This window comes from Grus americana, chromosome 18 (assembly GCF_028858705.1).
Source record: "Grus americana isolate bGruAme1 chromosome 18, bGruAme1.mat, whole genome shotgun sequence".
Lineage (NCBI taxonomy): Eukaryota > Metazoa > Chordata > Aves > Gruiformes > Gruidae > Grus > Grus americana.
This window is the reverse complement of record NC_072869.1, coordinates 11,030,511-11,102,599: the sequence shown is the minus strand read 5'-3', so window position 1 is coordinate 11,102,599 and position 72,089 is coordinate 11,030,511. Positions and strand designations below refer to the sequence as shown.

General features: G+C 46.1%; 1 long non-coding RNA gene across 3 annotated transcripts; it reads right to left on the bottom strand.

The window, feature by feature from the left end:
* Positions 1-32,223: 32,223 nt before the first annotated feature.
* Positions 32,224-54,389, bottom strand: LOC129214818 (uncharacterized). 3 transcript variants are annotated; one of them, XR_008579823.1, is made up of 5 exons: positions 54,047-54,389; positions 47,429-47,552; positions 44,245-44,318; positions 42,509-42,631; positions 32,224-38,206 (listed from the first exon to the last, which is right to left on the bottom strand). It is a non-coding gene; the product is annotated as an uncharacterized LOC129214818 (long non-coding RNA). The 3 variants fall into 3 exon arrangements; XR_008579825.1 differs by having other exon boundaries at positions 32,224-34,699; XR_008579824.1 differs by lacking the exon at positions 54,047-54,389 and adding an exon at positions 51,627-51,774.
* Between the last annotated feature and the right edge of the window lie 17,700 nt (positions 54,390-72,089).

Sequence of the window (72,089 nt, the reverse complement as noted above, 5' to 3'; positions counted from 1 at the left end):
GATGCACAGACCTTGTTCTCCTCCGCTCCCGCTGCTGCAGACCACACAGCTCCGGTGAAACGGCGCTCTGGGGAGGGGGCAGGAGGTGTTGAAGTCCCTCTATAAGCAGGGTTGAAGTTGCTATAGCTTTTCTGTGGTCTGCGGTGGCCGCGTTAGCGGTGGTGCTGGGGGCTCAGGGCGAAGGAGAGCAGGCGTACGCCGTTAGGTAGCTTAACTTTTCATTTCCTGTGTGGTTTCATATTAGGTATGGTATGCACGACCGGGTTTAATTGATGCACAAAGTAACGTTTTATGTACATGCTGGGCTTCCAAAAATAACTAGTGGTAAGATAGACACATCAGCAAAGGTTTGTCAAAGTCACCAGAGAGCTTGGCTGCCAGAACTGAGATGTTTTAATGTTTGCTGTTCAGAAACCTCCTTTAGGTTTCCCTGCTTCGGATGAAACACAGATTAATAATTTGATTAAAAAACCAAATCTTCCTATTCAAAACAATCTTGTGTTCTGAAAGAATAAAATTTACAAGGCTGAAAAAAATAAACTAAGTGCTACCGTAGGTCCTCAGGCTTACAGTGTACCAGAAAGATATTCCAGGATTGACTTCTGGCTCCGTCCCTTCTCCCCATCATCCCCCCTGTTTATGAGGTGCTCGGCTCCATGATGCTTGCCTCCTGCTCCGCTACATGACAGGGGTCTGAGAGCCTTTCTCCTGGCTGCCAATTTTTCTTCAGCTTCACAGCCATTTAATAAATGGGAGTGTTTGAAGCGCATAGCAGTGTGAGAACAGCATAACGGGGCCAGCAAAATCAGTTCTTTGAAAAGAAGGAGGCATTTTCTTTTTTGGGCATGTGTTCCCTGCATGCTCAAAGGGGCTTTTCAGCTAGGATGTAAAATTGCCACAGAAAGGAGTAGAGAGCAGGAGAGACATGGAGTGAAACAGCGTGTGATTCAGCTGAGGTCATTCTAGTTTGGGGAAGAGAAGGATCAGGGATGATAACCATCTTCTTGGCTGCTAAAGACAGAGGGAAGCAGGAGGTAGTTTCTTCCTTTCTTCTCCAGCTGCAAAGGGGAGAATTTAAACTGGAAACCCATTCCCCCTCTGTCACCACCACTGCATGCTAAAGGATGAACTTAGGACTCAGTAATTGCATCTATACTAAATCATATCCATAAATAAAATGGAACGAGGCTCATCCTGCGTCCTGGAGAGTGCCAGCACAGCTCAGTTCACTTCATGTAACTCGTCCTCGCTGCTGCTTGTGAGCAATCCCCAGCATCTGCTGATCTCCACTTCATGCCTGGACATTGCCCTGGAGGTGGTTTATGGCACAGGCCAACGCCCTTCCAGGGCACATTGTTGGTCACTGGCCCTATTTATTTTCTTGGTACAGATGTAACTGAGAAGACCAATTTGTCATGGCCTTCCCCTCAGATCAGAGTAGACTCATATTTGTGTGGTTAGTAGGAAGCATAGGATGCCCAGTTAAAGTAAGTGGGACAGGAAATTCAAGTGTTAATTCAAAAAATATAGAGCTTTCTGCTTAAAACCTGCTTCAGCATCCATAACTTTGGCCAAATACGTGCGTCAGGGTACATTTAGCCTCCCCCTAGGGCTGGGATGGTAAATGCAGCCCAGAAAGGAGAAAGAAAGGTTTTCCTAAACTAGATTATGTGTCTGGAAGTCAACGACTTTGCTGGGTGTTGAAGCCAAACCAGACCCTTTAGGTACTCCACCTGATGAGGCCGTGCGCAGCTATACCTGATGCATTTAGGTCATGTCTGCAAGTTTGAAGCGTGCTACTGTGAGCTAATGTGGTTGGGCTTAGCTTCCGCAGCGATAAATGGTTTGCTTTAAGGTTGGTATTTAAGTCAAGCTGAGACCAGCAGCAGGTAGTGAACCCCCTGTACTGAGTTATGACTCCAAGGTCTTGCCTTGGTACATCATTGGCGAGCAAGGCAAGGACAGCGATCACAGTCCTTCAGGTTAGACTAAGGTCTTTCAGTATGGCTGTAGGATGATGCCGGGAGCAATGGAGGTTTCCTCCACATGGGTCTCAGTGTGTTGGTGTAACACTGATGGTCCTGACCATGTGGGCTTCAACTGCACCTTCAGGGATGGAAAAGGACTCAACCGAATTGTGCTGGTGGTTTTCCAGGGTAATGCTTCTCCTAGGGGCAGGGATGCTTTTTTATGCGATTACACCACACTGAAACCATGGGTTTGGGCATTGGAAAAAAACCCCTAACTGCTGATTTATCCACTAAATCTCATTCTTGCTTCTTGACTACCGAATGGTGTGAAATTCTCGGAAATCCCATTAAAATAAAAAGTATGGATTTTATTGCTGCAATGTGACAAGTTCTGTGACTCAGTATTTCCCCTCAAATCATCCATCCTTCCCCCATAGAAACCAAGAAATGGATCCGTCTTATTCATTAGCTTTTAACAAGGCTGTGGCAAAAACAAGAGCGATAAGATCAAACACACATGCTACATGGGTACTTTTGCAGATAGCTTGACTTACAATAGACATAACATCTTAATTAAGGTCCATTCTCAATGCATTTTCCCTCCATCTGCTAGGCAGAAATCACCATGAAGCCTGCAGGATTTTATTCTCTGTCAAGCGGAGGGTCCTGCCACAAAACAAACTTTTGAGAAGTCCTTACTCAGTATGACTCACACACTTAAGGAAGTGTTGTCTAGACAAGACCCCAGGTTTTTAAGCCACAGCTATGAGTGAGAGAAGTGAGAGAAGCCAAGCAGTGTCAGCAGGAGGGATGGACTGCAAAGCTACGGGGTGTCTGTAAGCGTTGGATTGCCCTGGTGCTCACGTGGCATTTCCTTCAAGAGGAAAACTCATGCTCTGCTGGGAGGTAACACGTTCTCGTACGTGCTGGCTGATAAGAAGGATGCAGGCTCTCAGTCCGCGATGTTCACTAAATAGCCTGAGAGGGTGGTGGTGGTGGTGGGTTTTGATCGACTCAGTGTGTTACTTTGGTCCTTCGTGTGGTCCACCCCTGTCTCACATATTCACAGACGCACTCCGGGCAGCACCAGCACTGCCTGTGTGTGTGTGTTTGCTTTGGCATGATGGTACAAGGCATCCAGGGCTTTCAAATTCACACTAAGCCTGAAATTGGGCCCAGAAGCCCATACACAATCAGTGCAGGTTAAGGAGCAGGGGGGGTATTAGCTTGTAGACAAATTGTAATAATAATTAAAAAAAAAAAAACCAAACCAAACCAAAACCCTTTCAGTATGCAGAGCCAATGAATTGAGTTTTATATCATCTCATCTTCTTGCTTCAGAGTGGGGGGTCAAAGAAGGAAAAAGGCTATCAGTATTTGGATGATGAAGGGTAGGAAAAGTTCAACTGTAATATTAATGGGATTGCTGGCTCACGGTAGAGAAGGGCCAGGGCTGTATCTACCCAAGGAAGTGACTAATAAAGGGAACAGCTGAACTGGGTCGGAAGATAGCTTACCATTTGCAAAGTAGGGGCTAAACAATGCCTGTTTGGCAAAAAAAAAAAAAAAAGTTAGACTGCCTCTGGATGAGTTATACCATTCCTCATTCAGCAGCGTGTATTTGCTGATGTTTAAAGGTGGTTAAATATCAGATAAAAGGATCATGAAGCTGAGTCTGTGTTGATAATTCAGGTTTGGGACTAAATTTTCAGCACCTTTTGAATTTCAGAGAGCTTTTCGGATGAGCCTGGAGAGAGGGAAATCTTTCTAGTGTGCACAGTGAGAAGAAAAAAAAAAAAAAGCTTTGAAGTTCCAGCTGGTGTTTTCTGCTTCTAAACTGCCCAGTTTTGGTAGAGGAATGGATTTTCTTTCATAAACTCCCAATTGTAGTCAACTGAATGGAATTCTGCAATTTTACTTGGCCGAGTTTCCAAGCCAAGTCAACCACTTTGTTCTGAAGAGCTGGAAAACTACTTGATCCAGCTAAGAATTGCCTTCTAGGTGTCATCTCACTGCAGAGAATCCTTTTTCCTTCTGCGTAGGAGCAGACAGATGTATTTCCAGGTTAACAAAAAATCATTTGAAACTTAGGCAAGTCACAAAAAAATGTCTGTAAAGCTATGATATCTCCTGAGCCAAGGACCTTTTTACTGCCAAATGCCTGCTATTTTGAAAATCTTTGAAGTTTTCAGGGAGATCCACTAGGATATCTTTCAATATGAATGATTTTGTGCTATAGGGATATTGCAAAGGAGTACATGGTATGCAGAAGTAATTACATGTGTCTTAAAACGAATTTCTAACTATTTCAAGGTTAAAGAGTCCACAGTGCTCATCTAACTTTATTTAGATTTATATTCTTGTGAAATTCATCTCACTTCAATTATTTTGTATATTACTCTTAAAAGGGGAATATATTGTCCTTCCATTCCTCCCCCATCCATCAATCTAATCTAATTTAATCTAATCTAGCCTAAACTAAAATAATGAAGACAGACAATCCTTCAGAGCCAAACACAATTAATTCATTCACAGCTGAAATGATTTTTTTTTTCCATTTGGAATTTCCCCATTGAGTTGGACGAGGCTTAAATTTTAGCCATAACTTTAGTAGAAGCAGGCTATCATCTAGTCCAATGTATAGCTCAAATACCTGAGTGTAAGCAGAAAACATGGTGCTACTTTTTCCAAGTTAATTAATGAAAAATCAAAATATTCCAAAATCTAATGCCAGTGTCTGCCTTACTCTGACTCACTTCAGGCATTCATTACTAATGTTAGATGTCCTAACAGGAAAACCTTGAAAGGTAATTTAGATTCATTTTTTTTCCTGCTGCTATTTAGTATTATTAGAGATAATCTGTTGCCTATGAGAGAAATACCCTTTTCTGTGCACTTTTCCTTCAACGGGCTTGCTTGACACCCGCAGGGCTGGATGCACAAAGTGCTGTAACAGATCTGCAGAGCAAAGAACATGCAGGTCTCAGGGCTTGTCTAGCATGGCAAGAGGCAGTTTAATATTCTGTGCAGAAGCTGTTATTTCCAGTTCAGAAAATAATTTTCAGGTTATCTTATGTCATTTTGGAAAAGGTTTAAGTGAAAAGTTTAAAGGAAAGGTTTAAGCTAAAGTACACAACACATGTCCCCGGGCCACTGTGCTGTTCTGTTGGCTCACTGGTGTAGGTGTAAATCCACTGGTATGACGCATAAACCTGAGCTGGAAAGACAATCAAGGCCCCGGTTAACTGAAACAGGCTGAGGAAAGGAAACTCTTCAAGTGGAAGAGAATATAGACAAGGTTAACTCACCGGAGCTTGAGTAGGTAGAAATCCTCAGAAGGCCTATCAAGGTGAACAAGAATTTCTGGAGGATCCTTCTCTGGACCAGAAAAGCACCTTGGGATGGCTGCCGTCCTGACCCAGGTATTCCGTTACCTTAAATTAGGCGGGATTAGGGTTCAGTCTGTTCAATTTACCCTAAATTACAACCCCAGGCAACACTACAGGCTTGGGGAAGAGTGGCTGGAAAGCTGCCTGGTGGAAAAGGACCTGGGGCTGCTGGTTGACAACCAGCTGAACATGAGCCAGCAGTGTGCCCAGGTGGCCAAGGTGGCCAACAGCATCCTGGCTTGTATCAGAAATAGTGTGGCCAGCAGGAGTAGGGAAGTGATCATCCCCCTGTACTCGGCTCTGGTGAGGCCGCACCTCGAGTGCTGGGTTCAGTTTTGGGCCTGTCACTACAAGAAAGACATTGAGGTGCTGGAGCGTGTACAGAGAAGGGCAACAAAGCTGGTGAAGGGTCTGCAGACCAAGTCTTATGAGGAGCGGCTGAGGGAACTGGGGTTGTTTAGCCTGGAGAAAAGGAGGCTGAGGGAGACCTGATCACTCTCTGCAGCTACCTGAAAGGAGGGTGTAGCCACTTGGGGGTTGGTCTCTTCTCCCAGGTGACAAGTGAAAGGACAAGAGGAAATGGTCTCAAGTTGCATCAGAGGAGATTTAGATTGGATATTAGGAAGAACTTCTTCACCGAAAGAGTGGCCAGGCATTGGAACAGGCTGCCCAGAGAGGTGGTGGAGTCACCATCCCTGGAGGTGTTCAAGAAACGTGTAGGCGTGGCACTTCAGGACATGGTTTAGTAGACACGGTGGTGTTGGGTTGACAGTTGGACTTGATGATCTTAGAGGTCTTTTCTAACCTTAAAGATTCTATGATTCTATGATTCTAAATTAGGCAGGATTAGGGTTTAGTCTGTGTTCACACCAACCCATTCACACTTTTCTCCCAGATCAGCCAGGGCAGGAACGAAGGTACGAGAAGGGCGCTGGGGAGACAGGCGTGGGTGAGATTTTGTTATTAATTTTCCAGCCATCGGTGGAAGGAGGTCTTGCTTTAGGGTGGACCTGTATATATATACTAATAATGGGACACTGTGTATAAGTGTATGTTGCAGGACGTCCCTGGGTACCCTCGCACGCCGCAGCCTTTGGCAGGGCACTCTGCCCCGTGCACGGCTATCCCACGTGCTCAGCAGTGCTGCTGTGGGAGGGGAGCGGGAAAGCACCCTGCACTGCTGCACAAGTGAAAAAATACACGCTGGACTTTCACACCTTGGGGTAAATCCACCAAATTTACAGGAGCTGTCCCAGATTGGTATGAATGCAAGGGGTTTTCAGTCCCCTTCTGTGTATTTAATGGGAAATCTCACTGTGGAAGGTGAGAGACGAGGGATGGGAGAAAAATCCTATGGTTTTAGATCTCTGAGGAAAAGCCTGTGAACCCTGCCTATGTTGTGAACCCTGTGAACTCCAAAATCAGTTCAGAGAGTTTCATGAACCCTCGAACTTCAGCAGCTTTGCTGTGCCTGGTGGAAAGCCCTCAGTTTCTTGTCATTCCCTTTCTGTTACTTTTGGTCTCTTTTATTAGGAGGGAAGCACAGCTGTACAATCTCTCCCATCTCAGCGTAATTGCATTAGACACTCGGAGGCCGTTGGATTGCCATTCAAGCTGGTATATAATGAATTTACTTGACATGCAGAGGTCCTTATGTCACAAAAGGTTTTCTCATTATATCTACGCTTTTATTTGTTTATGAAGAGTCTCCAAACCCTCACCCTCTCCTCACTCACACAGTAGGAGAAGTGCTGCAGGAAACTGCCTTTTAGTGCAATATTCATCAGAAAAGATCCACCTGGCTGTAACTTTTAGCAGGTTTTATTTGCAGCTTGCAGGGGAAGGTCTGGCTGTAAATGACTGCTATGAAGAGTCAGCATTGGGGGACAACAAGGACAGGGGTGATGGTTTATACCTGGCAGCATAATGTTCTCCCTAAGGTGTGCTGAGACACGTGGAGATTTTATGTCTCCTCCCCAGCAAGATTAAACCGTATTTGAACCCAGCGGATGCACTTGTGTCCTCATTGAAGGTAGCAGTTGGTCCCATGAACTGGTCTGGTCAAATCCTGTAACATGGTTAGGCACAGGCGGTAGAGCATTCCTGCTCCATCTTTTCTTGGTCCTGGACTTGACCGGTTCAGCTCACAGCACAGGCTGCAAATGGCTCCTCAGTGTGCAATAAATACTGTCTCGAGCCTTCATCCTTCAGCAAGGTGGGAATGGGGATTTGATATCATGGCAATAGGCAGAGTTGTGCCAAACCCCACAGGAAAGCCACAGCAAGGATGCAATGATGCCATTCCCCATCCACTTTGGTCCCGTTACCCTTGGGAACATGCAGGACCATACCCTCCCCAGTCTGCACCAGCAAGCTGCAGCACTGGGGGCAACCGGGACCTCCGGTAAGAGGCTGCCCGCTCCAAAGAGCTTTTGGCATATGGGGCTGCCATTGTGAGGGGGTAACTGCAGGCTCTGCCAGTTTGGACAAGTGTTCCCTTAAACCAAATCCCCCAAACCCTCCGCTCTGCAGAAAGACTCAGAAAGGGCTTTACAGGCTGGCTTTTAGCAGCCCGCTTCGGCGCAAGGTCTGTCTGCCCAGCCTGGGTGGGGAAAGCCCCGGTCCCTCCTGATTAGCCTGTATCTGAGGCTGAGCCGGGGTCGCCGCAGCACCTCGCTAATAATTCCTGCCTATTGTCCAGGGGCTTTCTGGGAGCGATGTGATATTGTTGCTTCTCCACGATGCTGGGGGCTCTGGCCGGCTCCTCTCTCCTGCAAGGGCCGGGGTGGGAGCAATGTCTCACATGAATGAGATAAGAGAAGACAAAGCAAATGGGGAAGAAAGGAAGCTTGTAGCTTTTCAAGTTCAATGAGGCTTACCAGGCTTTTGGGGGCCTCTTCAAATCAGAGGCCGAGTTAAAAGAACATGCAGAATTCAAAGCCTGTCCTTTTCCAGGCCCTCTGCCGGCTTTGAAAATCCTCCCGATTCATGTTTACTCTTGTTTCTCTCCCCCCCTCCCCCTCTGCCCTACCTTCCCCACGCAGACACACACTCAACCCTTCTCCCCGTCCGCAACAGTCCCCCCCAAAATCGGTTCAAATCAGCCCCTGGTCCGGCGATGCCCGGCTGCGGGAGCAGGTGGGATGGCTGTTTCCATGCCCCCGGATCCTGAATGCGGGATGTATGCAAATGGCAGCGAATGGTGGGCAACATCAGAAAAGGATACAATGGACCCCCTTAATCCCTCTTTGCCCAGAGCTGTCTCTCACCCCAGTGAAACACAGCATCAGAATGGGGTATAAACAGTTCCTCTTGCATTGCAAACATTAAAGTGTTTCTTTCGCTGGCAGACAAATACTTTGGAAAGTTGCTGCGATGGGGAGCACAAAGGCTGGGTGCTTTCATCCCAGGAATTACAGTATGAGCCATCGCTTTCTGGGAGGAATCGAGGGCTGCAAGCGGGGGGACCTGGAAGGATGGGAAGAGATGCAACCTCTATTTATGCGACTTTGGATAATGGTACCGTGGCTTTACTTGCAAAAGGAGGTCAATGCACCTGAGACACTTCCATAAGTAAGGGCTCTGTAATAAGTGGTGTTACATGCTGTAAAACTGGCTTAGGTTGGATCCATGTCTGGCTGTTCAAAGGACAGGGTGCAATCGGCTGCACAGCCGCGGTTACTGGGAGGGTTGGCCACATCTCCCAGCTCACCCTCATCTCCTGGGCAAGCACAAGGCTTTATTGTAAGGATGGAACCTCAAGGCAGATGGGTAGGTAGGTGCAGATGACCTTTACCCATCTGCTGCTCCACTGCCTCTGCTGGTGGAGTGTCTTCTTCTTCTGCCCGGCCTGTATTCCTGGGCAGGATGCAGACAGCTCATGCCCACCCCACTGCTCTGTCCTGCTGGGAACTCTGACTATGAATTTCTGATGAAAGGCGGTTGAAGACCTGTAAGACTGGAGATTGTCCATGTGCATCATCTGGGGTGGGTGACTTTTTAGGCTGTTGCACATTGAGGTTGAACCCTGGTCTGTTTTGCCCCTCCTGCGTGGAGGATCCCACTGGGATCGGGAAGGGTCCTCTCCCAGTCACTCCATGTGTTTTACCACCTGGAAGAAATTATGAACCAAGCGTGAGAGCCCCAGTCCCTGATTCACCCTGGCTTTGCCCCAGCTCTCAAACCAACAGCAAAACATGCAGCTGGGGCAAACCCACCGCCTTCCTCTGACTCTGTGCAGCTCTGGGGACTTAAAGGGGTGAGGATCTGGCCCTGTGTGTTTGGAAAACTCCACCAGCCCCTTTCTCCTGGAAATGTGTTGTTCAGTTCTAGGAAAGAACCAGTGCTGAAGGCTGAAGGCAAACTATTGTTAATACTTTCATCTTCTTGCTTAGGAGCTCAGTGCATGTTAAAGGCAGTCAAGGTGTTAACTGGCAGCTGTTTATACCTCTGGCTCCATGCTACTCATGCAATCCTGGGCATAGATCTATAATTACCACCTCCTCTCCTCGACCAGCCTTATAAAAAGGAGAAGGAAGAAATGGCAAAATTCAAATCTGATAGTCTGCCTGCTGTCACCCAGCTAGGTGTGAAACACACTGTGAAATACTCCTGCAGGTTTTCCATCCTCTGCTGTGCACAGGAGGCAGCGGGGACGTCCCATGGACACAAACCTCAGCACTGAAAGGAGCAAAGGGAACATCAGGCTCCAGGACCAAAGCCCAGCAGGTTAGCAGTGACTCGAAAAGGGTATATGATCTTTTGTTGCATACCTGGCAGGGACCCCAAACAGAAAAGAGCTGCCACTTCTTTTAAGAGTTACCACTTGGTTTGGTTTGGTTTGGTTTGGTTTGGTTTGGTTTGGTTTTTTTTAAGCGGGGCTGTAAAAGTGTCTGTAGAGCACTGCGCGTCCAAAGCCCTTGCTGAACAACGGAAAATTTGCATGCCAGCTAATGGCACTTTTTAGGACATTGTCAACAGAGTCAGCAACTGCAGAGTTTCTCTCCCTTCCCAGCCATTCAAACAAGCTGAAGGGGTTGAGGAAGGCACAGCGGTGGGGGAAAAGCGATGTGACAATCATGGCCAGTCACCAAAGCGGAGGGAGCGAAGCAGCCCCGTACTTGAATGCAGCAGAGCTCCGTCTCATTTGCCGCCGCGTTGTGTAGCCCCATTGAGCGCGGGGAGCGTTCTGCAGCTGGGTAACACAGAGGTGGATTGTGCCTCGTGGTCTCAGTTGTCAGTGATCAGCAGGGAGATGACAGATCAGGACCAGCTCCTCAGCTGACATGAGTTGCAGAAGTGTCACTGACCTTGTGTGGCCCTTTGTCACTATTGTCTCAGCTCCTCTGAAAAGAAACCCTTGGTCTTGTTCTTCTCCTCTGGGCTGGGAAAGTGATTATTATTATGTCCTGGCCTTTGGTTGATGAAAATATGTGCAGCTTTTGTCACACGTTTCTCTATCCTGAGTGCGTTTTTTCCCCCCAATTTGCTATTCACACTTTGTGTGAATCTGGTGTTCATTAAACTGGCAGAGACGGGGGGGAGTGCAGGCAGGGAGCCAGGTACACCTCAGCCCTGCCCAGCAGACCCCAGCCTCCATCCCCACGGGGCTATGCCAATGCACCCCACATCTGACCCACAGTGTGGTTCTGGCCCCCCAGACGTGTGCCAGCGCTGTGTGCTCCCACCGGCAGCCCTCCCTGCACCTCCACCACTCCTCTGGGGCAGCTTTTTGCTGCCAGGGTAAATGCTGTGGGATTTTTTTTAAGGAGGACATATGCCAGGAAGAGCTGAGGAAGCTCACCAAACCCCTTTCCGTAAGGATCCCTGTCTCAGGATAGAGAGGAGAGGAGAGGAGAGGAGAGGAGAGGAGAGGAGAGGAGAGGAGAGGAGAGGAGAGGAGAGGAGAGGAGAGGAGAGGAGAGGATGTGTGTATTTATATCTACATAGATACACTGAATATCTATGGGAGATCACATTCCTGGTTCACTCTGCTGTCTCTCTTTTTCCTTGCATTACCCATTAGTCTTTGCCCCACTCCAAAGAGAGTGTGAAAGATGGTTTAATATCTTGCCCTTCTGATTTCCCAGTGCGTTACATCTGCCCTGCATCGCCTTTGCCGTGGTGGCACTCATAGCCCGGGACACAGTCTGGTGGGGTTTAGACCTGGGAGTGCCAGGACATTACTGGAATTAGCGACATGCACAACTCTGTGCTGGCAGGGTAGAAGTTACCTGCCTCTGCAGGATATTTCAAAATTCAATAGCACATATCAGGAACGTTACCTGTCCCAAGATGCATCACTTTTTAGAGTCACTCTGGAGTTAATAGTAACACAAAGTAACCCAGACAAAAAACCATCCCTGGTGCAGGCAGCATTTCTAAGCTGATAGAAATCAGAGGCATTGCTCCAAGGTGACTGTGCTGCTGTGTTTATGTCTTCATCTGTGTGTGTTCAACAACCCTGGAAAATGGTTAGCGAGGCTCCTGTTCTCCCAAGTCCCCCTGAGCCACGGTGCGGAGCTGTGATGTTCCAGTAAACTGGAAATATTTAGTTTCTATTCCTTTTTTTGTTCAAATGCATAGGGAGATTTTTTTAAATCATGGTTTTGATATAGGTGATACCATGAAGGGGGCAATAGAACTGAGTTTACATACATTAAGAAATAAGGGCTATACTGCCATGCAAGCCTGGAGATGATGTATTCAGCTGGAATAGTGTAAATTGGGCTGTGGATGGATGGCTGTTTAATTACCTGTTTGAGCTGCAATTCAGCCAGTGCTGTCTGCTTAACACTCTTGCTGAACAAAACGTTAGTGCAAACTTTAAGGGCCACAAACCTCCCTGGAAAGGTAGTTTTCCTAAGGGGAAAACCGGTTTCATTTACAAAATGCTCTGGTTTGTGCCAGCATTGAATGGAACTAGTGGGAGGCCAAAGGCAGATCGTCAATCAGACAAGGAGGGCCCCTCATTGAGAAGATGAGGTCTATGTTGTGGACTTTAACAGCCGGACCATGCCAATGGAGGAAGAGAGACGATGCGGGAAGCATCAGGATCCTGCTATATGGGAAGGAGGGCATGCAGCTGGGGCTATCCGCAGGACTGCCAGCAGATAACGGCCATTCGATATCGCCCAGTTTTTCTGGGCTGTAAAGCTGATGGGCTGAATCAAACTATGGTAACAGCGTTGATTTTAACAGAGTTAAATTAAGAGATGCATTTGTCTCTGCAGTTGCTCGTTTTACTCCTCATCTAATGAAGCAAGATGAAACCACCTATCTGGTGTCACTACAGCGGCAGCCAGCAGTGGGGACAGTGTGTAGGAAGGATACGTACATAAGGTTAGAGACGTATAGCCTTAGGACCAGGTGACAGGGAAGAAGCTCAACAAAACCAATCTGACAACAGAAGCATGTTTAAAACAAATCTTCTCAGCAATGGATTTTGGCAACACTCAAAGCAGTAGCTCAGGACAGCGAGGCAGACAGATGTAGCTAGCACATAATGAGAAACCATGTAATGGAGCTGTGGTTGGATGAATCTCTGGAAGCCAGCGTTACCCAAATCCAAACCATGGACTCTGCTTCATGTCTCTCACCCATTACCGTGTCCCTGAGATGCCACGGAGGCTGCTGTGGCTCTGCCTGCTCATCCCCCTGGGTCCCACCAGCTGGTTTCAACCATATGTAACCGAGGAGCGGTGGTCTCAGACATGATGGCACATAGTACTGAAGTAGGAGGCTGGGAGTTGGGCAGACCCCCAGGGAGGCTGCAGGGTGAGCCCAGCCCTTAGCAGGAAGACCCAGATGAGCAAACACCATGTCATGGTCCTTTAAGTGAAGAGCAATTGCCGTGCTCGAAGTTACTTATTGCTAGGACTGAAGCCAGTGTTTGAAATAAATCTTGCTGGTTTTAGCAGTTTTGCTAATGCTTGTGGAAGAAATAGACTTTAGTGCAGTTACTCCTGATTTATGCAAAGTGAGAGAAGGATTAGATGAAAATCTGAAAAGCAAGTGTCAGTGTCCTTCAAAACATTCTTAAATGGGGTCAGGGAAAGCAATTTAGGGGGAAGCAAAGGGCTAAATATGAATCCTTTGGAGAAAATCCTCCTGTGAGACTTTTAGGGTGAGACACTGGATCAGCTGTACCACCACCTATCAGCTGGCAGACTGGAAAAGGGTTGAGAGGTTTAACTGCTTCACGTGACAGTCTTAGTCCTGAACAACTAGTCTACAGATTAAAAAAAAAAAAAAAAAGTAAAATTAAGTCAGATGTCATTTATAAAATGATTGTCAGATCCCGGCAGTGAGTTGGTGTCCATAAAATAAATACAATTGTGTAAGAGAGATCTCGTGAGTGAGAAGGCCCTAAAGCCTGGCCCACCTCTGTGCTGGGGTGGCATTGTGGCATTGGCTGTGGTGTGCTTGCCAAAGTGCATTCCGTTTAGAGAGATTTCAGATTTCACCTTCACTGGGGCAGGAATTAGGTAGGCGATGTGGTGGAGCACCTTCTCTTTGGTGTGGTTTTGCTTGAAGGTTGTGGACAACTGCTCGGTCATGCAAAGCCAGCTGCCTCGTAGCAGATGTCTTCAATCTGTAGCTCATGTACACTCATCCAGAGGTTAAAGACAAGATCAACTTTTCTGAGAGCAAGCAGTGAAACGTGCCTTTTTCCTCCCTAAATTCTTCAGTGTTGCTCTGGTGGTTGTTGTTATCATAACTGCAGTCAAGCCATCTTCAGGAGACTTCATTGTAACAGAGACCATCATCTTCTGTTTCCTTGGGGGGGGTATTAAAAATTCACAGGGAGATTTCAGATAAATGTGAGAACGAACCTTTTCCTCAAAAATGGACCAGGAGGTGAAATGCTGCCAGTGCACCATCACCAGGATGGGTGAACTCAGCACTTCTTTAAAGCTGCAAAGGTAAAACCACCAGCAAAGATCAAACCAATCTGTAGATACAGCTCTTAATTTACACAAAAGTTCAAGTTTCTTTTCGCACAATTTGGAGACAGATTTTGCTCCACTGTAACCTTAGGGAGGTTCAGTGAAGGGGTTCTTAAGTGTGAATGACTTTTGGAAGATGGTTTGAACTTGTTTGGGTATCTTGGGTCATGGAATTTGATTGAAAACTGTTTCTGAGCTATCAGGGTTCCTGGTTTCTGTCAGAGTCTGGGAACAGCACTGGCTGGGAGATTTTCCTCCTTCCGCATCCTTCTGCCCCCTCTCCACAGGTAGGGTGATTGCAGCAAAGGCCAATGTTCATTGCAGGCGATACTGAGCACGCTACTGCAGTTCACTGCCAACTGTTGACAGGTTGGCAGCCACTGTACAGCCAGTCTTGGCCTGGCACCTGCTGGAAAATGTTTCTGCTTCACCAGTACCCACAATTTCCACAGGCTTTGTCAGCTGTTTATAAGAAAGGTCAGTGAATAAACAACCTGTCTGAACTGGATTCTTTCTTTACTGCAAGAAAGAGCTCTATGGATCAAGGTTGAAGTCAAGAGATGGCCTGGGAGAAGCTTGCATTCAGCTGCCCATAGTGCTCTGGTTCTGTGAATAACAGAGATCATTTCCTTTCCAGGACTGTTGGTCTTTGCACTTAATATGCCATTTTTTAGAAGGGCTATAATGATGAGGAGAGCCAGAGATGCTGAGGAACAGGCAGGTCATTCCTTGCAAGCGCCAGATGATATACAGCATACTATTAGCAGGACGATACTCTTCTTTCAGAAACCAAGCAAGGTTTCTTATGTAACCCAAGGGTTTGATCTCCACCAGGCTGGCTCTTTTTTCATGTTTGTCAGTTCCAGGGAAGCAGAAGTATTTCTGCTTCCTTGTCTAATAAATTCAGATAGGGCTTGTGCTGGCTGTAAGGTTAAAACTAAAAGATGCTCCTCCCATGACATTGAAAGCAGCTGAAAAGAACGACATGAGCAGATTGCCAGGCAATCAAATAGCCCCATGGTAACATGTGCTGGGGGATTTGCTTTGGTGTCTTGCTTGTGCCCATCTTCTTTTTCTTCTCACAGCGTCAGTACTTTCTGCCAGATGGCTATTATTTTTTACAGGACTACAGACAATTATACCTGTCAAGGGCATGCCAGAGTAGTTAGCATTTATGGTGTTAAGGAGATTACCTTCTAAATGTTAATAGCAGATACAGACGTGGTAACATTTCTACTCAAGATCCGTTTTAGATCAGTGCTGCAGTGCCGAATGGATGCTATGAGAGTCGTGGATATACGTGATCACTCTCCAGCACTGGAAACATGCTTGTACACACTACACGCACAGCTGATGCTCACACACTTTGTCACCACATGTAAGCACAACAAGGTCTTCCACCATTCACACATGACAAAGTTGTGCAACAGTCAAGCCCAGACATATTTGCTTTCATGTGATTTTCTGAGCTGGGTCACATCTGCAGGTATCAAGGAGTTGCTGTGTGTTTCCTGGGCATTTAGGTTGTGGGGGACATTTATGTTGCCATTAGAATCAAAATCGGTGTGGGGACCCACTAGGTGTCCAGTCTCTGCAGCTGCTTGCCTGTGCTTTCAAAGGCCAGAGGGTTTGATTGGTTGTCAGAAGCCCTTGGGAAGGGCAGCACCAGGCAGAAGGTTGGACACGGAGTGGTGTAAGACATGTCTTATGCCCCCCCCCCCCCCCCGCCGGGCTGCTGGTGAGTCTCTGAGTCCTCTCAAGGAAGGATCCTCTCAGCTCAGATTGCACATCAAAGCAGGAGCCAACTCTTCATGGTTTTTTGATGGCACCTGGTGCAACAGCGCTCAACCAATGCCTCCAGCTGCAGCTGGAAGGAGAAAAAAATCCAAAATAGCTGCTGCTTGAAACGGGTCAGAGACATAAATTTATGCCAAAACCATCAATCTGCCCTACATTCACTGGAAACCGTTCCTAACTTTGTGAACCAGAACCATTTTTCAGACATAAAGCTGGTATTTGCTCAAGAGCCCACCACACCTGGTACCTCTCGGGCCCAGACCAGAATGCTACCAGGTTGTAAAGTAAAATTCTCATCCTGGCTGAAAGGAGGATGGTCCCTCATCCTGGCTGAGAGGAGGATGGTCCCACCACTCAGCAGCAGCACTTTGCTCAGGGTACCCTATACAGGCTGTGCATTGCGTCTGGGCAAACCGAGGGGAGACCGTTTGTTGTCTTGTTGGGTTTTGGGTCATGAAAACAGTGAAGGCTGAGGCTGAATAATGAATTCTCCTGGCCTCTTGCTGGGAGTGCAGATCTAAAAGACACCCCTGTTTGGCCCCAAGGAGACAGCCCTTTCCCATGGTCCCAGGAAAGCTAAATTAAAATTCTCATAACAAAATCCCTTGTTTTTTCCTGCTGGTCTGCAGCCAGGCTGGTCAGAGGGTGTTTCAGCTCACTGTGCTTCAGGCTGTTTCTTATGAGGGCTTGTTGTGCAGACACGGGACAGGATTTGTGACTGTTGACTCCAGGGAACCGCAGTGGTTAACATCAGAGGCAGGTCTGGCCCTTCCTGTTTATTCTTTCCAAGGATATCTGTCCTCCCATGGCTAAAGGGAAAGGTAAAACAGAAATGAAGAGGAGGGTGTCCCAGACACTGTCCTTGGGAGGAACTGAATGAAAAGGCAAGTAGCTAAAATTTTCTGTTTCTTTAGGCTCCTGTTTCTGCCCTTGATGTATCAAACAAAGGCAGAGGTGAGGGGGGTTAGCAAACCTTGGGAGGGGGCCCCCAAAACCCAATTTCTTTGACACTAATTTGGTTAAAGAATAAGGAGATTCATTGCTGATTCTTACATGTGACTGTCTCCCTAAGCACAGAGAAAGCCCACGTCAAGGTCGGCGGATGAGCGATGCCCTTGGCAGAGCTTGCACTGCTCCCACTGGGCCATATTCTGCTCTCAGTTACACCAGCACAAGCGCAGGATGGCTCAGCTCAGCTCAATGTGATGGGTAAACCACGACGTCGCTGCTGATAAAGAGTTTGGCTTATCAGGCTCTTGGTTTTTCATTGCTGTGCTATGCTGACTGCACTAGGGTGTCTCTCCTCCATCTATGCCCATCTCATCTGGGAATCTGAAAGGATGGGTTAGATCAGCTGATGGGAGTCAAGACCTACTTTGAGCAAATAGGGGCAAACATGGCACAAATATGGCTGTGTAGTGACTGTTTATAGGCATTTTAAATGGGAAAGGCACTTTCCAATGTTCATAGGATTAATAATGAGCTGGACTCTGATGAAGGTGTTGGGTTGGCAGGTAAGCTGCTGAGCATACAATCCAGCCATGGTTATTCACCAAAACCCAGATCCATGCGCAGCTCTCCAGAGCATTTCCAGCCAGGAGGATAAGTTAATAACATCACACAAATGTGAATAATCATCTCAGGTGTTGCAGTGTCAGCATGACTGCGGCATCTTGATTATGTCAATGAAGAGAGTGTTTTGGTCCTGCCAGCTGAGCACCTTCCCAAAGGAGAAGGAAGGAAGGAAGGCTGCAAGGACTTTGGCATTCTTTACAGGGAAATATTATTAGTGCAAGACATGGCTTCGGTAAAATACATTAACCCATCCACAAAATAGAGATTCCAAATCCAGCAACAGTGAAACAAATATGTTTACACAGAGTCCATCCATCTGTTCATCCGTTTTTCTGTAGGTGTTACAGAATCACCCAGCACTGAAAGAACTTTTCTTACCTGAGATGTTCCAGCAATTACAATGTCTTTTCAAGAGCACCATGAGCTTTGCCAGCTTCCCGTGACTAAACAGAAGGAGACATGAAAAGTCTCGGGCTAGTAGAAAACGTATCATTTATGGAGTAGCAGGATTTGTTTCAGGAGTAGAACAAATTTCACAACAAAGATGAATGGCTTTGGGAGTGTCCCTTGCTTTCCTGAAAGTCTAAATTCACTGAAAATGTGGGGAATGGCAAAATTTCCACTGATTTGGCAAATTCTGGATGGTTTGATATTGTAGCCGATGGAGACTTGTGGATGAGCAGAATTCATTTCTTATTTCTCCAGGCAGAACATTTGGTTTGGTCACCTTGGGAGCCCTTCCAGCTCAGGTTTTAGGGTGGGATTCTAAAGATAGGAGTCTGTATCCAGAAACATGCAGAAAAGCTCCAAATCCAAATCATTTTTGGTGCTGAAAAGAACAGTTGCAGTAGCTATGAGATACCATCTGCATCTATTCTAGAAGGGATTTTACTCTTCTTGCTATTATAAGAGCTGGTTGAAGGTATCTCACTTTTTTTTTTTTTTAAAACATTTCTTCAAAGTTTTAAAATTCTGAATTTTGATAGTAAATATAACACCTCCACTCCCCATAGGACTGATCCTTGGTGGTTGGTTTTTTGGTTTGTTTTTTTTCTTTCCAATTTAACATTTTTAGCTTCAAAATACTGAATGATTGAGTAGAAAAACAATCAGGGAAGAATTTCCAAAAACTGTTTACCACTTCCTCCACCCTGTGTTTGCCAAGGCTCTGGCCAATATCTTCTACACCATTAAGTCTGAGAACGGCAGCACCTTTTCTCCTTTGAATATCAAACTCTCACATTACAGAAGGTGCCTATATAGATACACTATAACCACCATCTTAGAAGTACTGAATCAAGCAGAAGAAAAGGCCCTTTGAAGAGCGGAAGCATCTTTGCTGTTGTGCAAGGCTGTGCAGATTGGAAAATGCTGGGGAGCTGAATGCTGGTTGCAGGTAAACGCTGCCCGTTCTGCGCTCTGTAAGCTTTTACTTGAAAGACTTTGGTGTCCAGCTTTAATTCTTCCCAGGCTGAAAAGACTTCTGCAAAATCTCAGCTAGGAAAGCAAACTTGTCTAACTCTGCCTGCAGCTCCTGCTCACTGATTATTTTCCATCGGAAAGCTCAGACGCTCAGCTCTGGTAAACCAGCCTGCTCCTTTTTGAAGTTAACGGAGCTACACAACTTTATATGGCCCAAAGCATCCGGCCCAAAGAGCGCTGCGATTTCCAAAGGCAGATGTTTCTCGCTCTCTCTTTGTGCTCGTTCTTACAATTTTATTCACTAGATAGAACTCACAGGAAAAACACCTTTTGGTTTTGAAGGGAGGCAGTGACACCTTATCTACAATTGTGCAAACAGCTGTAAGGTTCGTTTCCTGCAGTCGTTTCATGTATCAGTAAAATGCAGTCAGCTGCACAGTTTGAATGAAGCATTATGCTTAGCTTTGATTGCATTTTCCCCTGTTCTGCAAGGCTTCACCTGGAAATTAATACCGTCCATCCCATGGCTATGATCCACTAAAGGTTTGTGTGCTGTTTGCTAACTTCTTTCTGCTTGGCAAAGTCACAGAGCACCAGCAAGATCACCAGCCCAGGCTGAGCTCCCATCTGTGCTGGATGTTGTATCCCTTAAGGCAGAGGCAGTGCCTGCCTCCAGTCTGCTCAGTAGTAGTCAGGGTCTCCCCAGTTTGGGGCACTTAATTTCAAAAGCAAGGTATGGGGCAAGAGTGATAGTCCAAAGCAACAAGTAAATGCCGTTAGAGGCTCAGAAATCCTCACCTGCAAGAATGGTCTGCAGTTATTAATTCTGAACAAGCAAGAACATAGTCCTAAAATAAAGGCAGGCATGAAAATATGTAGTAAATCATCTATACCCTCTGTCCATGGAGGAGAAAATCCCTTCAATATAAGCAAAGATCAAGAATAGAGTGTCAGAATAAGCAAGAAGCAGAGCACAGCACAGGCTAGACGTGTGAGGAAGGCAACAAGTGTCCATCACTGATGGTCACTCACTTCAGCAGCAATGTAACCCACCACCTCATTTATGAAGCCCTCCACTGCCATGTCTCAGCCTGGCTTTCTTGCACAGACCGTTCTGCTGCGGTGACTGCTCTTAACAAGTCTTGCAGTCAAAACAGATCAGTGTCACAGGGCTGGTAGAGAGTTTTTCCTTGCTCCAAAGAGCATTTTCATTGAAGGGCACCTAATACATTAGGAGAAGGAGAGGTGCCACTGTTCACTCTACTTGTCACTTTACATCTGGTCATTGGTGCCAGGAATGACATCCAGCAGTCCAGGAGAACAGGATTAATTTGTTAATGAATGATGAGGAAAAGTCCTGCTGCAAAGGGGTGCTGGAGGAGGCAGCGTGCAGAAGTGGTCGTTAAGGAAAGAGCTGTTCCATTGATGCATGATATAAATGTAGAGATAGATGGATGCTGTTCAGCATCAAACAGCAAAGTATATCTCAGAGGCACAAGGTGCCTCCTAAAGAATCACCGTGATATATTTGGGGTTGGATTTTCAAAGTCACCTAAGGGTTACTTCTTTGGGGTTTTTAATATAATGTATTGGTTTGCTTGAAAAAAGGAAACCAATCTCTTTTAAACAACCAAGAGAAGACAAACAGTCAGCTGTAAGTTTAATGCCTTGAGAGCTAAGTATCCATTTTGAAGAGGAGAGTGATTTTTCAGAGCTCAAAACGATGAAGAACCCAGCCTCTATCATACTTCAGAGGAATGTCAGCACCTAATTCCCTTTATTTAAAATTGAAACACAACAAATTTCGTGTCAGGCTGGCCCTCTGCACAGAAGAGCATGTAAAAAGGTTCCCAGAAGATGTTTAGAGGCATAACATGGGGCTATAATATGAAATACATGGCAGTTTAACACACAACTATAATTGTATTATACAGCCGTTATCAACAGCGCAAGTGACACAATGTCCAATTATGAAGGGGGAAATGACATCTCTTGCAGCTTAACAGCTACACCGTTAAATATGGTCAGTCTGTGCCTTGGGTGAGTTATTAAAATGGCAGAAATTAATGTTAAAATAATTGATTGGCATTTCCTTAAGATGCAATAATATTCCCGTAAATCTCCTTTAGATAAGAGGAACATACCTGAGACATTAAAGGACTTTTGGTATATGTGTAGCGAGGGTGACTCGCAGTGAATAATAAATGGCTCTAGGTGACTTCTTGTTATGGCTCTGATACTGCACGATATTAACTTTTAAGGCATGCCTTCAGAACTCAGAAACTTTATGGACTCCCGTGTTTTATGATCTTGTAACCTCAAGTCCTTCATCCTGGAGACAGCAGCCTTTTTGTTCCATCTCGTGATTACCAGGTAGCCGCTGGCACCGCTTCCCTCTCTGCACCCTACTCTCCAAATCAGCTTCCCTAATCGATGTTAGTTTTACTGGGCTGGAATTGAACCACTTTAGACCATATTTCCTCAGACATAAAAAGTTATCTAGGGCTTTACCGTTCCTAAGTGATGTATGCACATTAGCTAATTAATTAATCTTGCTGAGTAGCATATTAATTTCTTTTAATTTCCTACCCTACTTGAGAGGTTGCATTTCCCTGAAACCAGTGTGGTGGAATAGGAAAGGATTTGCAGATTTAGACTTTCAAAGTCAGCTTGGGGGTTTGGCTCTGCGTTATGCAGAAAAACACACACATGAGCGTGCGCGCATGCGCACACACACACAGAGACTCCTGCCTTCACAAGAAAGACATGCATCCTTTCTGTCTGGAAAGCAATCATTCTGATCCAAAAGGGCCTTTCAATGTAAGTGGTCTAAGAGCTTACGTCCGATTTTCAAAGATGCTTAAAGCCACATACAAAAGACGATTGAGGTGCCTCAGAGGAATTTCAATACCTAAATCCAGCGTGGCATCCCAGCCCCTCGGCTTAGCCCTGCTGCTGGCTCCAGAAATCCCTTTTTGCAGTTAGTAGAATCAAGGCTGTTTCCTGGCATGTACGGAGGTACCTTGGTCCTCTCAGAAGACCAGCCGTGTTGTGAGGCTAGAAGCAAGGCTCTCCTCCAGCCAGGTCCTCTCAAAAATTCAGCCCAACAGGCTAGCTGAGGGCACATCCACCCATGGTTGGACACACCTACCTGTGCCTCTGCTTTTCCTTCTCTTTTCCTTCTCCCAGAGGACTCCAAACCACCATGCTAGATGGTTTCTGGAGCTGTGTCCCGTGGACATCCCTGGGTGGGGAAGGACAACGTAGCCTTTAAACTTTAAAGGTTATGGTCAAGCTGGGTGGTCCCCTCTGGACTGGGGAAACAATAAGACCTGTATCACATTTGTAATACAGTCACAGCTACCATCCAGTTTGATTTATCAGTTCATTCATCACAAATCCTAGCCTCCAATGTTCCACTCAGAATTCAAGGACATGCCCAGAACTGTTTTCACCCCAAAAGAGCCCATTTCTGAGCAGTTTCAGGGCTGTGGTACAGCCTTACCTCTCCCTGAATCTGCACCTAATGCAGCGGCTTTTATACCAGTCTCACACCTTTGTGCATGGGACAAGGACATGCATCCAAATATCATTATTCCAAAGGACCACATCAGTGTAATCATATGTACTTCTGAAAACAGGCTGTGAAAAGCCCACGACACAGACTCCAGACAGGCTGTGAGCCATTGCCTCACCTAAAGTCTAGATGCCACCAACCAGACATTGCTGCACCCATGAACTTGGGTGTTTTTCCTTAGCACTGATTTGGGGCCACCCCAAGGCCTTTGACATCGAGCAGGACCTGAGTGATGCATAATCTTGCAGGGGTGACCAGACATGTGCCCTGGTCATCACCTTATGCTTTCATTTCCTGCTGGTGTGGTATGATGGCTCTTCTTCAAAGGCAAGGCATGATCACGGGGGAAGCTATCCACCTCATCACCACCCTCTTCCTGGGATGTTGCTCTCCCAGGATGGCAGTAATTGTTCCCTGCAGGTGAGTAACGGCCACAGCCATTTTGAATTTTGCATTATTTTTCCATGAAATATTCTACTTGGATGCTGTTCTGTCTCCCAGCCAGCCCATGCTGCTTCCCAAGACCTAATTAAGCCCCTTTGTCCTTCTCATTTGTACAGTGCTAGAAGGGCTGACATTCCTTCACCAAGCTTCTCAGGAACTTCTTTCCGCCCCCCGCCCCCTTTTCTCTTTTTTAAGATTTCTCAGCAGTCCTGATGAGCTGTTTATATTTAAAGGTTGTCAAACTCATTTAAGTTAGCAAGAATGTTCCCCTCTCTGAGCAGGCTGGAAGAGGCCAATGCTCCTGCTGGTCTTCACCATGATGCTTTTTAATTGTCTTCCAGTTAAAAATGCTACAAAAAAGATGAAGAAAACTAACAAACAAAAAAAAGTGTAGGTATTTTTCTAAATAAGTGCCACAAATTCAGAGCTTTCTTGCTTCTGGGCAGGGCTTGATTCTGGGTTGATGGCATTCTTGCAAAACTGGACGGGACTCCTCTCTTCTGCATCTCTGATATGGGCTGAGACAATATTTGCATTATGCTGGAGCCAATAAAATAGTGTACTCATCCTACATAAACTAACAGATTTTTTTTTTTTTTCCCTGGGAAAAAGAAGTGGTTCAGGGCAAACAAAATGTTCCATTTAATTTAGGGCATCTGGGTGCATGGAGTGGGGTCTTTTTTAACTGGACTGAAGTAAGTTTGGAAATCAGACTCCATTCTGAACTGAAAAATTGAATTATGTCGCCCTGAAAACACAGATCTGAAAAGCACTATATTGCTTGGGAGCACAGAAAATGTGTGCAGGGATAAGGAAAGGGATCTTTAACCCGTATAGTCTCATGAAATTCCTTCAACATGAATTTGCAAAACATTTTAGTTGACCAGACTTTGCTTTTTATGGGAAGAGTGTTAAAAAAAATCCATTGCCTTAGCAATATCACCTAAGTCCGCTGTTAACCTTCCTGCTCGGGTGGCAGCAGAGGTGGGATGTGTACAGGTGCTGCACACCCTCAGATCCCGGTGCTTCGGCAGAGCTCTGCGGAGACTGGCCACATTTACAAAGTTTCTCCAAATCACCCAAGTCCGCGGTGGTACCAGTCGTCTCTGCAGCTACCTTACTCCAGAGGTGCTGGCCTTGTAGTTATTGTGAAAGTTACGCAGAACCCCTTTTTTTTCACCATTTTTTTCCCCACCACAATTTGCTTTTCTGACATAGGAGAGCTTCCCCCCAAAATCGAATAAAACTGTTTGATACCTGGACGGTGTGGGCATTTGGGAGAGGTGGAAAACTGGGCTAGTGTAAACCTGAACAAAATCAGAAGTTTGTTCAAAATAATTTTCTAATTGCATTTTCGCTTTTCCAGACAGTTTTGTTGGTGGATGGTAGAGAGATGTGTATGTTACAATATAAAAGAGCAACATCTTCCTTACTGAAAGTGTGCATACACACACACACAACTCTGGGCTTACGTATGGTGGGGAGGGGGGGAATACAAATCAAACCCAAACAATTTTTTTTTTTTTTTTACATTGAGCTGTCTGGGTTGTCAGGGAAATTAGCCCATCTATCACACATCTCTAATTTCCCATCACTTTCCCTGAAACCTGTGGGCTTTTAAAGAAACTTCTTCATTTTCCCCTCATTATTGTGTTTCTTTTTACTTCTTCCAGTTCTTAAGTAGGAAAGTCCCAGAGGATTTATGTGTCTATAAGAGAAACTTTGGAGCTTTTCTGTTTCTTGCATGAACTTACACAGAAGTAAGAAAGAACATGCACAGTGTGTCTGGGACGAGGGTGCGTGTGACGTTGATGCCTGCTCAGTACTAGAGGTGTGTGGGAACGTGTGTTTGTGCAACACCCTGGGTGCATGTTTGCTCTGTCTGGGGTATTTGACAGTCTCAGCTCCTATACACATGTTTGTTTGTGTCTCTTGGTGTTCACGGGGGGCTGTATTTGTGTTGGGTTGTACGTGTTCGTGTGCCCCTGGGTGTATTTGAACTGTCACCGTTCACATAACAGATCCCCGTCCAAACAACCTGCGGGTGCACGGTCCCTTACCCTCCTTTTGTCTTTGCCTGCACACCTTTGGTTTCCTTCTTTATTTGATGTTGTGGCTCCCCTGAAAATCCTTTAAGTTTCTAAATTTATGAAAATGGCAGAGTAGAAAGGAAAGCTGGAACAGCTGGGGATGCCTTGGGGACGGCACTTCCTGGCCCCAAAGATTACTGCGCTATCGCATTGCACTTAATTGTTCCACTGTTTAGCAAATTGCATTAATTAAAGTGGCACATCTGGCCTTTTTATCAGAGGCTGTGCAGTTCTGGTTTTGATCCTGCAGTGACAGACTCTGACGGTATCAGCACCCCCGGGTAAACACTCATTACACCAGGGGAAGGCTTCCTTTATTCTGCTGGAAGCCTAAACCCAGGTCCGATGGAAGCACAGAAGCCTCACTGAGGACCCTCCAGTAAGCCTTGGAAAGGAAAACCCAGTCGTTAGTAAAGTTCAATCCCCACAGCTCTGTTGATAGCAACAGCTACCCTGGCTGGGCTTTCCCCCTTCCCGATTAAATCAGCTTCCACTCGGGTTGTAGGTTTGTGCCCAAAAAGTAACTGAATCGAAAGACCAGCCAAAGCTGAAGCTCTGCTGGGGACTCACCTTCCTTTTCCCGTGCGAGCACCCTGCAGCCTGTACTGCAGCCCCCCTCGTCGTATGGAGTAGCTCACAAGCAAATACATTGCTTAATTTTATCTACCTAACTCTCCCAGCTTCCTAGAGTCAAGGAAGGGAGCCGAAACGCTCCAAAAAGAATTAATGCACTCTACAATAGATGCCTTTTTCAGCTCTGAAACTATCCACAGGTTTTAGGGGGAAAAACAAACAAACAAACAAAAAACACCAAAAAACCCCCCCCACCAACCAAAACCAAACCACCAAAGTTTCAGCACAGGACTGGGCCCTTGCACTTCCAAATCCCTGCGTATTCACGCCATTGTTTCATCCCAGGTATTTTTAAGAACACATCACCTTAGTAGCACAGGTAAAGGATACTTTGCCCCCTACATCAGGAGCTATTCTTAAAGTAATGGGCCATGAATGGAGCCAAATTACCTAATGGAGCCAATTATCTTAGCAGGTAATGACGTTATGGTAGTTTTTCTATAACCAGAAACTTCATCTGCTTTTTACTTTAGCAGCATTTATAACCCAGAGCATTGGGCATGGCATTAAAGACCTCATCAGTTAGAGGGGTTGAGCTTAGCAAAAGGAGGGAGAGACAAAGGGGGAGGAGAGAGAGAAATTAAATACCAGGACACAGCCTAACAGGGAATGTCAAAATTGACTCTTGTATTTGACTTTTAGACAAATAAGGGACTTAAGGAATGGACCAGCTTACGTACAAACTAACATAATACAAACAAGCATGTCTGGGTGACAATTAAATTCAAATTTTTAACTGCCTAGTTGGAGTCGAGTGTATTTAAGGGTCTTTCAGAAGACAGCTTCTGAAAGCCTGCAATCTGTGTGCTAATAGAGTCAGCCCCTCCCGGAGGTCTGCAGCATGGCCCGGTGCTTGGCTCAGCACCCTGCGTCGCCCAGCTCCACTCTAATAGGAGAGAAATGACCCTAAGTGCTATTTGTGATGGCCTGGAAATTGTAGATAATGACATGGTGCCTAGGACAATTACTCCACCCATCTAATCCCACACTACCAGGGCAATTCTTCCTTTGGGATGGTAGCCATGGGTTGTTGGGGGTTTTTTTGAGGGGAGACCCCAGCAGCCAGGTTGATCTCTATTTTAGCTGACACATTCCAGAGCCAAAGCACTGAATCCTGGCAGATGCATGAGCTGTTGGCATGGGCGCTAGTTTAGGAGTGCATCACCTTAATAGTACACTTAAGCGATGCTTTGCACCCCACATCAGAAGCTATTCGTAAAATAATGGGCTGTAAGTGGAGCCAAAATACCTACTGGAGCCAGTCCGAGCTATGCCCCTCCACACACACAGCTTGCTTGCTGATATCTGCATATGTAGCTGAAATGTCAGCATGGACCTCCTTCCTCCAGCAAGCCCTTGGTATGACCCCAAGGTGTAGGGTCTGAATGCTGGCTGACACCTCAGCATCCCTACCAAATCTGTGTGAAGTTAGCTGCGGGGTCCCAAAGTTATGGGTGCAGAGGTTGTTTCCTCACTAAATTAACCCTGCATTTAGCATCGTCCTTCAAAGAGCTTGGTCCCAGGTCAGAGTAGATTCAGCCACCAACCTCAGCAGGAGAGGCAGGCACTCCGCCTGGCCCCATCCCTGCCAAACACCAGTTTGTCTCGGCATCCCAGCTCTCACCCTGCCCTCCGCACCTGAGCGGTTTATTTCATAAACACCTGGGGACGGATGCTTCGTTCACGCAGAGCGGTGGGTCGTCGCTGCCTTCAGCAGAGCTAGCCCCTGGCTCTCACCACTGCCAGAAAGCCCTTAGCTAAATAACGGAGAGGCGAGGGAGGAGGGAAGGGTAAACTTAAACACAGGAGCCTAAGAAAGAGCCCACTTGTAAATTCAGCCGTAGCCAAGCTGCCGTTAGAGGCACAGGCACAGAGATACAGTTGCACAAGGCTGGAGCAGATTTGCAGTTGTATGGGGTAAGTGTTTGCTTCCCTCCCAGTATAATTACTGTTACTGATATCATTACGGTGCTCCACTTGGCACATCCGTTCACTTGGCAGCTCTGGCTGAGGCACTGGGCTTTCCAGGCTTTAGAAAGCTTTGCAACACTTCTCCTCGAGCACACGCTCTGCAGCTAAACGAGTAATTATCTAGGAGCTTTAATCAACCTTCATTCTAGCTGAATTTGCCACTAAATTTGTAGCAAACTCTGAAGACCTCTGAAGCATGAATGCATGCTGGCGTTTTGTGCGGGGAAGGCCTTCAATTGCTTTGTTGGTCTGAACAGAAACTTTCTGTCTCCTACAACTGCTCTCGCCTTGCGGTATTTAAATGAATGGGTGCTTGGGAGCGCAGCGCAGGAGTCCCGGCAGAGCTGTGTCAGGAAACAGCTCAACATCTGCCCTAGTGTGGGACGCTTTATTTATGTTCCCCTTGGCAAAAGAAAAGAATCTGCGATCAGGAGGTGGTAAAAAAAAAAAAAAAAAGTGTTTTCTAACAGAAACAGCCGAGGAGTTTGACTCCTATCCGCAGTCATAGTAAAAAATGCACAATTGCAGAAGAACTCTGAAATGTGCAGGGATGTGCAAGCCTGCGTGGGGATAACATCCCTTCATGGCATGGCAAGCCTGCCTGGTGCCCTTATGGGTGACTTCCATTTTCTGTTTTCATCAACCTGTGCTGCCCTGCTGCTCAGAAACATATAACATCCCCCTACCCACCCCCACCCCACCACCCCACCCCCCCAAGTGCTGTCCCAGCATGCTGGAGGGTGGTTTGTTACCTGCAGACAGGAGGCTTTGCCATGAGGACCTTTGGTGCATCCACAGCAAGGGCAGAGAGAGCTCAGAGCCCTGCAGCTGATGTGGTCGCACCTCAGGCGGCTGCTGTTCCCAGAGGAGGAGGTGGGCTGAGGACAGGTTCAGTGGGCTCCTTGCCTTTGTCATCCATCTATACAACATTATTCGAAAATAGAAGTTGCAGAACTAAACATTTCTGCTGTCTCATCGAGCAAGTAGAGACATTTTCTGATGTAACATCAGGAGCATGAGTTTTGCTCACGTGAGAGGTTCCTTCTGAAAACTGCGGCTTATGTCCTTCATTAAGTCTTAATTTCATTTTCTTCTCCTTCATCAACATGAATTCATTTGCAAGCTGGAGCAACATGAGTGGGCCACACTTCCTATCGCCATGCTGCATGCTCCCTGCCACACACTTCAAGAGAGAAAGGAGGGAATGGCAGAAACTAGGTCCATTTTGTCCAGCCCCAAGTCCAAACCGTGCATTTCCAGACCAGAATCTCTCTTAAGCGATTGCCTGATTGCCAGGACATGACTAGGGCTGATGCTGTGTAGATAGATGGACTCACAGGCTGGATTCACCGGTCCACATTCAGCTGGCTACAGAGCACCCATCCAGGTGTTTATATCACCTGATATAACCCTGTTAGAACAAGGGTCATAAAATATTGAATTGCTTCGATTTTTAACCTAATAATATGTAGCTGATTATAATTTCACTTCCAGAATTATGAAGATTTTGTTTGCAAGCAACAGAATTCATCAGTTGTCTTGATCGCTTGTTCCAATGGATAATTTTCCTCATCCTTAAAAATTCATGCCTTATTTCTCATTTGAATAGCTCTAATTTTAATTAGAAGGCATTGGTTCTTGTTACTAAATTAAACACCCCTTTGATATTAAGTGTCTTGTCTTAGATCTGGTACATATTGCACTGCACTTCCTTTGCTAAACTAAACATAAAGATTTTTAAATCTCTCACAATAAAGGATGTGAGGTATTCAATAATTTCTGTATCCACTGTCAATACATAGACCAATAGACCACCAATGGAAAGAGCAGCACATGGAGTGCAGCGGCACAGCTGGATCAGTAAATGGAGAGAGATGGATCCAGCGGTAGAGAGACAAATAAAGGGAAGAGTGGATAAATCGATAGATCGAGAAAATCCCCCTCTTCAGGTTGCAATGAGTCCTTCACATTAATAAACATGTTTTCTTACCTGAAAACCGCAAGCCGGTTTACATAATCCATCACTCTGTTGATGTAGCCATTTGCCTCCTTAATTCCACCTGGAAATCCTGTCCATGCACTGACCACATGGGAAGCAGCCTCCCTTTTCGCTCCCCAGATCCCTGGCACCGTTACTACTGTATTTAGCAGTCACTTCTTCCCATCGCTCGCCTACAACACATTCAACTTCACATCCCAAACTTGCCAACTGGCAGGAGCAAAAGCGACAATTTTTTCTTTTTTTTTTTTTTTTGATCCTTAGTCTTGACTCTGGCCCCCAGCCAGTCAGTGTCTTCATTTATTGTAATGAATTTGTGTCATTAATATGTTGGATATGCACAGCAATTGCAAAGTAGTACATTAGTACAAAAGCTATTGCTCTGGATGCCAGCGTTTTATTGCCACAGCTGATTTACAGGCTGATAAGCAACTTTGCGGTTGTCCTTGAGGATGGGAAAAGGACAGGTAGGGTGGCAGAAGCCAGGCAGGCACGGCATTGTGGCAGCCGAGGGAAAGTGCGAGGTTTCCCAGGCCTCGCACAGCTGGGGGTGGACTTGACGATTTCATCTTTTCTCTTTAAAATGTCTTCGCCTTAGTGTGAGCGCTCAGCGATCCCAGAGAAACGCTGCAGACAAAGCCTGTGTGAAAATCTCAGGCACTTGGAGAGGAGATTAAATGCCATTACAATACTGTAGGTTTGGGAGCTTCTATGTGACTAGCTCATAATAGAGCCATGTCATCACTTTATTGCAAAGATACGATAAAGACAGGCATTATATGGTGTTAACATTTAACAGCCATAACTTAACTTTCAAAAGACTTTACAGGCCAAGTCACAGTGAATTGTTTCTTTCTGTGCATTTAATCCTGGGCTCACATGCTACAGAGCAAGGGTATTTGCAGAAAAGATAGAGTGTTAAGCAGACAGACTGACAGACCTGTCTGTCTGTCAGCTCCGGAGGGTAATCCCTTGAAATGCAACCTTAAAAAAAGTATTTAAAAGGAAAGCGTGAAACAGGACTGGCACAGACAACGTATTTGACTGTCAAAAAGAAACGCCAAGCATCCCCCTCCTGGGACTGATCCTGTGCCCAAAGGAGTCAGTCCTCAGCCCCCGTACATGGGCAGCTTTGGTGGGGCAGGACCAGGCGTGAGGGGTGAGAGCCACAAAGAGAATCAGGCAAGGTCAGAGCATCAGTTCAGGTCCACCTTAGGCACTGGCATACCGTGAGTGTGGGCTGGGAGGGATCTGGCGAAGATGCTCCGTATCCCAGCAATCCCCACCAGCCTAACACCCTGCGTGGGCTCCAGAGCTCAGCCCAGCACAGAGACATCCAGATCGAGAGTCTGAATTTGGAGAGTGAACTGTTGGCCAGATGCTTTCCCAGGAAACAGTTTCCCTGTGGAACTAACAACTGCAAGATAGGACCAAAAGCACCGTGCTGCAAAATCAGATGGCTCCTTTACAGGAGTAACCTGAGCACCCAGAGTTATAAAAGAGGCGTGACTTGGAAAACAACCTCTTTGGAAAGGGTGCTGGGTCCTCTTGCTTTGCGTCATGAATCAAAATTTCACTCCTGGGGAAGAAGGAGGAAAATTCCCTGCGGATGGAGCAGGGGAGGGAGTACATTATTGCTGTAACCACCCGGTCCTGCCTCTCCTTCCTCTGGAGCAGCTGCTGCAGGCCATGGCTGGGATGAGCTATTGATCCGGGGAGCCCCGCGCTCTCCCATCTGGCCACCTGCAAGGCAGGAGGGACGATCCCCCCCATATTTCACAAGTCCTGAGAAAATGGAGTGGGCAGGCCAGGGACCTCCAGACTGTCACTCCCCATCTTAATTAGGACTGTCAGCTTGCCTTGTATTTTAGCTAATTAATTCATAGCTGCGTTTCTAGTTGACACCAGCACTTGCTGACGGGACGGGGTATCGATTTCACCAGCTCCCTGCCCATCTTTCTGTTTGTTTATTCGTGCAGTCAAGACTCACACAACAGGAAGCATTCGGTGAGTGCTCAGGAAAATAATCAACAGCGTTATCTGAGAGCCATATCAAATAGATTTGGGCCAGAAATGGACTCAGCTGCTGAAAACCTATTAGCAGCATCTCAGATTTCCTGTGTACCAGCAGGTTAGGGGGCAAGCACTTTAACATTGCCCACAGCTTGTGGTTAATTACTGTTTGTAGAGTTGCCGTCTGCAGTTATGCTTGACAAAATGCCCATAAAGACAAAAATGAAATGCTTGCCAATTTTGGATGGATGCCACCTGGTCCCCCTACCCTTCCTCCCCCTCTGGGTGTCAAAAAAAGCTGCAAAGACAAAGCGGGGTCGGTGTGGTGTAGAGCTTTTGTGCTTCGTGTGAGCAGCGGTGCCCTGGAGCAGCGGTGCCCTGGAGCAGCCATGCTAACAGGGGGACTCCCATCCCACGGTGCCCTGGAGCTGTTCAAAGCTGTGACCCGATAACGTGCCATAACTCGACAGGGCTATTGCACGTGTCCTTGTTTGCTCTCTGGGATAGCTGCCGGTGTTGCCAGGGACACAGCACACCCGGATCTACCTGCTGAAAGAAATTCAGAGTCAATACAGCAGGAAACAGGTCTTTTCTAGCCCCAAATATTTTTGGGGGCTAGAAAAGAGGTGTGATCTAGCAGGGACTGCGAGGTGTGAGACGGGCTCTGGGGGCTCTTCAGCCGGGGGGGGAGACATGACTGGAGGAGGAATATGAGCAGTGCATGAAGTTCAATAGCTGTTTGCTGCCGTCTCTGATAATAAAATCTTTGAGGGACATCAAATAACTTGATCCAGTGCTGGGCTCAGAGCAAAAGAAGGGGAAAAAGCAACAGGGAAGAAGGAAGCTGGTAGGAAAACCAAGAGGAAGAAGCAGGCTGGTGGCAGGTATCTGTTGCCTCTCTGTGTTTGTATTAATTCCTATTTCTTCTGGGACACTGCAGGAGCAGGGAGGTTTTGGGAGGTCCTGAGGGTGGGAGGCATGGCTTTGGTGAATGTGGTCAGACTAATTTCTGTGCTTCCCTGAGACCCTGCTCAGGACTGTGGTGTTGAGACCCCAGAATTGCAGTCATGTCTGGGAAAGTCTATAAAGCTCCTGCAGAGTAATGTGTAAGGAAAAGCTGGCAATGGGTGTAAAGGGGGCAGCCAGCCCCAATATTTGTCCCCCAGCCCATCTCTGCAGCCCCAGTTAACGGGACAGGTAATGGGTTGAGGGCCATGACCTGGGCTGGGCATCCGCTGCCGACCTCTCCCAGGGGTTGTGACCTGAAGGCTGAGAGTGACTAATGCGGAGATTTATGCCTTGTTAATAACAGAATTGAGCGATCAGTGTAATGAAATCCATGCTCTGCATTAATGAGTGGCTGAAGCAGTGGGGTCCGAGCCTTGCCGTCTCCCTGGGTGGGCAAAAGAGATGATGTCTGGCTGAATTCCATCCCTCCCTCCAGAAAATGGGGCCATGCCCAGGCAGGACCCAGTGCCCAGCCATGTTTCGGGTTTGCCCCAGGTTGGCAGCTGCGAAGGGGCACACAGCAGTACAGGAATGGTGACATATTCATCCTCCAGTGGGTTGGTGTCCCTCAGATGTTGAGTATTGCCTCATGGCATGAAGAACTCCTCTTGAGCACAAGTTTCAGGTTTAAATCACTGCTAGGTCCAGCCTGGATATTTTGGATTATTTCCCCCTCCAGTAACTTCTTGGCGTCTTTTCATCAAAGCTCAGGAATAAGAAGGCATGAAGAGCCTATACCTTCCCTGGCCCTGCAAACTGTTATTTCTGTATATAGTCAGGAAGATTTTTCCATGAAAAGACACGCAGGAGAAAGTCACTAAAGGGACTCAATTTTTTCCTAGTCACTGGCACGCACAACAAATTTTGAATTCTGACATTGTGATTCAGACACAGCTAAAGTTAGACTATGGCTCTGCGAGTCACTTGACTCTTACTTCAGAAGGATGGTATGACTTATGCGAAGATGTCATACTATAGCCCAGCTATGCAGCTCCAACGTATATCTACAATCAGCTGCGCAGCCCCATCTCTTACTGGAATATGGCCTTACTATAATAGCATCCCCATACTAAGGATGTCAACTCCATTCCTTGTTGTCCAGCAACCCTGGACCTGGGGAGTGGAATTGAAAATGTGAAAACAAGTGCATGTTTGGAAAAAGTCTAATTTTAAAACTATTTGTTTATTTATTTATCGAAAAAGAGCATCTATTTTAAATTGTTAGGGCAACTACAGAACAGAATCAGCTAAACTGCAAGGCATTGCAAAGATTCTGTCATCAATTATTTAAAAACATCTTCCAGAAGAAGAAAAAAACCTGTGGCTGTGCTTTAACTTTTGTGGGGAAAGCAATTTTGGGGAAGCAGCAGAGCCAGTACTGCTGCTCCCAGGAGCCTCGTCGGCATCCGCCCCTGCCCTCTGGTTCGACAGAGCACTGCGGACACTTTGTCAAATTGCTTTTATCCAGTTAGCTGTCATGGGGGAAAACTGGAGGAAAACTGTGCTGGGAGATTTGTGTCTGACGCTCTGCGATGGAGCAGCGAGGAGGGAAACTCCTGGGCATGAATTTGTCTGTCGTAGGGTTTTCCCCAACAGAAATAAGAGGTGGAGGACAACCGTTCGGATAGCGATGGAGGGCTGCCAGCCTGTCCATCATGGGGAAATGAAGATCTCCAAACAGGCTTGCAGAAACGTATCTGTAAAACATCAGTGGTTAACTCGTGCCAGGGGACCCGGCTGAGGTTAATCTGTTGCCATTAAGGATTTATGAAGTCGAAGCGCGGCGTGCATGGGGAGGTGTGCCTGGGCACATCCAGCGGCACCGGGAAGAGGAGCATGGTCCGAAACCTGCACACCGCATCGCTGCCAAAACAGGAAACATCCCATCAGCGTTTCAGTATTTATTTCTCTTTAACCTCCCACCCCTGCTAACCGCCCCTGCGCTGGAGGTGCAATTAAGCCGGTTTCCCATGGGAGCTGGGGGAGAGGGGAACGAGAGGGGCACTGGAAGCAGAAAGCTTCACCCCCTGCGTCATTAGTATAAATTGTGTTTGTGCAAGTTATATTTTACGGCAGGCGTGTCAATTAGTGTGTGAAATTTAATAACCCAATTGAGCTTCCCTCGCTCAAAGCTAAATTGAAATCTGTTGCCTGTTTGGGAGAGGGAAGGGGGCTGTCACGGATGGGAGGCTGAGCTGGTGGGTAGGGAAGGGGCGTTTTTCATGTTGATTAAAAAACAGGGAAGGGTTTTGTCAGCCTTGGCCAGGCAATAAACACCAGCTTTGCTTGGAGAGAGCAGCTGATTTGATTTTAAAAAAAATTTTTTTTTTAAGGTGGTGACTTTTTGCTAAGAGAAGGCTTGGGAGGGAGAAAGGGAATATTTATTTGATTACATTTGCTTATGTTTCTAGTGGGGGGTAATGACTGCAGTGCTGAAGGAGGCTGCGGAGCAGTCCCAGCACTGAACATCTGGAGTCTGCAGCCTTGACGTGAGGAGGAGGAGGTGGCAATGCATCTCACCAGCACCCCGTCCCATGGCAAGGTGAGGGATGTGATGGGCTCCTGCCCAAATCTCCCCAGAGCACGAGCACCAAAGCTGAAATGCACAGAGGTTTAGGCCAGTGGGACCAATATTGAGAGCACAAAGTGATCAGATTCTGCCTGTAAGAGGGGCTATAAAAAATTCCTAAATAGGGACCTTAAGCAGAAATGTACGTCATTGGTTCATTTAACTTGCTTCAGGCTTTAGGATGGATGGTGGTATCAGGTGGCCCTACCCTGCACATGCTGTTTGTCTCCACCACTGTGATAGAAATATACTCAATAAAAGCATGGAAATCAGTGCTTTCACCTAATGGCAAGGCTCCAGGAGCTGAAGACTGGAGGCAAACAGCAAAATTATGAGACTTCTGAGAGCTCATCTCAGACTTTTATCCTCACTCTTGTAATATTTGGCGGTTTTTTTGAAAATCCCCAGCCCCAGAATCACAATGTGCATCCCCTCTGGCCATCAAGGGATGGCCCAAGAATCTCAGCTCTCTGTTTTCCATCCCTGGAGACTGGAAGAAGATCTAAAACATGAGACAAATGTAGAGTCTTAGAAACCAGGCAACAAATAACAATAATTCAGTGTGAGTTACATTAAAGGTAGTAAACCTTCCAGGTCTGTATTTAATCACTTGTTCCTTTTGAGTCTTGTCTGCCTGGCTGGGGTTGTCCATACCCGTGTGGTAATGGCAATGCCCTTCATGCCAAATATATAATTTCTGCTCACAGTCAAATCCCATTGTTCTAAGCTGCAATTTACCCAAATACTCTTTTCTGAGGTGGGGTGGTGCATGCTGCCTTCTGCCTTCCCAAGACCTTGGAAGTGCCCAGAAAGCCTTTAGAGAAATGTATTTAGGAATACAATTCCTGAAGAACTGCTACAACTACCATCAGTCAAACTTGGTCTCAAGATCTGAACTGGTCACAGTCTCTTCATGAGCCTAAGGGGTTTCAAGATGAATCGTTTTTGATGATCAGAACAGCCTAGATAAGAGAAAACAGACTGTTTTTCTGATCTGCTGTTACATAGAGCTGTAAACTCGGCCCCACACCTTCCTCTTGTTCCCTCTCAGGAAGCAGTGCCTGGCAGGGGGCTTCGTCGGAGAAGACCACCTGAGTGAGACGCCGCTGTCCTTCCCAGAGCATTTACTCCATCACACAGCTGTAAGACTTTGGGTCATGAAGCAGATTTTCCAGATTTAGCAATCCTATGCCATGTTCACACTGCACAGGCTCACACCGACGTTCAGGACGGTGATGGCCAAGTCACACCAACTGTTATCCAGAGCTGCAGCTTCCAGTACATTGCATGGAAAGAAGAGGTGGCAGTTCGGACCACTTGCTGTTGAGTTCTGTTTTAGCTGCTCCCTGTTTATGTAGGGAGAGAGAGACTGGATCTTCTGGGCAAGAAACTGTTTGAATCATACACTGCTGTCCTGACCAGGGGGGCTATGACAGGTCCTAACAGGAGTCTAGGCTTCTAGAGATGCTTTGTGCATCATTTTGTTGATATCAGTCTCTTTATCCAGCTCAGGGATAGCAAATCTACACCCTGGTGCTAGAGACAGCAGTTCATTTTGTACAGCTCACTGCTCTCCCCTGTTCCTCCCCACCACATTACTCCTGCCCAACAGTAATGTGTGGGTTGCTGCACTTCTCCATATCTCAGAAGGCAGCATCTAGCTGTGAAATGGTCTCTCTCCAGTCCCATGCCCAGAGTGTTTTTCTGAGATCTCTTCCCTCCTCCCTGGCAGATACTCTCCAGTCCACTTCAAACCTCCCCTGGGCTGCTGGTCTCAAAGCTCTCTAAAGAGACCCATTATCCAGGAGACAGATGTCTGGGACTGCTTGGCTTTCCTGGAGGAAAGCAGCACAAAGCATAGTTTTGTGGTAGCATCTTTTCACCAAGCCCTGCTGAAAATATAGGCAGTGAGCTGGAAGCAGCAAAGAAATGTTTATGAAATTGCTTTCATGGACACTGCACATGTGGTGTTATGTTTGTAAATCCAGTCATACCATTTCCTGAAATATATGTGCAATGTTCTGGATATTTAATGAAATAAAGATGCAATTAGCTTCAGCTTTTTAATGCTTTGGAAAACAGAATCACCTTGGTTTGAAGGGAACTGTTAAATAAGATTGAGTTACCACGCTGAGCAACCCACTGCAAAGATACAATCTAAGGAGGGAACCTGACCCCACCAGTATTTCCTCTGTAGTATGTTTGCATTGTATCAGCATCTAATCTGGAGCTCATATCTGCAATTCTCTGTGTCCCATTCAGGCCAAAAAATAAAAGCAAGCTGAGTAGCTTCATTGAATGTTGAAAAAGAAGAAATTTGCTACAGGAAGGAAATGTTAAGGTTATATTCTGCATGGTCCAGGGTGTATTTTTAAAGCATCTGAAATGTTAGAGTTCTCTCATGTCCTCCAAAAACCTCAAGGAGAAAGAGAAAATTCTGCCAAGGCCTTTAGGAAAGTTTGCATGGGAAAAAGATTAAACGTAAGATTTGGGATGCCAATGACCCATACATATTTTTCGGTGAACAGCAAAATACCATGAAAGAATTCAGTCCCCTTCATGTAACCTGCCACTAGTAAAGCCCGAGGTATCCCAAGACACCAAATCCACTCAGGGTCTTCTTAACTCCCCAACTGCTTATATCCAGTTCCTTATCTTTTGACCAGCAAGGCTTGATTTTCAGAGGAAGGGGATGAAATATTCTAACAGGATACGTCAAGGCTGGTGAGAATTTCGTGGGAGATGCAAAAGAGATGCCCTTAGTCCAAGGTCACGTCCCCAGCTGGGTGCTGAAGGCATGGCTATAAACAATACAAATGTGTTTTAAGACATCCAAAATCAGCAAAAGTGTTAAGCAGCACAGCAATTAGAGCAGATAACCCATTGCATTGTCCATTTCCCAAACCTGGGCTAACAATGACCTTTTACCCTTCCGGCAAATAAAAGCTAAAATTAAACAGCTGAAAAACAGGAATATGAAATGTAATGAATGACAATTCGTTTTTTATGGGTGCAGAGAGGAAATGTTTTTATGCCCTTCCCTAGAAAACTCTAGGCTTGGTCCTACCCCAAGCTACTGCAAGGCAGACTCTGTTACGCAGTGATGCCAACAAGCTTGGGACCTGGAGGACTTACAGCACTGCTAGCTGGGCAGGTCTCAGCTCCATTTAGGAGTCACAGTTTTCCTATTAGAGAGCTTTCAGGCCCCTGACTGAAGAAATATCATGTAGCACTGTGGGAACAGGGCAGTCTACTACATAGAGAAATAATTTGACAAAAAATATTGCTTTCAAAAGAAACATTATGGGTTTTTTTTTTCAAGAGAGAAGGAAACTTGAAAATTTTTCAGGGATGGAAAAAAATATAAAATCATTTAATAATATTTAAAATTAACTCCCAGGGAAAATGACAATAAAAATGAGAAATGTTGAAAATGGAAAGATGCGGGGAAGGCTGCATGAGACTCTCAGGTCCTGGCATGAGGGAAGGAGAGGTCACCATGCAGCATTGCAAGAGATGCTGGAATTCCTTGTCGGAAAATGAGGGCGGTTGTTGAATTTGTAAGGTGTTTTGTTGAGAGTTCTCAAGTTTGGAGAAGCACTGAACTTCCCCTGAACCCCCACCCCAAGGTGAAACCATCTCCTTTCCACTCACCAAACACTGGGTCACGAGAAACAACATCTCCTTCTCCCTCTCTCCTCTCCATCCCTCTTATTATCACTGTTCTTGAGTTCTCTGATGTGCCGTTTATGACAGAAATAACCTGCCTTGGCACTGACACTTGAATTTCACTTAAGGTTCATCGCATTATTAATGACAAGATCAATATTACCAAAGCCGCAATAAGAGCTTTTACCATTCATCCTCCTCCCGCCCCTCCCTTTCCCAGGCACCACACTTTTTAATACTCCATCTCTTTTCAAGGGTATTCGCCTCGGCATTGGAAGGAGAATCGCCCACTGCTGAGGACGGTTCATTCAATCCCTGACAGCTGCCCTGACATATTTCTCCCGAGCCTTGAAACCTGAGTGATAAGGCTCAGGAGTGGAACAACCCACAGACTCTGTCTAATCACAGCGACTGCCATGGCCTTGCTGAACTCTCCCGCTACAATTAGGTAATCACGCTGGCAGACAAGCCTGATTCATATCGTTTTACCATCAGTAAAGTGATATCTATCACCCCTACGACAGACCCGTTATTGCCGCAAACCACTTCAGCCTACCCAGTTAAAAACCTCTTGTAAAAGCGAAAAAGGGACTTGGACATATTTTATGGCAAATTAACTTTTAACATATTCTTTCCCTCCTTATATTAAGATCACATTCTCAGCTGACACTTGCAATAATATCTGTGCTCTTCACCAGCCGTGAGGGTAGTACCGAGCAGCACCCTCGAGGCATTGGAAGGGATTTAGGATAATCTGGAGAGGTGCATTGCCCTCTCTTGGTGCTCATCTCTCTTCATTGACTCCAGAGGAAAGCCAGGCTAGGTGAGATTAGCTACATGGGATGAAGTCTACCCCAAGGACAAGTCTCTGCCCCAAGGAAGACAAAGGCACCCAAACTCAAACCGAAGCTCTCTCTGGCCCGTTGGTACTGAACTACTTTAGTTCTGCTGCTACTGACCATGAATGTGAGTCAATAAAGACAAAAAGGAAACTTTATCAATTCAAACAAGCTTCAGATCAGGCCTACACCCTGAAATAAAGACACCCTGGAAATAAAGACACATCCCCCCAGCCCTCCTTCCCAGTGCAGCCTCCCACCCAGCCCCAGGGAGGATGAGGAATTCATTGCGCCCTCCACCTGCAGCAAGTCCTCATGTGCTGCCCATCCAACACGTCCTGAAGTCCCATCCTCTAATTTTGTTTTAATTGCTATTCTGAAAATGTCTGGTCCTGCAGATGTTTGGTCAACTGCTCGGTTGAAAGCACACAGAGTGTTTCAGTGGACTCCATAGACCTCAGTACTGAGCCTCGACCAGGACTCCTCTTATTTGGAGGCAGACAAGGCTCTGCTTTGGCACTGCATTTCAGTTATTTTCCCCCAAAGGAAATGTCTCACAAATGCACGGCAATGGGAAATTGCATCTTTATCATCCAGGGCCATGCATATTTTTATTGAATTTTCTTTCAGCTCTGATTTTTTCTATTATCCATTTCTTCTAGACCTGTACCTTAACAAAGCCAAAACCCATGGTAACAAAGTGCAGCCAAGCCATTCCAGAAAAATACCTTCACCACAGAACGTGAACTTCCCATTATAGAGGCTGCACTGATTGATCCTCAGACTGGCATTTCAATTTATTTCCCACTGGAAGACTCATTCATTATGGAGAAATAAGACTATTAAATGCATGATAAAGCACATGCATCAATAGATGAGGCTGGTGGTTACTTTACTGTACCTATCTAAGCAATAGCTGGCAAATAAATCTATTTGTGATCACATAGGACCTTTTAAAACTAATAACGAAGCAGTAATTATTAAGCAGCAGATCAAAAAAAGAAGTCGCTTGCCAGCATTACCTCCATGCACACACAAACACACATTTTGCTGCTGCAGCTGTGACTGCAGGGCAAAGGCGGGTCAGATGCACAGATTGCAAGCAAACTGCCTGCAGACCTGCTCAGAGTCCCAGTGGCCTCTTTCAGATGCGTGCAGGTATGTGTGTGTTTATGTGTTTATATAGGAGCAAGCTCTTATCTCCAGCAGCAGGGAAAGACGCCCAGAGGAGACCAAGCAAGATGTTTTTATCAAGAATATGAGTATCTATACTCTTTTTTTTCTTTTTCTTTACTGATTTTCCACCCAACCAGCCTCTGGGAAGAAGCTGGACCAACGTGCTCTATAAAGGTTTATCTTTCTTTTGTTTGTTTATTTTATTTTTTTATTTATTTATTCTCCACCCACAATGGATGAAGAGAATGCAACAGAAGAAAACCTGAGCACATCCATGGTAGGGATCCCTAAACTCTGCTCAATGACCCTCTGGCCTCTCTCCTGGCAGCAGGTTTTACCCTTCATCCACACTCACCCAAAGATACAACAACTTGGAATAAAACTAGTAGTTGTGGTAATGGTTGGGTGCTGGGTGGGGAGAGATGAGAATGGAGCAGCTGAACGGGAGCACCAAACAGTGCCCTCATCCCCTGGTGCTAAAGATTGCCTACTTTGCCATCAATTTTGGCAAGTTAAGGTTTGGCATCAAGGAAACTTACCCCACATCTGATATAAAGCTACTGCTCCCATTTGTTCTTTTGAATCTTCTTTAAAGATTGAGGAAATTAAACAAAAGCCTAAACACACCCCCAAATTCTGGAGATAATAAGCTTCCTGACATCTTCACAAAGTCATGGAGATTTCAGACGAAAACTCTCCACTGGAATAGCTAAAAAGTTATTTTCCACATTTAATCACATTTCCTATTGATGAACAGATCTAACTTTTACCTTGCTGGTTAGTCCAGTTATTAGTGCTCATCACTGGATGACAGTGGAGAACTTGGGACAACCTGTCACCCCTGAGGTGCTCAACAGTGCGGTGGTCTGCTTCAATAGGGACAGAGGAAAGACGGCGATGGCAGAGACAAACAGGACAGTGGGAAAGGAAAAGGAAGAGGGAGGAAGAAACGGACCTTTCCAAAATCAAGAGATATGGGTCTGTGAAGAGTCTGAAATGGGACATGAGAAGCAGCAGTGGCCAGAGTCAACTTTCTTTGAAACTGTTGTACAAATGAAACCAGACTGGTCCTTTCTGTGCCCATATTTGAGGACACAGAACAGTCCCACAACTGCTGCAACAATCCCATAAGAAATTATGGCCAGAATTTATTTTAAACTTTTTTTTTAAAAAATAAAAAGGGTGCTCAACCTCCCCCCCCTCCCCAAACAAAAAAACCCCAAACCCCAAACAAACAAAAAAAGAAGCTCAATTCCCCTTTGGCCATGTTCTTAGACCTCCGAGAAACCAATGTCAAGCTAAACAGATGTGACATAACTCAGCAGTTTTTCCTGAGCTCTAATTGAATTAGAAGCCATTCGCTTTATGGCTGCGTGTTCCAAAACCAGCACATTCACTGCTTGGCAGAGAGTGATTTACCGGTGTAGCAGGGCGCGGTGAGCAGGGTCGGTGGGCAGGGTGGGCTGCAGACCTTCCAGGGACCGTTCCAGGTTATGGTGGTCAAGTGACATCTCAGATGTGCAGGTTGGTGCTACTGAGCATCTGAGGACAGATTGCAGAGCCATAACCAAATGCCCACAGGCGCTGATTTAAGTGAAACAGAGGGGGGAACTAGTGACACACGAATGGGCATTTTGGTCTCCATCCTAAGATAAATCACTTATCTGTTTTTTCTCACTGTGCAGGCAATGGCAGTTTATGAAGCAGCTGTCTGAAAGGAAATTTACTGGACAATTAAAAGTGCTGACTTTCAAGCAGTGCTCTCGAGGTGGAGTCTAAAATTATTGGGTGTGAAATGCAAATAGATTTAACAGTTTTACTGCTATTTATATGACATTCACCCATTCCAAGCTATTTTTCCTCCCCTTTCTTTGCTCTGATTTTAAACGGTCCCAACTTTCACAGGTTTTAACAATCTCAGACACATGCAGTAAAACCTGAAGCACGCTCCAAGGCTGAACAAACCCAGATCAGTGGTGTGTGCAGTGAGGGAGGGTGGGTGAAAGTAAATTCTATCCCAAACCCCTAACAAAATATTAATTTAGAAATAAGCCGGTAATTACATTCAGCTTTGGGTCTGCCCCACAATCCTCTGAGGCGGTTCTTATTCAATAAGCTTTTGGCCAGTGCCCAACAAACCTCCTACTCGAATAATCACAAATTGACCAAACTAGTTGCTCTATGGCTCTAGGAAAACCTTTCCTGAGGAGGGATGTGGGAAGCCCACAGCGTGTCGGTGGGTCAGGCTCCAGAGAAATCTTGTTCCCATGGAGCAGCCATTTCCCCAGGCGCTCCCCTGAGGTCCAGCATGATCTATCAGAGCTAGGATGGAGTTTTTACGAGGTTTTATTCCCTGCCTGCCACATTACATTAATGACCAAAACAGTCCATGGCTTAATTAAAGATTAACTGTTAAGATCTGTAAAGCAAGATTGTCTCAGGTTGGCCAGGCAGGGCCCTGGAAGCATGAAGAGATGAAAAACAGTGGGAGATGCAAAGTGAAGCGACTCCTCCGAAGCCACCAGCACTGTGCAGAATTTGGAGTTTCATGCCTTTTGGGTCACCTGATTTCTTAGTTTAATCGAGGGCAGGTATCTATTATTCCTGCCTACCTCCTCCTAGATCTCACTTCGTAGCAGGTGCCACCGAAATGCTTGCTATGGAGAGGGATTTTCTGTGTTACTTGTAATGGACTTCTTGTACCCATAATGTCTGATGCCGTAAGATTTACCACTGCTGGGGAGAAATATTTGCTTTTTAGACATTTTAGGCTGTTGTGTAAGCTCTGTTGTACCAAAACAACTCTAGTCTCAACCTAGTTTGGAGCCAACTCTACACATTTCTTGTTTAGCTTACTTGTTTTGTGCTCTGACCTTCATTATCTTTTGTGAAGTGGATCAACAACCTCTCCTACCAGACTCTTCCATCCCTATCTTGTCTGTGAAATAATGTTTGTTACTGTTCAAAAATTACCACAGCTGAATTAACAAATCATGTTTGTGGGTGAAGTATCTGTTGTTAGCATTTTCAGATAGGCACATATATCCATACATCCACCTGTCCATCTCTCTTGCCATCACTGTGACCTCACCTCATTCTACACAATTACCTGTAATAAATAGATCTATCTGCACCAGAGTCCATACAAAACTCACCCATTCACCTCTCTGTCCTGGGGAGAAATCCATTTTGTTGGTTTTCTTTGTCATCTCTTTCTTAAAATGCAGCCCTAGTGAGAGAGATTTGGCAAACAAGTGATTAAGCAAAACCATAAATTAGATTTGTCTTGATTTAGTCTCACCAAGGGGCTCACTTAGTACCATCCCTCCTCTGCTCGACATCCCCCAGCTATGGTGAGGACATGAAATACTCTTCCAGGCATCGCAGATACAACATACCTGAACCAATAGCAAGATGCAAGAAATACAGTATATGTCTCTCTGCAATTGCTATATTATGTTATCATACAACCATGTTGAGATGCCTGTGCCGTTATGTTATGGCCCCACATATTGTCTCAGGATCAACACCTACTTGCCATGGTTAAGGTGGGCATCAGCCACCACCTCCCAGTCTGGGACTGGGGTGCAGCAGAGACCTGAGGGACTGGTACAAACTTCTGTAGGTCTCTCTCCTCCTCCTCCAATCCCCTACACAGTGAATCTGACCCACAGCCCTCTGTTTGAAGCTGCAGTTGTAGAAATCTATTCAGGTTTCCCTCCATTTCTCCTACAGAAATTAAATCAGATGTGGAGAAAGCAGAGCAGTGCCTTGAATGTGAATGCCTTTCCCTTCACCCTCCTGGTACAGAGCTCATGTTCCTGTAACTCACCCATCAAGACAAACCCCCCAAGATCCCTCCCTGCAATCCAATAAATAATAATAATAACCATTCTACCAACTCATATTTCTGCAAGCTGGCACTGATTTATTTTTTTGGCTCTTGTGTCTGAAATAACTGAAAATATGCAATGGGATAATGAAAAATCTCACTTTTAATTCTGAAGTGAAGTTTGCCAACCTGGAATAATGATTTTCTGATGAACATACAGTCACTGGGTCTCCACTTGGTAGCTACATTTTGATTAAATCCCTTTATATCTGTATATCGTATGTGCAAATGTAATTATAATCAGCTGGGGATGTGTGTGAACAGTACAAATCTGGGGACTGTGCTCCTAATACAACTAAATAGGACAGTTCAGTGAAAACTACACCCACGCAAAGGGGATTTTGCTCCTGGTGCAGAGCAGGAGTGCTCACAAGTACTTTTCCCGTATTTTTGTCTGGGGTTTCCCAGCTGGAAATGTCTGTGCTTGCACTGAATCGCCTGCAGGCAATGAGTCTGGCTCCTCCAAGAAGCACCACCACTGCTGCTCTGCCTCTGTATGGATAGACTGTAACCTATGTGTGTTCATGTTATAGGGCTATTTTGCACAGGAGCTGTCAGCCTTAAGACGGTGCATTGAAGGTCTGGTGTTCTCAGCCAGAGAGAAGAGGGCATGGCCAGGAAAATCTGGCTGGAGGCAGTGACCTTTCATGCCAGAATTAAGGATTAAATTAAATGCTTCCTGCGTGCACTGGAATACCTAGACATACCGGTATCTCCTCCCATAAGTCAGGCACCATTGGGTGCAGTTCCTGAAACTTGGGGCTCCCCCAGGGCGGTGCAAGCCCTGCAGCCCCCAGCCTGGCTGCAGAGCTCCCTGGGCAGGGTGGCCACAGCTCTGTCTTACACAGATGCAGCCCCAGGAGCCAAGTGCCTGAATCTCATGCTCTGTAGGTAAGACTACACATCTTTCATCAAGCGCTGGACATGATGTGAAGGACTCTTTAAGAGTGGGTCCAGCTGCATTGGGATTTGGTGAAAATTACATCAACAGGGACTAAGCAGAGCAGGCAGTGTTAAGAGCAATGCTCTTGTTTTCAAGTGCACTCTTAGCCCCCATTGACCCTACGCAAGTAGCAGCTATATGCTGTTATGCAGAAATGCGATAACCCCAAATCTTTTGTGGTATGTCCCAAACAGGGCTGCAGTTCCCAGATCCCCAAATAAGTGGGGGGGGGGGGAACCTGAAGAATGTTTGAAATTACAGGATGGTCAGCATAAATAAAAGCCAAGTCTGGGGTTCCTCCTGTACACCATGGTACCTCTGGATTCATTCCCATGGGCTCTTGTGGTGGTACAAAGCCAGTGCAAATGAAAAGAGAGCTGGGTTCCTGATAAATATACATATACATATGTACATAAACATATCTATATCTGTATATTATTATTTTGCTATGAAACAGTGGTCTTTAATTCTTTGTCTGTGTTCCCTAGCCTCCCATCCAGCAAGACTTGATTGTAACATATTCCATATTGGCTTGTTGGGGGAAAAAAAAAAAAAGTTCTTTGCTTTATCTTTTCCTGTTTTGCATTTCCCAGGAAGAACCATTTGCAAAATAAAATCATGTTTGAACTGCATGTGATTTTTTATTAACCAGAACAAATTAATACAAACTTCAGGTCATGGTCCAAATAGCGAAGAAAGTAAAAGAAAGGAAGAACAGAGCAGAGCTAAAGGGTTGCCTAGGGCATATGACTTCATAGCTGCTGACATATCAAAAGTATGGGTCTGTACCACAGGGTGGGGACAGACACACTTTAGGACGAGCTTGTAGACTCAGAGGTGATCTCTAGATGGGATTTCATGGTGAATGGAAGATATGGCTGGACTAATGGACAGGAAATATTTTAACCAAGAAAATGCAAATAGAGTTTTTGGGAAGAAGTTAGGGGCGGAGGGTCAGGAGAGAAAGGAAAAAGGTTGTGTTTGATCTTTCTGTATCAGCATTTAATAGGAAGAAGCCCAGGCACTGCCTGCTCTCCAGTCTGAGGTATGGGCTAGCCGTACTTCAACACTGAAAACCAGACACCTTCTGCTCTCTGACCTATTTGTTTAGTAAGTTGGGATCAAGTTCAAGCAAGAGCTACATATGGTTCTCTAAGGAAAGTGACTTAAATGTGGTCAGCGCTGAGCCAACCTTCTTATCAAATGTGACCATTGGACCAAACGAAGTCTGACCGCCGCATCTGGAATGAAGCAGCTGGCAACCAAGTGGGAGTGGAAGGGGGAGCAGGATGGGTAAAAACTTTTCCATAAGGCTGTTTCATTTCAACAATGTCAAAAGATTTTGCTTCAAATGTCACGTTGATTAATTTCATTTTGACTTTTATATTAAAACACTAATTGTATTATATATAAATGTTGACATTCTATGAATATATTAATACATTAATATTGTGGTATATTATAATAGTCAATACAAAATGAATGGAAATGATAGTGCACTTACCAGATGTGTGAGCCCTATCAAAAATGAAACTTCTCATGGGCCCAAACATTTACAGAATTTCTTTCCACCTCCTATTTCATCTGTTCCTTCCACATTGGACCAGCTCAATCTGTCTTACAGAGATCTGCAAGGAAGAAAAAGCTTGTAGGTTGGCTTCTAGCAATTGCACAGCCTGTACAGGTTTCCCCCCCCCGTCCTCACATATCCCAGGGCAGAAGACCTTTGGACAGAAGACCTGTGTCCTCAGTCTTGTTTTAAATGTGGGGCCCTTTTTCACATCCTCTTTCTTGTGTTTTCAGCTCCAGGTTCATGGGGCCCCTTCCTCCATGTACCCTCCAGCCCATCATGCCCAGCACAGCACTTTTAGTGCAAAGATCCACCGTCATTCCTCTGCTGATGACACCAAGAGGAAGAGGAGACAGTGCAACTGCTCAGGTAGTGCTATGAGGAACAGAAAACCCAAAGCAAAATTCAACGAATCTGCAAAAAAGTTTGATTTTTGACTGAACTCTATCTGGCAATAGCTACCGCCTTTGTACATGATTTATGACAGAACTTTGCTGTAGTTAAGTACCCACTAACACTCATTTTTTTCAAGCATCTAGAGCTGCTTTGAAATAGGGTCCCCTCCATCACATGGAAAATATGGTCACATTTTTCCTTAATTTTTAAACAGAACTAAAAAGAAAAAAATGTTTGGGCCTCTTGGTTTTTGGAAAACAAAACCTTTTTTTTTTTTCCAGTTGAATCCTTAAAATCTGTTGCCAAAACCCCAAAGCTTTTGGATTTTTGTCCAAAAAATAATACAATTGGGTTTTGAGGTATTCTTTTGGCAATAAAGCAACATTTTGAGGCGAGCAGATGCTTTCTGTAGGAAAATGTCATCTTGTCAAAAGCACAGTCTTCCTTCTTAAAGGACATTTGTGTCAGAAAGCATTCGATCAGCTCTGTTAGCATCCCTTATCCTCTTCCAGGGATAAGCAACACGGTGACTGCTTTTTAAAAAGATGAGCCTTCCAAGAATAGTTACTGAGGAATCATTAATTTTTGATCATAGCAGGGCTTGGTGCATAGGATTACGAAAGGAGCCAGTCTTATATTCCAAACCATAGGATACACCTATAGCATGGCGTACAATTGCTGTTAATAAAGTGACTCCATACTTAAATGCAGTTTCTCTGTTGTATAAATATATATTTCCTCGGCGGGACATTGTGGTTACTTTAAGAAGCTGGAAGACATCAGAGCATCACGTTCCAAGCTTGGCATTGAACAAGAAGCCACCAGAATTAAATCAAAGTGCTTCTTTCTGGCAGGCGAAGCAAGTGTAATGAAAATTCCAGCCTTGATCCTCTGCCAGTGGCAGGCAGCAAATTGAGTGCATGCCTACCACTCCCAAACTGAAGTCCCTCAGTCTTGCCCGGGATGCCAACTACCAGAAGTACAAAAGATGAAAACAGTCTGCCAGACACAGCAAACCAAAGCACTCTCTTCATTAAGAGGAGCTTATTAATTTCTTCCAGCTCCACCCATGAGCCAATCCGTCCTACTTGATCTTGTTGGGACTAATGAAGGGAGGCTGACTGCTCATGGTGAACTTTGTATTCCAGGAAAGCTTTTGAGGTGTTTCCTCCAGCCACCAGGACCTGCCCCGATTCCCCCCACGAAAGATACAGATTCTTTCCAACTGCAAGGAACAAGATCACTGCAGTTACGAAGGCAATATCCGGTGAGGTTGGCTGGAGAACCAAGGAGAAATGTCACCAGGAGGAAAGGAGACCGAGTTTGGAGAGGCGGCAGGTTCACCAGGCTGGGTTGCTCTCTCTCATTCTCAAAGATCTGAGTAATATCAATTATTAAGAGGAAGTGAAGCTGCCTTTCTTCAAAGCAAATATATCTTAATGGTGTTATGAGGTATATACGCTGCAGCTGGTGCTGTGGGACCGCAGCAGACTGTCTGCTGCACCGACCTGGGCAGCTCCCCCTCCGCTGATGATAGAGGCAGGCATGGTCCAACCACTCCAGACAGTAAGGAGCCTCAAATGTGCACCCAAACCCCTAAAACAGAGGCATCACAGCAGTCACAAAAATTAAGTGGGGAATTTGTGTTTGAGAGCAATATTCAGATCACCTGCCTTTTGATGCTGGCGTGCTGAGATTTCCCATCTCACTGACGAGCCCCTCCACCCCAGGCCTCCTCTTACCCTCCGTCTACGTGAACAACACATCCACGCACACCTACAGTGAACCCCACTTCTCCCACCACCCTCGTGGGTCACCAGGGCCTTGAGCCTGGCCCAAGCCATCTGATGGGAGAGGGGCAAAGCCAAATTCTTGAGTTAGCTGGAGAGAATCACACTTTGCTTTCATACGCCTCCAGAGCAACTCCTCTGAGGGTACGGAATTGCTCCAAATTAATAGAAATGAGGCTAAAAAGCAAACTTTTCATGCTGGCCTGATGTAGCTGCAGTTAAAAGCTTGGGAGTATTGTTACAGCAGTGGATTCAGGGATGAGAGGGGCAAGGGGAGGGTTTTTCAAATGGCTCAGCACCATTTTTTAGGGACTGCAGTCAGAATAAGGTTAGATCAACACTGAGTGCTTTTGAAGGTGTTATCCTGCACTGAACAAGAAAGTGAAGCTTTGAAAATATTGAACAAAAAAAGGGGGCCTTTGAGATTTTTATTTGAAAGTTGTAAGAATAGCATATCCCGATAGCATATCCCCGCTTTAGAAAACACCAGCAGCTGTCTTTATCTATACATTTATTTCAAGAAACGTGGCCATTTAATAATTAATGTCTATAAGTGCCTAGCTATGAAAATGCAAAATGAAATATTAAATAGAGTCAGTACCAAATGCAAGACTTCTGAAAGGGAACGAATGAGAGCCATGTCATTCCCTTATTCCCAGGGAACAGCCCCAAGGATCTAGAGCAGAATGAATCCAAGTGAATGAACATGAAGTGCTTGGTAGCAGGAGAAAGGTGGGTCACTGATATTATTGTCTAAAGCACCTCACAAAGAGGGACAAACAGGAGACAAATCACTCCCAGCCTTGCTCTCTGTGCCAAATTTAGCCCAAATTTTGACCAGGCACATGCAGAGCACCTTATCTGGGTCACAAATTGGTGAGGTCTGCAGCTGAGTATGAATAATGAAGAGTGCAGCTCATGGAGATAGCAGCACAGGCTGAGATGCACGTTTAACCTCCCTCCCCATCCTTTCATATGTGCCCGATCCACTTCTGAGAGAGAGGATGCTTTGGAGTGACCTGAGAGTAATCAGCCTGAAGTCAGAGCGAGCCATTTCTAGTATCACTGCTGGCAAGAGCCAAGGTTATTAATTGTCTCAAGACTAAGAAAACCTGGGCAGGATGTTGATACAGATATCAGGAGTGTTTAGAGTAATAAACAGCTTGGGAGTAAAGTTAAACCTCACACTCCAGAGCTCAAACAAATCACTATTAGAAACCAAGCTGAAATTGCTGTGGGTTACAGATAACCACGTTTCTGCTTTCGCTAGGAATTTTACATCTTTGTTTGGCAGAAGCAGCAGTTTGGGGAAGACTAATTTGTTCAGGTTTTCCTGGACATTTCTCTTGGAGATTCAGGGGGGTTACCTGTGTTTCCGGTTTTCCAGGATTCCTGATTGGAGAAGATGTGTAGTGTTTCCAGCCAGGCTGATGACTAGCAAAGCATGTGCAAACCCAACAAACAGTACGTTTGTGGTAGATCCAACATTTCTGGTAAGTGCGGGCCTTACCACAAGTGTATCACAGCAGTGCCAGCTGCACATCAGCCTCCAGGAAGGTTGGTCATGAGCCCCACAGCTCACATCTGTCTAGGAAACCCTCAAAAAATGTGCAGCAGTGCCGGGTACTGGTATTCAGATGTAAGATGCTGGGCTTGACAGCTCTGTTCCCATGTCTAAACTCTTCTCTGCAACCTCACAAAGCGCTGCTTCATGGTATGCAAGTACAGCAGTGTGCCTGCCCCACCATACTGACTTTGGTTTCTACCTATACATAGTTACCTCCATGGTGAGACTGTCCTGCCGTCCTCTGCCTCTGAGAATAAGTGCTGCCAGCAAATAATCCCAGCTGATAGGTGCTACGCTGCTGTTCGCAGTGGGATAGGAGCAAATGCAGACATACAGAGCATGAGGAGAAGCCTGCAAAGCAGAAAGATGTGGCTCTTACGTGGGATGCGCTGCAGTCGTTTCCAGCAGGCAGCAGGAACTGATCAAAACGTGAGATTTGCAGGGGAAAGTAAAGACACTGCATTCACCACGAGCAGAAGAAGGAATCAGCTCTGGGCGCAGGGTATCTCTCCCTCACTTGGGTTTTATAGTCCAATTCCACACATCAAAAAGTTCTTCCTTGAAAGTAAGAAGAGACTCTGGAATCCCATTTCATAACATGGGGCCAAATTTTCAGCTGGCTGAAATCTCCATAAACCCAACCCAGCAAACTTACAACCAGCTCAAATATGTCTTGTTCAGCTTGAAAATGAGAACCTCCTCCATATGTTTGCCCTCCAACTCCTCACAACGAAGGAAAGCATGAAGTATCTGAATCATCCCCAGCCAACTGTATATTCGTTATTTTCTGTATTTATTTCCAATTCCAGGATTAAGAAAATTACTCCAGTACTATGACATCCATACAATTAAATGTATCATTTTCCCATCAACTGCTTGGCTGTGCCAAGCTGGGCAGCCCCGATCCCATCACCATATGGAATGCATCTCTGCCTGCACAAGACTTGAACGTGACAATTAGAAACGGGCTGGGTTCCCCCCCCCCCGCCCCCATAAGTAACAAAGCACTCTGGAAGTATTTAGTGGGGCTGAGAGGACTTCATTGTATTAGCAGAGCAAAGCGTATTTATCAGCCCTTTCAAGTGGACTGAACCGTGAGCCTTAACTGATAGCACCCACTGGAGGTGACATGGAGGGACCCACGTGGAGTCTGTTGCCCAAGTCTTCCTGTCCTAAGCAAGACCAATGGCCCTGTGAGCTCCACAGTAGCTCCTAGGACCCTGCTTAGGGATGTCCCCCACCCTCAGTATCTCCCCTCCAGCCACATCCTGGCAGAAAATGTTACACAGAAAGATCCAAAATTTGAGAAATTATGGAGTAGTCAGTCCCCATGGCCATTTGGCTGGGGCTTTCCTAGACACCTATCAGAGATGAGGTGAATCCTGATTCCTTGAAAGACCCATAAGAGCTCCATTTCAAAGCAATATCATATACAATATCCCAAAAGCTATTTGAAGGTACCAGCTTTTGCCCCCTATCCCCTTTGCTAAAACAGAACTCGTTCTCCAGTAAAACAGCTCCATGAAGGTCTAGATGCAAAGCAAATGCTTTGCACAGTTCAAAAGAGCACAAAAAGACTGTTCCTTTCCCAGAGTTATTGCAGATCCTGCTTCTCTCATGCCTGTCTTCCAGCAGATGGTCTCTGGAGAAAAGGGGACTCGCTAATCTGCAGGGCAGACTGCGCTGCCAAGGCTGAGCAACAGCAGTTGCTTGCACAGACATGGACATGATAGAGGAATTAACCTGAGCTGCTCTGCACTTGCTGAACCAGGTCTGACCTTCTCTTTTGCAACCTCCTGAGATGACCTTGATCTTGTTCATGTTCCCACTGCTCCTGAGGTTGGGTTACACCCTTGGTTCTGGACTCTGTTTTAAGTCTCCCATGAATAACAGTGTCAGATCTTCCCACAGCTATCTCAGGAATGTGGCCAGGCTGATCTCCATGCTTACTCAAGGTGACATTGATTCATTCTCCCTCCTTCTGGCCAGATTACATTATGAGAATATGCTTCATAACATCTTTGTTCATCCACCACCACCACCCAGCTCCCATCCCTGACCTCCACCTTTCGTCAGCCCCCGACTCTGGGATTTAGGGTTTTCTCATCAACAGAACATGCAACCAGAGGCACTTTGGTTTTGGGAACAGGGTGAGAGATTACATTGAGAGAAGCATCAGAGGTCAGGTTTTGAACTCAGGTTCTATCCCTACACTCCAATCATTTCACGTTCACACACCAATACAGAAACCAGGCGTACCTCCAGGGAAGGCAAAAGAGTCGGGTATGGGAGGACCATCCCCAGATTCAGACCCCAAGATCCAGCCAAAGAGGAGGAATTGCATCTTAAGTGATTTGCAAGAAATTGCTTTCATATCCAAACCCCTCATATGGGACCGCAGCCTAGTGTCTGTTATGGCCTGGACCCACACCACCTCCCGGAGTATCTGTGCTCAAGGCAACACTGAAAAAGAGACGTTTCTTCTTAACTGCAGAGGTGATCTATTTATAATATGTGGCTGAAAGGTGTTTAGGCAAAGGACTAGGGTGTGTGAAACACATCCAGGTCTTTGTTTTTTCCAGGCTTCTGGGGAGAGCTTAAATAAAGGATTCAGCTTTGGAAAAAGAAAAAAAAGCAAGGAAGAAAAAGACAGATAGACATCTGGAGCGCTGAACAAGGCCCTCTCCTCAGGCTGACCTAGTTACAGTATTTGGGGAGAGCACTGCAATCCTGTTCAACAGGAGGAGCAAGCAGCCAAGGGCTGAATTCAGCCTCGGAGTAAACATATACAGCTCTCACCACATAAGCTCTGCACATTTCCACCAGGTCTCCATCTGATCATGATCATCAAGAGTTGCAAATGTCCCATCCAGCATGGAAGTGGCAATCCAGAGCAAGTGCTTCTGACCACACAACACCAGGAGAGCTCAGATAGAGCATCCCCACGGCTGATTTATGTGTCCATGGCTGAAGGAGGGCAGCTCTCCCCAGTCCAGCCCTGCGGCTCCTTTTGTGGTTCCTGTGCACAAACAATAGGGAGGACAAACAAACAGGCAGTGCCTCTGCCAAGGGACACGGCAGCCGCAGCAGCTGTACCTCTTCCCTGCTCCATGTGTGGCCCCAGAGACATGAGTCTTGTGGCATCGACGTGCCGCACCACAGCCCGTGCTGAAGTCAAAGATGCTGGGGCAGAGCCGTGCCCTGCTCCCTGCTCCATGTCCAGCTTTTGCTGTGGGTGTTCCTCACCGCGGGGCAAAGGAGGTTTTGCACGAAACTCACGGCAGTACACGGGTGGAAGGGAGGGCAAGACCAGCCACACAAAGCTCCTGCCATTGCACAATCGCTTGCTGGGGGCAAGGGCTGCCAGGCTCTGCAAAAGGCTCTGCAAAGCCAGGAGAGGGTTGGTTCGACTCTTTGGTGCAGTAAGGTTCATGCTTGGATATATTTCTTGAGGTTTTTTTGCCTAGGCACTGAACGGAGGAAGCAGAGCAGTTAAAGCCTGTGTCTGCAGATGTGGGGCATGAATCTGAGATCTGAGCTCATGCCAAAGGCCTTCTTCTTATAGCTTGGGTAGGGGAATCCAAGGTAGAAGGACACAAACGCTACCTCATTATATGGCACTGGACAGGGAAATCAGACATCTTCAACCCGGCTCAGAGAAGCAAATCGAGCTCTCAGCAAAACTCCTTTTAGCGTGAAGCAGGGAAAACACCAAAAAACCTTGGGAATTAACTGAAACTCTAGTTCACTGCCTGTATTGTCCCAAATGCTGACAAAGGGGCCCACCTTCAAGTGAAATAATTGCCGAAAGGTTGGCATATTTCCTGAAAATCAAACCTATTTTTCAAGCTTCAAAAAAAGGAGCTAAAAGTGGTGACCACAGGACTTTCTTTGCAGGTTGAAGTCCATGCACAGGCTGCCCTGGGACAGCTGAGGCAAAGTGCAGGTTTGATTAGACATTGCCAAACAAAACTGCTGGGATTTTTTGATACTTGACTTTTTCAACTTGCTACTAATAACCTTTTACCAAAACCAATTTCAATTTAAAACCATACTATTTACAGTGAAAGATGTCAGCCTGAATGCTTCCTGACATCTGGCTTTTGTTCACTTAAGATCACACCTTGCTTCTAAAAGGCAACGTTTTGTAAAGCAAATTGCTCAAGGTATTTTGGCATGAAGCCTTCCAGTTGTGAGCAGGAGGGTAACACAGGCAACACAGAGGCAAGATAAACAAAAAGACTGTTTTGGAAACATGGGTTTAAATCAGTGTTTTGGCCATCGTGCTGGTTCAGAGATGAGTTGTGCAGTTCTTGCCCAATGCAGAACAAAGCAAGGAAAATTATCTCTGATTAAAAGGGGTCAGAGGCAGGAATTTCTGAACTGAAAAAATGAAGTCAAAGAGAAGAAGTCAGAGTGGACTCTCAGGAAGGGGTCAAAGAGGAGAAAGCTGGTTAGTCACAGACAAAACAAGCCCCAACATCTCTATCAGCAAGGCCTTGGAGAGATGCCGTGTACTGTAAACGCCACCTCCCAGGTCAGTGTCCTTCAATTCATGACCAGGACAATTTGTACTGTTAATTTTGCTGCAAGGGATGTGCACTCTGGACTGACAAGAAACCCAGTATTTGCTGTAACAGCATCTGCCGCCCGATAAGAACTGCCCTTGGGACAATCCCATCAGCCTCCTAAACAACCAGACCTCCTGTTAGTCCTCAGTGACACCCCAATAAGCAATTTATTTCATATTAGGTCTTAAGACAGTTCACAATATGCCAGTAGACTGCAGCACATTGTGCCAGACCAAAGCCACATTTCTATTAATATCTTCACCCTCTCCTCCCCCAAAAAACCCTGCTCAATTTTTCTTCATTATAAGCACAGAAAAGCCTGGCCTAATAAAAGTAAAGGCTAAGGAGCAAAGGCAGGACTTCTTTTCAGATCTGAACACCGAAACATCTCATGGTCCTTCAGGGATCTTGGCACCCTTCAAACCTTGTCTTGCTCTGCAGCACGTCCCCAGAATATTGCAAATCTAAGCAAAAAAACCAACCCCAACAAAAAGCCCAGCTCCTCATTGTTCCAAACCAAACCCAGATTCTTTCTCTTTTAACAAAATCTCATCAATGTAGATGAAAAATGTAAGTTTGGGAAGAAAATGTGTGGCCTGCTGATAAGATTTTGGGCTTTTTTATTAAAACCAACCAACAAGGTTGGATTGAAACGCAGCCTCGTCTGCATTTTCCTTTGCTGCTCAACTTAAGACTGCATCCACACAGTTTGGATCCCTCCAGTCTGAAAAGCCACAGATGGCTTGCTAAATGTAACCTAGAGCTGTGCCCGAGCCCCTCTTCCCCCAGTATCCCTGTCCCTTGTTTATGGGGATGTGGAGAGCCAGCGGTACCCTCTGGACCTTAAATATTCCTGCTGGGCTGCAGATGCTGCCTTGAGAGAGGCCTGCTCGCTCTGCCAACCAGCCGATGTCCATGGGTGTGGGCTGGGCAGAGCCCATTTGGCCATTTGCTTCCACGAGGACCATTGAAGACAAACCCCCCAGCTGCGGCATAGAGCTGATGCCGAGGGCTGTGGTTGACTTTGGTCTGCACCCACCATGGGGTCTAAGGCATGGGTGCTCACATCCATCACAAGCTCAAGCACATGAAGACAAGAACAAGACAAGGGAATAGCAGGTGTCTAACAGACCCAAGACATTCTGCTGATGTCCAGCCCCTTTCTTCTGCTGCCTCTCAGCGTGGTGTCCACCTCCCAAACCCACCCGGGAACCCGTTGCAGCCCCAGGGTGCTGAGAGAAAATGCCACCCATGAGGCAGCTGTACCAGGGGTAAAGCCATGTTTTTCTTTGAGGGTCACTGAGAAAGGAAGGTCCTTTTTTGTTGGTGATGAACAGGCAGTTTGTCCTTGCTCAGCACAGAACGTGCCTCCCACTGCCCCGTGTCACGTGTGCGAGCAGTCGTGGCACAGTCTGCCCCAAGCCTGATAAAGGCACACTGTGCAGTCCAAACAAAGATAACTCCAGGGGCATCGGGTCAGAAAAAGCTGGTTTTTTCCCTTCAGGGTGACCCCCGGGAAAAGAAGAGCCAGACTTGTTTCAGGCCAAGAGGGAACTTGTATAAAGAGCCTTTCTCCATGCCCACCGGGATGCTAAAGGCTTATAGCAACTTTCCCCAAAACAAAAAGCAGCAATGAGTGAAAGCGCAAAGAATTGACTGTTCCAGGCGGCAGAGCATCCACTGGTAGGAAGTGAATCAGCATTGATCAAAGGGGAAGGGTAAGCCTTGAACGATGCAAAAGCCAGTCCCGCTGTTCCTCCCCAGCAGCCAGAACAGGTTGCACGAGGAGTCAGCTGGGAACTTTCTACTGGAGCTGGTTTTTTTCTGATAGAAAAGAACATTTCTACAAAGCTAAACTACATCATGGGAAATGCTCTTTTTTTTTTTTTTCCCCCAATCAAACTGATTTTTTCATCTGGCAAATCAAATCGAAGCATTTCCTTTTGGACTAGTTTAAGCCAAAAAGGAACGTTTTGTTCTGTTGGAATTACCTGAAACGTTCTATTTTAAAATGTGGCTCTAAAAAAACCCAAATAATTCAGCTCCATTTCCCTGTTAGCTTATTACCTAATGGAAAGTTCCTTCTCCCAGAAGCTCCTCTTTTCCACCTAGGACTGATCCCACTGAAAAACTACTTCTCCCCTCAAACCCCCCTCCCAGTAGCACCAGTACCACGCACCTGAGGAGCCATTTCATCCCACCAGACCCCCGGCGCAGCAGATTTCTGAACAAACATCTCCACAACTCAGCATGGCAAAGCAGAAGATGAGACCCACGCTACAGTATCATCCATGCCCCAAAGCTATCTTTTCAGCTATATCTAATGTTCCTTTAAAAAGTCTTTCGGCTCCATTAATAATCTAAACAGATACCGGGGGTCTAATTAGCAGGCTAATTGGAGAGCACAGTTAGGCATGTACTCAGGCAAGAATCACAGCGAATATTTTGTCAGCAGGAATGAGCAAAGAAGAAACATTTGTTTGCACCTAGGGTCTTGTTTTTAGCACTGATTTATAGGCGAAGTGTCAGCCCCACAAACAGAGCCTTGGTACAAAGCAGTATTTGACCATAACGAGAAATAGCCAGGCTGAGGAACACCTAACCCCTCGGCTTCACCAACAAGGTTTTTATACATGCATACATTAATTTCATATCCCACACACTATTTAAAACAACTTTCCAAACAGCTTTCCAATTTGTATGACATTGGGAAGGGGGGGTTAATTTTATAAGAGTTTCCAGAAGTTTTAATTATGTCATGTACGTGTCACACAAATGTATAGCGCAGGAAATAGCTGAATTTCAACACCTAAAATTAAAAATTTTCCAGGGTAGCATTCCCCTTAGCAGCCTGAAGGAAAACATCCTCTTGTTTCACTCCTAGAGGTTAGCATTAGGTGAGAAATCCTATCAGAGACTGAAAGGTCCTTATAGCGTAGATCTCCTACGGCGTTAAGGGCTCTCTTTACCACTATAAACTCATGCCCGCACACACACACAACCCATCTCTGAAGTAAATAATTCTAATTAAACATCAGTTTCTCTGCCTGGGAGTTTGAAATCATTACTATTCTGCAAATGCATTTTGGGCTTTACTAACAGCTAAGTCTGTTCAAATATCGGAATTTCCATTTCACTGCCCATTTTGGTCAGTTCAGCCTCAAATTGCACCCGTAGAGGTAACGATGTCTCCTGCTTCACGTCCTCTTTGATCCAGGTGTCCTGCCCAGGCTGTGCCCCAGCTGCTCTCACAACAGCAACCCCAAGGCACATCCTCAGGGACATACTCCAGGTCAGGGGGGGCTCTCAGGCAGTAAACACGAATTACTCTTGAACGGAAATTTTTCCATTCCATTTGAGAAATGAAATGTTTCACTAAACCTCGAGTGAAAGACGCTGGTATGTTTTTCCTGATGGGAATTTGGTTTTTAATCAAGTTTCTGATTTTGTGGGACGCACTTTTTTTCTACTGAAACCCCTTCAGCAGCAAAATTGTTGGCAACTTCTCTCCTGGCTATTATATCAAGGCCACGTTTGACTGATTTTAAAAGATGCCACAGCCTTGGGAACGCCACATGGCATTCACAGCACCACGTGTGCTCCAGCACTGTGGAAAGGCTGACAAGCACGTGTCAGCCTGGTGCAAAAATCCATCTCTTCATTCCATGTAAGTGCTCTGCCAGACCGTGTTCGCTCCTGCTCAGAGATATGTGTGACTGGCAGTGGACATGCTCGGGGGCTTAAAGGATAATAGACACAAGTGGTACAATGCATCTTCGCTGTGCAGTTGAGCATATGCCAGCAAAAATGTTATTTTTTTTTTTTTTAACAAACAAAAAGCATGTGTTTTGCACAAAAAGAGTCTCTGTGTTGCAGACAGTCCAGGTGGTCATAGGTTCACAGCTCCCCTGGATCATTTTTGGCTTTAGAGCTGGGCAGTGTCAGTCTTCACTGAGATGCAGAAACACCTATGTGTTTTGACAGCCCCTTCCGCTGCTCATCTGAATTTCATACTGTGGGCTCCAGGCTGTGCCAGCGCACCCTTCCAGGTAAGATTTCTGCTGATTCCTCTTGCTCAGAAACACAGCAAAGATGGCCATGCGCAGCGCATTTTAACTTGCCTACCTCTAGTCCCTGATCTTGGGAAGCTGAGAACTGCCTGGCTGTAAATACTGTTATGTCTTGTGACATTTTCCAGCCCTTTCTAAATAAATCCCATCTCTTTTTTTTAATCTTTTTTTTTTTTTTCTTTTTTTCAGAAGTCATTCCTCACTGCCCTAGAAGACATTTCTTTCTACCACATTAGGAGATGGGGCAAGTTTTCTTTTGCAAAGCAGGAGCCCTTTCCAGCACATCCCAGCTTTGCAAGAAAGCCTTGCATTTTGCCCGAGCTCTCGGGGGAGATGACAGCCCTTTGGTAGCTTCAGTCCCTCTTCTCACACAACCCTTGTTCCTTAGTGCCTGGTGGTGCTGCAGATTTTCAGCGTTTGTTCTCAATGGTATTAACTGGGCAGGACATCATGAAAAGAGACAGATGCTTCGGTTTAAAAGAAAAGAAATAAGAAAAAAATCAGTGCCTAAACAAGGGATTTGGCTCTGCCCTGTAGCATTCCCAGTCCGTGCAGGGGGGACCACCCCGGGCTTCTGGACCAAAGGATAAAAACAGACCAAGAAGGAATATAACCTCGGAACCTACTACCTGCTAAATTCTCTACAAAAGATAACAAGTTGGAGCATTCCTCCCAGCCACAAAGCTCAGCTCCTTTATCTTTGAGTACATCGACTCCTCTGCTCAGTCCTGCAGTCACTTCACATGCAATTTAGCCATGTTTTTCCTTCTGACGCAGAGCCCCAAGAGCAATTAAAGACTAACCGGGGCTGACAGATGTTAGTAACATGCAACCCAGCCATGGAAACAGCAACGTGGGCAGATGCAGAGGTGCAGAGGAGAGAGCTCTGCATCTGCAGTCTTCAGAGAGCTGATGAGCTGAAGGAGGGGCCAGAGCAGGGCTCTGCTTCAAGGCTGTGTCTGTGCACTGATGGAAACTCAGACCTGCTGATCCTTGTCTGAAGAGAGCCAGCCCCCAACTCTCCGGGTGGGGAAACCCACCCTCATTGGGGACCAGCTCAGCCCACCCTTGAGCTCTGGCCCTGTGAGCAAGGGGGTGCTCAGCCCAAAAAGTCACTTGGCTCTGTCCCGGCCATGCAGGTTTGGTGGCTGCTCCCATGGGCAGCACAGGCACGGCCGGTTCATTATCTCACCCAGATGCGCTGCTGCCCTGGCTCACCATCGCACCAGCCACTGATCCCTCCACCAAAGTAAAGCCGGCAAAGTCAAGAGCTTTGCCTCATATCAGATAGTAGGTTTTAATTAAAAATGCCCAATCCCTGTAGCTAATGAACAGTCTCTGAATTCCTTTTTGCATCACCTTGAGATTAATCGTAATGCATAGTTTTACACCATAGCTTCTAGCAAGAGCAAGCTTGATTGGTGTCACGATTACTTTTCCTGTCCCTGAGGCTTTCACATGGCAGGAGTTAGGTTTGGAGCAAACCCACTGTGCAAAGAAGGCCCCGAGTTTATCTGTAACTCCTGCAACTGACTCTGTGTTGGTCTCTATTTTTTTCTGATTTCCTGTATATACTAAATATGCAGCAGCTCTTGGGATTCTGTAAATACGGCCCGAGAAGCAGAACTGTGCAATGGCAATAACATCTGGCACAAACACATTTGCCATCTACCTCTCAGTCCTTCAATGGCCTCGCGATGCTGTTAATTACCACGTAGCCCTTCGTTTCCCCCCCAGGATGCTAATCATTTGGAGCTGGGGGGGACAAGGTGAACAAGGAGGCAGCAGATCTGCACCAGCTGGAGGGGCAGAGCTGGCAGGGGAGGTTCACACGGCCGCCCGGGCAGCAAAACCCTCTGGAGAGCAAGTTCTTCGAAGGGCTTGGAGAAATGCCCTTGTGCTCACGAGCCAGCCCGCCTGTGATTTCTGTCGTGGGTTTACACCAGCTCTAATTTACTCTGAGCTGGAGGTTTCATTGGGCCACCAAGTTGCCACCAAGTGGGGGCTGCCAGACCCCAGCAGAGAGTGGGGATTCGGAGAGGTGCCAAGAGACTTGCAAAGAGGCTTTTGAAAACGCCGAAGCTGTCGAGGTCTCAGCTGCCTGCCTTGTGCAGGCACTTCTGGAAATCCCTCTTAATGTTTAATTAGTGTGTGAGCTACATGCCAGTGCTCAGCAAGCGGGAAACCTTCCTCTCGTGTCTCGTGAGATCCCCAGGTAGAACCTCAGCCAGCACAAAAAGTCACTCCCCTCAGTCCACACAACTACATGCTGTCTGTATTTAGGATTGTAATATTCAAGGTGTCAACTCTGACCACGTAAAGAGAGAGGAAAACCAGGAGCACCAGGGCAGCGTGGTGCCTCTGGGCTCCACACACCTCAGCACCACAGCTCCAGGATGGATTCACAAACCGGACCCCAGTTTGTCTCAGTTCAGCCCCAAACCTTCCCCATTTAACAGATCCAGTGTCCAGCAGGACACGTGATGTTCCAGCCTCACCGCGATGAGCCCCGAAGGCCCAGGCATGAAACACCATCACGTCAGACAAATATTGTATTTCCCAACACCCAGGTTACATTTACAAACAGCTGATTTGCAATGGAAAAGTGAGAAAATAAAGCCACCAAAACTTGCTGCCTCCTCTCCCAGCAGCAAATCTCCATTGCTGGTAGATGACAGGGGCCAGAGGTTCCCTCCTGCACGGTGACTGGGGCGATCCCCGCGCAGCCGAGGGTGGGGTGCACACACACTGGTATTCTCAGTAATAAGATGCCTGTCAACATATAAACCAATTAGGTGCAGCTTTTGTGTTCATAATAAGGCTGGGCAAAATGCTTTCTACGAGCAAGTGCTTTCAAGTGAAAAATAGCTACTGAAAGAATCTGACAGTTTGCACATGAGGTTTCAGTTTGCTCAGGGTTTGGGTTTGCTTTTTGTTTTTGTTTTTTTAATTCAAGCAATGAAAATTCTCACATTGTTTCAAACCAAGAAACTGTGTCTCAGTTTTCAACAATCCTTCCCTCACACACACACACACACACACAGTGTTTCTAGCTTTGCTTCCCTTTCCTCCTTTTTTTTTTTTTAATCACAGGAGAAAGATGGAAAAAGGGGAAGAAAAGAAAAACCGTGTTTGAGAGGAACACGCTAGAAACAATTATTTTCTTAATTTTAATCATATGAATTAATTTCAAACCAAAGTTTGTGTGTGTTTTCATGTACTACCAAGCAAGATCCATATTTTGAGGTGGGGAGTATTTATCATTCTAGTTTCAGTTTTCAAATTACCAGTTGATCCCTGGCATCAGAGACTAGCCTTTGCCTTAAAGACAAACCTTGAATTCTGGCTTAAATCAGGGGTGAGGAAATGTAGGCACTCCTGTACTCTGCCTGTGACTACAGGTGCCCCCAAAACTGTTTTTCTCCCAGGTGGAAAAGCTGAAGAACAGCAAGTTAGTCCCATATATCATATAATTTTTCAGAGGATAACTTGACCAACTCCTGTTTAGACTCAGTAGAGGCATCATCCAAGTTTTGCATTTGAGGTTCAAGCACGGGGTGCTGTAGTAAGGCTGTGTGATTTATATTAATAAAAACCCCAAAGATGCTCCCCAAAATAAGGACTCAGTAGTTCTGGCTCAGCTCCCTTCTCCAGGTACGGCAAGGTCCCGGAGAGCTACTTTAGCCTCGTTACAGTTGCGCAGCTGCAAAGGCTAATTGTTATTTGTTGCAGATAACATGAGAATTACAAATATTAAGAGTCATTATCATCTCCCTCTAGTGGTTACTCAGCTCTCTGGACCCTAGACATGGGATCCATGCTACAAAAAGGCAGCTGCGCTTTCAGGGAAGAATTGCAGATAGAAAGGAGACAGAGAGGAAGAGGAGTTTGCAACAAGATGCTTGTACAGAGCCCTGTTTGCACAGCTTGGAGATTAAATACTCGCAGCATTTCAATTTGGCTGGCTAAGCACCAAAATTCTCCTCCTCCCTGAGATGCTGCAAGTGTCCCTAAACCATCGTCTCGAAATAACTACAGAGCGTAAATCATTGAAAGCAGAGTATATCTGCGCCATCTGCACTGTGTTACAAAGAGGTCAGCGGCATCACTCGTGTTGTGACCACAGCATCAGCACTGCCCTGGGCCCTTCCACGCTCCCAGACACCTATGGCTATTTGTGCAACGCAGGACTAGCAGGGAAGGGAGACAGGGTGAAAGATCACCTTGAGAAAAAAATTGTGCTTTTTACCAGCTGGTCAGGGACCACAGGAGAGCTATTTTGTAATCAAAGGCAAAATCACACAACCTGGCACCTGCAATCCCCTTCCAATAGATTCATAAGTTGCAGAGACACATTTACTATGGAAAGCTGGTTTCTTTTAGAGATGGGCCAGTTTAAGAGGGAACTGGCAGCAATGTCTTGCACCAGGATCCGGCCTCACATGTTCCCTGCAGCCTGCAGAGCGATGCCGGGCACCCGGCGGTCTCTGCATGTTTCGCTCGCGGGCCCACCTGTTACAGCTGAAGGGGTTTTGTTCCACCTTCCAGAAAGAAAAACTGGGGGGAGGGAGACATGAAACCTACCCAAATGTTTAAAGGAAAGGAAACCCCCCCCAGTCACAAGAAATAGCAACATGTGCAAAAGCAATTTCCAGAAACAAGTGGAATCCAGTTCCCTTTTTATACGACGACAGCGAGAAGATACGATAGCAGCAGCACAGGAAAACAAGAGGAGACAGAGGACTTGGGACTCACGCTTGATGTTTGGACCCAGATAAGTCTTCGGGCAGAAAGTGCTGATAGCCCTGCAGCTTGTTTTGCAAAGCAGCCCAGTACCTGCAGCCTTTGCCTCCCATAGCAGGGGGAGTTGAGAAGCATCATTCAGGCTGCAAATTCAGAGTACCCCTCTATGCAGGACCAGCAAGGCATGATCAGACACAGCAATTCTTGCTCAGGCTCATCTTAGCAAGATTTTTCAGTTTTGCATGCGGCAAGAGCCAGTGGAAGAAGAGGGGCCAAGGGGCTAAGAGCAATATGTGCCTATGTATGGCAACAGATAGATTTCAATTAAAAAAAAAAAAAAAGCATCAGCAAAGGTCTGTACAGCATGAATGATCTGGGGAATTCCCAAGAGCTGCTTTGAAATCCAAAGTGTTGTATTTTGAAATGGACACAGACCTTGGCGGGAAGTGGGGGAGCAGACAGTAATGGTTTAATAGACTGTGGAATGGCTATAAAAAAAAAAAAAAGGAGGGGGGAAGAAAAAGCAGATGGCAGCCCCTTCGCAGGAGCCATAAAATTTCATGGTGTATTTTCTATCCATGGCTTCACTGTAATTCAAGCCTTAGGGGCCAACTTTCTCTGGCAGTGGTTACTGAGGGGCCTTGGAGGGCAGCAGTTACAAAGGGTGGACAATTCTTGGGCCCACTGACCAAAAACTCTCTCTTGGGCTGGAACATGAAATAAAAAGCAAACCATTTCAGAGAAACACCTAGGACACTTCCTAAATGCAGCCTCAAAGCAGCAGGTCAGAGTCCCAGAAATTAATCACAGAATCATAGAATCACAGAATGGTTTGGGTTGGAAGGGACCTCAAAGATCATCTAGTTCCAACCCCCCTGCTGCAGGCAGGGACACCCTCCACTGGATCACATTGCCCAAAGCCTCATCCAACCTGGCCTTGAACACTGCCAGGGATGGGGCATAAATCAGGAAAACCCAAAAACGTCCTAGGAAATAGGAATGGAAAAGGAGGCTCTTTGCATCTGCAGACAGAAAAGGAGATCTACTGTCCCTCAACACAGCCCTCATCTTGCATGAAAAAACATTTTAATTTCCACAGCCATGTCCTGCCTGGGCCCCTGGGCTCTTGGGAAGGACACAGGGTCAGGCCAGGGCTGTATCTGTCTTACAGACAAACCTCTTAAACCTCCACCTTTGGCTAGTAATTGCACTTAAACACTGTTCTGTGACCCAGGTATCTGTCTGTGAATTTGATCTAAGCAAGGTCCAACTCAAGAGCACATCTAGATTTGACTTTGGCTTATTACCAATTAAGATTTGAACCAAGATCCCAGATATGAATGCAAATAGAACAGACTATAAAGGTTAACACGTACACTTTTTGGTTCCATCTCCAGTTATTAGCAGCATCCTGCACTTCAGTAACAGAGTTTGGGCCAGTCCTGGTGGTGTCTCAAGTTTGCAGTTTGTCTGTTACCATAGTCCTCCCTCGGTGCCACCACTTTTTGTTTGACACCATGTAAGACAGCACTACGTAAACAGAGCACCCAGCAAACGTCAGTCCAGTTAACCTGGCCTCGCATCACTCATTTGTCATCTCCTGCAGGTACAGGAGAGCATCACCAAACCCAGAAATGCAACACACCTTCCGCTATTCTCCTTCTACCCAGCACATGGTCCTTTGGGATGGGAATACAACACAAAAGATTAAATGTTAATCTGCCCATGATATATAAATAAAACAGAGCAATTACTATGCTGGAAGAAAAAAGGGGAGGAATTATTTTAATTGGATCTATCTTGCAAATGTATTTTGACACTGTAGTTCAAAGATTAAGCATTCCACACCCATTAGAGATAAAAAGCAATAATTAGAAATGAATGCAATAAAAACTCAATTTTTCTTCCACCTGTTTCCCACTGGAACAATTGCAGTGTGGAGCATAAGGGGAGAAAAGAAGGAAAAAAAAAAAGCCTCATGAAGCTGTGTGCTTCAGTTCCATTTATTCTAATTATTCCAAGATTGTCTCTAATAGGTTTGCAAAACTATTTGTTTCCACATGATATCAAAACAACTTGGAAGATGAGAAATATTTTCTCAAGTATAATGAATTTAAAAAAAAAAAAAGCGCTTCATTTTAAAAACTCACCACCACGAACAGAACTCAGTCAGAAGCACTTCCAGGATCTACACCAGGCACTTAGACTCTTTGGTGAAATGCGTATATGTGGGTTTGAAATCTTTTTTTTTTCCTGAATAATGCAACAATTATAGTTAATGACAATCAGAGTCAGGGGCTGCAAGTGGCAGCACAAACTTGGGTTAAGGAGGTAAGATCTTAGAGCCAGAGGTCCTGGCGACAGCGACAGCCAGGCGCATCCTAAACACACACGCAGCTATTGGCAGCACCCAAGCCTACTAAAGTCAGACCCAAAGAGTCAGAGTATTACAGGTATTATACTGGAACGTATATAACAGCAGAGGGAACACGCGAAGGATGCTGAGCACAGAAATGCACTGGAGCATGTGTGTGTGTGTGCCTGAATACCACTTTCTCCTGCGAAAGAGCTGGCGGCCCCGTGCTTTATCTCGGAGGCGTAGGCATGCCTCATTGCCCCCCGGTGCCACGGCTGCCTGCCACCGGTACAGCCCAGCGCTGCGAGGCCTCCCGCGCCGGGGCTGGGCTGTGCTATTGCTCCTCATGCCTTTTGTTGAGGTAGGAATCAAAATAATAGAAACCTGGGGATTTTGGTAATAACACAGCTGGGAGGGGGGAGAGCGAGCGTGAGCCCTCTGCCTGTGCGAGGAATTAAAGCAGCTGGAGATGCGGTGAGTAAAGGAAACTTGTGCTCTCGGTTAGGAGTCCAACTTTTCAAAGCACTCAGAGCCTAAAATTGGGCAGCAGGAAAAACAAAAAAAAAAAAAAGGCTTTTCTTATCATTTTGCTGGTGGCACAGGATGATACGACCTGTTTTCTCACTGAGGTGCAGAGCAGGAGGAAGGGGGAGAAGTGAAAGGAGGCTTCCCCTCCTTGTGTATCACTGAGATCCCTTTATTGCTAAAGAACCGAAACCCAGAGATGCCATTGCTCGGCAAATTACTTAGCTATTTCTTCAGAAAGATGCACATCATTTCCAGGACCCCAAAGGTCTATTTTTGCCATTTCTGAGCTAAGAAAGGGACAAGTGGGATTCCTGCTGCTGGGAGCTGGCACCATCCTGCTCGACCATGGTTTGGGAGTAGTTTCTGCCTGTGTATACAAGCCAGCGGCACCGTTTCCCACTAATGAGCAATTCCTCAGGAAGGTTAAAGAAAAGTCAAGGTTTTCATTAAGGGCTCGGGCCACTTAATTGGTCTATTCTGACAAATTTGCGGAAACGCCAAGCAGATAAAAGAAAAAGTAAACAAGGTCAGCAGTGTCCGTGTGAAACAAACCCTTGAACGTGTGGCTGGAAAACCACTGCTGCCAGAAAGGGGATGTTTCACCTCATCCCACCTGCTGTAGTTTGCACTTGGGAGTAAGTCTTGCTGTTACTCAAGAATTTGCCTTAGGGATGAGCAGACTCGTGTTGAATTAATGCAAGATCTCCAGACACCCGAGGGCACAGCCTAGCCACGCATTGCAAATGGTACTCCAGCACTTCTCGGCCGGGTAAGATGAGGCCAGTCTGGGCAGCCAAGTTTGGACGGGCAGGAGCAAAAGCTAGCTAGGAGAATACATTTTTCCTCTAAACCTGGATTCGATAAAATAAAATCATAAAAAGCATTGAAAATAAGTCCAGGAAAAGAAAGAAAGCAAAGCCTCCAAATTTTTTTTTTTTCTGTATTTTTGTGCCCCACCACCACCAATCTATTACATTTGTTTCCTACTTCACCTTCTTTAAGAAAGGAAATTTTCCACCAAAAAGTGGAAAACAGTATGGCTACCATTAGAAATTTTCAGTAAAACATGAGGAAGCAGAAAATCTGGCAATAGATGGGATGGCATCATCCTGTCCCCATCTTCAGTGATCTTTGACCTGTTGTCATCAGCATTTTAGAGTTATTTCAGCTCTTTCTGGGAGACCCCTCCCTCGTAACACCCCAAAAGAGCCCTGCAGTCCACGGGATGCTCCTCTGACACAGGGCACCCGGGAAGATGAAACGTGAAATGTTCAAAACAGACCAAAGGAAGCATTTCTAATGTGAGTAATTATCCTGTGGCGCTTCCTGCCATGCGATACAAGAGAAGCAAATAATGCAGAATAATTCCTCAAAGACTCAGTTACTGAGTTGAATAACAGCATCAGCTGCAGTTTCACTGCCTAGGTCTAGTATTATGAAGGCTCCTGGTCCTTGTGCTTCAAACTAATCCCCTGATGGGATTAGAAAAGCAAACAGTATCTCAGTATCAGTGACACTAACAACTTCAGGTAATAAGGAGGGCTGAAGCATTGCTTCTGGAGGCCGGCTGGTGGAGGAGATAAAGCATTTCGCTTGCATCTTTTCCCACGGACCAGTTTAGTTTGCCCACACCATTTTGCCTCCAGCGTAGAGGAAGCCTTTCTCTAAGGGGGATGCCTCTCCTTTGCTTAAAGTCAACTGCTTAAAAAATTATAAAGCACCTTAAAAACATAAGGAGCTTGCATTTTTCTGAACAAGCCAACACCTCTGGCTGCGGGGAGAGTCCAATCCACACTTGTATCTGCCAGCACCTCCCTGGCACGTTCAGGTGGCTCCACATCACGGCTTTTTGGGTGCTGAACTCCTCTGTCCCAGCCTACTGCACAGAGCACATTTTTCAAGAGCCAACCGTCCCCGTTCACAAGCACAATGCACAATCACAGCCCGGCCGGAGCTCAGAGGAGCTGCAGCTTTCACGCTCAGGTTGGCACACAGGTTCCTCGGGAGCAGGTGCCGGGGCCACTGGTTTGCGGTGTCGTTAAGAAGAAGCTATTTCATGTCCTTACATAGTAACCTCGATGCTGCTACATGAGTAAACTATGAAGTTACACATTAGGTCGTAACATTTCAGGACCTATTAGGAACAAAAGTGCCTTTGTGAACACGCGGGTTACTGAATAACCTCCTCCATTCCCATAAAAAGCAGCAAGCGGGATCGAGCTTTTTTTCTTCTTTTTAAACACGTTCTGGTTTATATGCAAGTCAGGATCTTGAGGCTTCTTTTTGTGTCTCCACAGCTTGTCTGCCTTGCTCTCAGCCTATCAGCCATCCTCAGAGCAGAGTTTCAGTGGGACTGAGCCCTAAAACAGCTTTTGGGTCCCAGGACAAAGGGATCCGAGATCGTGTTGTGTAGGGCAGGAGCAATAATACTCCTGAAACACCCAAGCTCACCCATCTTTGGGTGCATTACACCTGCTACTGGCTGCCCTGGGGGGCCAAGGGGAAAACAAGTCAGGGTTTTTTTTCCTGGAGAGAAAAAAAAAAAAAAAAAAAGCAGAGCCACCCCATGGGGAGGGAGGGAGAAAGAAAATACAACCATGTGTACATGTAGTTATGCTGCAGCTCATCTACTGGCATGAGATATCCTAGTTAACAACCTCGAGGTCAAAAGTTGACCTCCTTCCAGCCCACGGCGGTTGGACAGATTCCATGACACGGGTGGTATCGGGGCACCGTGCAGTTGTTGACTGGGCCAGCAGCGAGGCGGGAGGGTGTACATAACCTCTTAGCGCTTCCCTGTCCTCTGCCAGCCACCGAGTACGTCGGCGTTTAGGGGCTTGACGTGAGTATTTAATCACAGGAACATTTCTCAATCACCTGCAAACCCACTGGAGAGGAGCCAAAACTGCTGTAAGCACCAGACTCCGGACCCTGCCCAGCAGGCCTTCACCGAGCACATCTGAACGCTCGAAGGCTGCTCATTTTCCTGCTGCTTTCCCATCTGCCATCTCCTCTGGGCTACCTCCTACCCAGTTTTCTCCACCTCTGCGATAGCTGTATTGTTTTTACGGATTAGCCATAACAGAGACACTGATGTGCACCAAGCGCTGAAGATCTTCTCCCCGTTATTGACTGCTGCTCCAGTTGCATGTTTTCTGCATCGCTTTCTAATGCAGACCCAGCCTGTGCCCCAAAACTGCATCTGATGGGGAACCCTGGAGCTGGCAGGAGCTACCTGAGCGCAAGTTATATCTCCTTGAAATAGTTGGTCGGTGACACTGAAAAGACACACAGCTCCCTGCTTCTACGCTGAATCGAACTGTTATCACTTTCTACCAGCAAGCTGTTCTTTCACACAGGGCCAGCTGGGTCCTCTCCCTTCTGCCGAGCTCTCCCGCTTCCCTCCTGGAAACTCCCCCTGCACGGAGCCCTGGGAACTCAAAAGCAACAGCCCTGTGCTTTTTGACCCTTGTTTCCTCTTCTGAGCCGAAGAGAGCGATTCTCTCATAACCAGACTTCCCAGACCTTGCACTTGAAGGAACATTAACGTTTCTGTAACTCTAATTATGTGACTCGCATTTAAACCGACGGGCATTTCCCACCGTCTGCAATGGGAACTGCGCTGGGCAATGCTGGGCTGCTCAGGCTGCAAGACCCATGGGTGCTTCTGCCACCAAAGATTCACCCAAAATCACAGCAGAGGCAGGAGCAAAGTCAGCACAAGAGCTCACGTCACGATTCCCAAACTAGCACCCTACCCACCGGATAATGCACTTAAAAGCACATCTATAAATAAACTTGGTCCTTATATAAACCCAATTAGAATACACTGGCAAATTATTCAAGGAGGCTGGCAGACACATACTTTACTTCAGGTGTCAGCCGCAGGAGAGTATTATGGGGTTTGCATTACAGGGAATGCATTGTGACTTTGAGTTATATTGCACTTAGCCTGTAAGTGAAACAATAACAGCTTGGTCTATGGAGATAACACCCCAGATCAGCTCCCTACAATAAATTAGTGAAACATTCCACTCCCCAGCGCTGCAGTCTCACACCTCTAAATATCAACACAAACTCCAAGGGTTTGATGGAAAAAATGGTGCTAAGTCTCATGGCGTTTGAGGAATTTCCCAATATGCACTAAATTAACTTTCTGGCTGCACTAAACAAAGTGGTAGAAAACAGCCCCATCTGAGACAGATGCAAGGCGAGAGATCCAAGCAGCTGTTTTGCACATGAAATCAGATTGAGATTAACACTTACCCTTGGAGTTCTCGCTCTGGGGGTAAAATATAGCTTCAGAGACCCCAGTGTTTAAAAATACCCTGAATTTCTTGAGTGGACTAGGATGGATTGGGAATTTGAGATCTCCAGGCCATGAAAAGTCAAAGAATAAAAATCTCCCTCCAAAAGCAAAATCATTGACTTACATTCATCCCTTTTGTTTCCTCTAGCTTGGCATTTTAAGAATTTCGCTCATGGAAGTCTAGTTCATCAGATTCAACTGGGAAAACCACTCACTGCTGCGCTTCACTGTTGCAAGAGGACCAAGGCAGGCACAAAACATGGTT